At 44.6% G+C, this 71,542-nt stretch overlaps 3 protein-coding genes across 3 annotated transcripts; all 3 read left to right on the plus strand.

Moving 5' to 3' along the window:
* Positions 1–11,279: 11,279 nt before the first annotated feature.
* On the plus strand, positions 11,280–13,193 carry NPVF (neuropeptide VF precursor). Its single transcript, XM_040964522.1, has 2 exons — positions 11,280–11,396; positions 12,678–13,193. Exons 1-2 carry the CDS (start codon positions 11,280–11,282, stop codon positions 13,191–13,193), a joined length of 633 nt encoding a protein of 210 aa, XP_040820456.1.
* A 13,967-nt stretch (positions 13,194–27,160) lies between these two features.
* On the plus strand, positions 27,161–53,733 carry CUNH7orf31 (chromosome unknown C7orf31 homolog). The gene is made up of 9 exons (XM_040964731.1): positions 27,161–27,294; positions 34,102–34,278; positions 36,002–36,073; positions 38,198–38,227; positions 40,182–40,366; positions 42,349–42,437; positions 49,327–49,501; positions 49,788–49,879; positions 52,502–53,733. Exons 1-9 carry the CDS (start codon positions 27,161–27,163, stop codon positions 53,321–53,323), a joined length of 1,776 nt encoding a protein of 591 aa, XP_040820665.1. The 3' UTR covers positions 53,324–53,733.
* Positions 53,734–60,285: 6,552 nt separating this feature from the next.
* Positions 60,286–62,645, plus strand: LOC121145814 (cytochrome c, somatic). Its single transcript, XM_040964947.1, has 3 exons — positions 60,286–60,410; positions 61,397–61,575; positions 61,684–62,645. The coding sequence occupies exons 2-3, from the start codon at positions 61,407–61,409 to the stop codon at positions 61,830–61,832; spliced, it is 318 nt and encodes a 105-aa protein (XP_040820881.1). The 5' UTR covers positions 60,286–60,410; positions 61,397–61,406; the 3' UTR covers positions 61,833–62,645.
* Positions 62,646–71,542: the final 8,897 nt, after the last annotated feature.

A 71,542-nucleotide genomic window follows, 5' to 3' on the forward strand; every position in this document is an offset into this window, starting at 1 on the left:
AACTTGGCTGAAGCTGTAAGCACAAGCAGCCGGTGCTGGCCAGCTCTCATTTTGTGGGCCATAAAATGTTGGATGCCGTAGCTCCGGTTATTTGGTCAGTGGCCATCATCTGCACATGTCACCCACCCACAAAATCACCTCAGCCAGGGTTGTTCAGAGGCACACCCAAGTAAGGGGGGCTCAGGGAGCGGTGGAGAGAAGGGAGGTGATGTCATAGGATCACAAGATCACAGGGACAGGAGTTGGTCCCTTGGGACCAGTTTAGTTCGGTGAAGTAAGAACAACATACATTCTCGAGTGTGACAATAATCTGGGAATTTCCAAACTCCAGATCTGATTGGATTTGGGTCAGGTTGGGGTACGTGGGGATGAGGGAAGCAATTCCAAGCCCAGGGCTGCTCAGCAGGCCTGCTGCTTTCTGTGCCAGAAAGAAAGGCGAGATGGGTGAAGCCCATCTTCTCCAGCATTCCGAGCCGTGCTCTCCTCCCTCGCAGCTGCATCCACTTTCTCCCCTCCCACCCACAGGCACGTACTCTCACTAACTCTAGAAGATCACAGCAATAATAACCAGGGCTGAGGTCACTGCCAGGCTCTCTCACTCAGCCAGCCAGCCCTGTTGAGCATTTACCCAAACTGTCTCCAGGGGCAGAAGTGGCCAACTGTTAAGGTGCCACCTGGGCATCCCATATCAGAGAGCCTGAGTGCAAACTCCAGCTCCACTCCCAAGTCCAGCTTCCTGCTAATGCACATCCTGGCATGCCATAATAGTAGTGTTGGCTCAAGTGCTTGGGTCGGCCACCACGCAGGAGACCTGGATTGAGTTCCCTGCTTCTAGCTTCTGCCTGCCTTAGCCTCAGCTGTTGCCAGGCATTTAGCAGTGTAACCAGTGGATAAGAAATCGATCTGTTTCTTACTCCCTCCTCATTTCCCTGTCTTCTTCCATGTATCCTCTGCCTTTTAAGTGCATAAAATTTAAAATAACTTTTTAAATAATTTAAAAAAAGAAAGCTTCTCCAAATGACCCATTCAGAAACTGGGCCACAAATCAGCAAGGACACAGCACTGCATACCTGCCTTGCACCACACACATTTATTCCAGTATGTGTCCAATATCACCCAGCATCACCCCCTTCTACTCCAGCTCCTTTCATAATTCGCTCCTCAGGAGGCTTCCCGGCACAATGGCCTGTGTCCTCTGTTTGGATATTTCTCAATGGCAAGGGGTCACATGACACAGAGCACCTGGGACTTTCTTTGCTAGGATATAGTTAGAAGTGTTTCAGAACAACCCCGACTTCTCAGATAGCAAAAGTTTCCTTCTTGTAATGCAAGGGAGATATCATCTGACAGATTTTACATTCAAAAAAACTTTATAAATTTTTAAATCTCACTCTTTCAAAATGAGCCATAAATGGGTCAAATGATCCCGAATAGTACGATAAATGTGGTATGAATTCTTTATAATTATGGAAATGGCAGCTTCCTTATTGGTCACATGAGTCATGTAACATGTAATTCCCCATCTCGGGTTATTAATAATAGATATGCAGTTATCAAATTGTCCTAATGAACACTTCTAAAATACTTTCTGTCACTGGAAGCAAATATTTTATGACAGACAGATATGCTTGTAGGATTGAACTAGGAATGTCCCATTATTGCTACTTCTAATTTAGTGTAAATACTGTAAAAAACTGGCAGAGAGCAATGAAGCTAATTACCAAAATAATATATGCTTAAATTTGGAATGATGCACCAGAGTCTTATTTTTAGTAGCTCCAAAATAAATACTCCTGACCAATCTCTATATGGTTCATTATACAAAGAGGATATTTTGGATTGTGTTCCCAAGAAAGATGACCCTAGTATCATGCAGAGAAGAGCAAATCTGCCAACTCAATAGGAAAAAAAAAAAGAACTTTTTTGCTCCAAATGCAACGAATCACTCTACACTGGGCCAAGGGACTGACTCACTCTTAGTAAGTGCTGCAGGAAGAAATGAGGTGAGCCAGTGTCCCCACAGAAAAATAAAAGGTGTGAAGTCTTTAGGAAAGAAGCCCAGGTCAAAAAGAGGTTAAGATCCTTTAGGGACCAAGCCATCTGGTCTTTAAATTCTCGGGATGGTGCTTTGTATCTGCTCTGAGCCTAACACTGGAAACAGCAGCACCTCCAAGTGCCAAAGAGAAGCTTTCACCTGCCAGGGGAGAAAGGGACTCTTACAGCTCCCCAAGTTGGCACTGCTTGTGATGGATACATGGAAAATAGCTGGGATTTGTGCCTTCAGCTGCCTCTGGGGAAGAAAGATCTAGAATGTGTTTTGTTTTGTTTTACCATCAAAGCTCCCACATAAGCCATGTACAGAAAAAATATCACACAAGAACACCTGCTTGCAAAAACACAAAGACCCAGATGGCATCACTCAAAGTGTTGTCTCGCAGCATCACCAGGTCCCCCTTGGCATCTTTAGAGAGAGATAGAAAGGCTTGACCAACACAGAAGACCTAAATCACCCTCTGGTCTGAGGCCAGAACTTACATTTTTTTTTATGAGCAAGGGAATTAATTTTCCTTTGTGTCATAATTGGGGTTGGGAAAGGAAAAGTCCAGATTCACCCTTATGTTCCATCTATCTGGCTGCACTGGCCATCTCAGATTCCTGGCACTCCTTCTGCTCAGATACACTTAGTCACATGGTAACCAATGAAGTTCACACTGAGGGAAGCTTGAATTAATGATGTAAACACAGCAGCCTGAAGTTTATGAAAACCCAGGGGTGCCCTGCTACTGGTCTCCATCAGGGACTGGAGAATTAGGCATGGCCGGAAGTGGTACACACTGCAGAGCGCACTGCTCTCCAGGCTGGAAGCTTTTAATTCATGGATCCAGGACTCTTCCTATCAATGAATCAAAGAGAAAGTTCTGCTAAACCCCATCAGCCAAGACCTGCCATCCTGCTCTAACAGATTGTTGTCCCAGGAGCAGGTAGGCCTGTTCTCACACTCATCACCTTTATCTATCTTCTTTTTATTGCAGGTCCTCCAAGGGCGAAGTATCTGACCTCTTATATGCACCAATTTAAAACATAGATATTTGATGAGGATCACTTATCAACACTCATTTAGCTTGTTTAACCTCAATTAGGACAGAAACCTTTAGTCAAGATGAGTTCCCCTACAGAATCAAGAGATTGCCAGAAAATCTTCTCCTTTAATTAAATGTATACCCAAAGTCAATATAAGTTTTAGAAGTGCCCCTCCAAAGACAATAGTAACAATTGCTTTTGGACAACCTTAGGAAATAGAAACACATCTCTTCGAGGCTGGATTCCTGGCTGAATTGTGGATACATCCTTTTGTGAACCAATAAGATCAGTGTTGAGGGGAGGTAAGCCCCTCCTCCATGCTGTGGTTCAGTCATAATAGTCAAGGTGACGGAGATGCCCCCTGGGTGTGAGGCACTCACAGGAGCAGGAAGGCAGATGGTCCTGCCAGTGACGAGGTGCCCGTGGCTTAAGGCGGGGATGGTCCGCATGAGGCGAAGATGCAGCTGTTGCAGACATAGAGTTCTTAGCAACAGTGCTTAGAATCACAGCAGCATGGCCCCCTGGCCAAGAAGGAAGAAACCCAGGCTAGCAACTCACTCACAAGCATGCTTCAGAGTATCCATCCTTCTGTGGATATGAAATGAGTGAGTTTCACATTTTTCCTTGATATAAATGTAGGGGTTCCTCCTTTTCTCTCCCTCTCCTCCTTCCATATCTCCCCACCAATTCTTTTTCCCCAAAATTATTACTACGGCAAATTCATTTTCTTCACAATTACAAACTTTACAGTCCAATACAGGATGATATCATGACATAGCAAGTAAAGGAGAAAGGAAAGCCGACTATTATTCAGGAGTAGACACAGGCTGTAAACAGCAGTTCCCTCTTATGGTGTTACTCTTACTTTAAGAGATTACTTTTTTGTGTTCTGTGTATTGTCACAGATTAGAGAGAACACAGATTTGTCTTTTTTGGAACTGGCTTATTTCACTAAGCAAAATCATTTCTAGATAGATTCATTTAGCCGCAAAAGACAGGATTTCATTCTTTTTTATGACTGAATAGTATTCCCTAATGTATATGTGCCACCTTTTCTCAATCCAGTCATCATTGCATGGAAAGCCAGGTTGGTTCCACTTCTTAGGTATTGTAAATTGCACTGCTATAAACACGGGAAAGCAGAAAATGTTCTCCTATGCAGATTTCATTTTACTGGGCTATGTTCCCAGAGTTGGATGGCTGGGTCATAATAAGTACCCATTTTATAGACATGGAAGAGACTCTGAGAGGAGGTTCACACTAGTGATGATATTCATTCTTTTCATTTATTTTAATTGTGCTTACTCAGCAAGTGATGAACAAATATGATTAATCAGCATTTTCATCTCACTCAGTATTTGTTTAAAAAAAAATGTCCTTCAAAGGAAATGACATTGTGGCACAGTGAGTTAAGTCACCAGCTACAATGCCAGCAACCCATATGAATTCAAATCAGGGCTGTTCTACTTCCAATCCAGCAACCTGCTAATGTGTCTGCAGAAGCAGCAGAAGACAGTACAAGTGTGGACCTGCCATGCACATGGCAGTCCGAGGTGGAGTTTGGGGTTTCATGTTTCACCCTATCCTAGGCCTAACCATTGTAGCCATTTGGGAATTGAATCAACAGATGGAAGAATTCTTTTTCTCCTCCTCTCTCCATAACTCTACTTTTTGCATTAAAAACCTGTTTTAAAAAATGATTTGCATGTCTCATATCCAAGTTCCTGGTTTCAATCCATAACTCTAGCCCCTGACCTCAGCCTTCCTCCAAAGCAGAGTTGGGGAAGCAGTGGTGCTGGCTCAAGCAATTGGGTTCCTGCCATGTACATGGGGACCTGGGTTGAGTTCCAGGGCACAGCCCCAGGCATTGTGGAAATTCAGGGGATGAATCAGTAGATGGGAGTTCACTCATTCTGTCTCTGTCTCTCCTTCCCTTGCTCTCTCTCTCTTTCCCACTATGCCTCCTTCCCTACCAAATAAAAAAATATTCTTTAGAGAATATTTAGAGAATATAGAGAAGATAAACCATATTAATTCAATTTCGAAAGTTTCCTTGTTAAAAAATAAATTCCCTTGCTCAGATCAGAAGGCTGCTTGCTTACTTTAAAATTAGCAAAAGCAAGGTTGATTAAAAAAAGAGAAAGATCCTAGAAAAGGTCTTGGTTTCCATTACCTATGTTTGTGTAAAAGCTATGTGCTGTTGTAACTAAACATCTGGTCTTTGTCCCTCAAGTACAAAATTCTGAGTTTTCTTGACTCTTTGGCAAGAGGCACCAAAACCCCCTGCCAGGACAGTAAAAATCACACATTTTTCCTGCAAAGGGGAAAAATGTCAATAAAATGAACCATTAAAAACCATAAAAGTTCAAGTTGGAAAGCTGTGCTCTGCAGTCAGCTTCCTAGTCAACCTTGCACGCTTGCTTTAAATTTTCTAGAAAACACTATCACAGCTTATTGTTGGACAAAACTAATAGTGATGGCGAATTCCCTGCCCCGCCACTCTAGTTCTGTAAACATACCCCTTAGATAAAGGGCCTTACCAGTTAGACAGCTTCTGGAATAAATCATGTGAGTTAATTTTTATAAATATTTAATGTTTATTCTTGTGTTGTACAAGTTGATTCTTTAACTTACTTCAAGTGAAATGGAATTTCAACTACTTTTACTACATTGATTTTTTTGTCCCATTGACCCAAGTATCTCTCGAGGACCTGGCACACTAATCTTTCATAGTTAAAAAGCAGAGAAGTAACGACGATCCTACTATCCAATCAGGACAAGCTCATTATAACAAGCCTGGAATAATTCTTGAAACAATGACACTCCCATACATTTTTAAATAACAATTTTATCCAATTTGCATATGACATTTTTTCTCTTTCCCATGCTTTATGCAGAAATGAATACAAAGTAATACCCCCCTCTACCTCTAAAGAAGGCTTAAATGAGTCAACAAATGGTTGCAAAATGCTTTACAAACATGAAATGCAAAACAAGAAGCTAATGCCCATAACTTATTCTATATAACACAACAACTAGATTATGCTCAGATGGAGAAGAAGAAATAAACATTGCAAGAAGGCAAGGAAACTAGAAGTAAACTTCAAGCTTGAGTGTTTGGGCTCAACAACCAGGCCCTCTGAATACCAAAATTCAGCCCCTCTTTAGCTGCCTCTTCTACATGAAGATGTAACTAGAATTTTGCAGCTCCTGGCCCCAATACAGCCATATTTAAAATATTTTATTGTGGGGAGAATCAAGATGGCGGAATAGGGTAAGGACACATTTAAACGGATGGAGAAACATTTAATCAGGTTGAAGCAGAGAGGACATATTCCAGGAAATAGGAAAGGACAGAACAACAGCAGAGACTAACAGACACAGGAAAACAGCAGACACAACGGTGTGGTGTTGCAGTGACTGATACTCCATTGACATTCAGCTAACGGTGATCTGAACTCCACCAGCAGCCAGAACTCCACCAGCAACCAGGTGGGAAGGGACTTTCACTGCGATCTTGGGAGGAAAACCCAGACAAGAACTGTCCGTCCGGCTGCTCCTTTTGATTTGACCAGAAGCAGAGACAGAGCAGCAGATCCCAGATGGACAGTGCGAGAACAGAGTGGATTTCACAGCCTGGTCAGCCCCCTAGAGCTGAATTGGGGGCCATTTTGCATAAGGAGGCAAAGGCAAGGGAAAGGACTGAGCAAACACAGAGCTGGGAGAGAACTCATTTTGACTCAGTGAACTGCAGCAACGTGGCATTCTACAGGTTCCACCCAAGAGAGGTCTGGGTAGCTCTAAAACCTGACCGCCAGCAGATCAAGAACTCTAGTAGTGGTACGTCAGGCGTCATTTTGTACACTGTGGCAATAGCTTTAGAACTGCAGGGACAACAGTAAACTGCGCATGTGCTGAGCTCGCAAAAACTCACTGAGTTCTGTGGATTGCACTGGTCCTGCAGGAAAATAATACCAACTATGGCATCGTACGTGTCAAAATAGGTCCATATGGCACCCAGACCTAACATCCAACAGGTTCCGACAAGATCTGTGCCACCAACAACCTAACTATATAGGACACCTGGTGTCTCTCTAATCCTGGGACCTGCTCCAACTGGAAGTGGGAGAAAGGTTGCAGAGACAACAGTGCAGCCTCAGCATGATATCACAGGAGGTGGAGAGTGGTGAGCCAAGAGCTGGAGCTGTGGAGACCACGGTGGAAATCTAACATAAGAACCCAGACCTGGAACTCGCTGGAGGTTGTGGCACAAGTGGCTGCAAGCAAAGAGTTGTGTACCAACTGCAATAAGTAAAATTGCATTGTAGACTTGTGTGTGACAAAGCTTAGAAACCTACCCCAAGGAGAAGACTCTGCTAACCAGAAGTACAATGACCAAGAGCAAAAGAAGAGACAAAAGTACAATGAATATTACTGAAAACTCCTCTGCAAAGGAGCAAAGTGCTAGGAACAGTTCCCATTACTTCCCAATTATGATTGCGTATTAAACTAGAAACAACCTAAATCAGCACAGAATAGGATGCGGAAGAAAAGAGAAGAACATAGTCAAGGATCTTCTGAAGGATTAGGTAAGCGGATACATGCTAGTAGCCACTCCGGTTATAGTTACTCACTCAGCTTCAATTCAGTGAGTTTGTGGAAACAGGTGTGTAAGCATTTCTGCTTTACTGGAGATGCAATTTTAGGCTTTGTTAGTAGGAGGTCTCGGAGGGGTGTCTCCTCCTCCATGGTCAAGTGCACTTCCCTTTGCCTCTTTCTGATCCTGTGCTCTGCTGCCAGCAGTAGCTAAGGGGGCTTCAACGGTGTTCAGTGGTTTCACCACTGTTGAGTTGCAATAGGAAGTCCACAGCAGTCTCATAAATATCCCAGAAATCAACCGCCCAGCTTTGCACTGGCAGTTCCTTGATATGATGCAGTTCCTTGAAAGCTTCAGGGTGATTTCACACTATGTGTATCAGGTAATGTTCTTTATCTGTGAGTGTGTGTACTAACAAGGTAGCTCCAGCTACACTCAAAGCTTTCAAAACCAAACTAGAGGAGGTGGAGGGCCATCAGTCACATCAACTATTCAAGATGCCCACCAGAATCAGAACTCTGACTGATGTGCCCACACCCCCAACAGCCACACTGGAAACCGGTGAACTGTTGAAGTCTTCTATTATTTGAAAGTGACAACTAGACACAAAGCTAGACACTCTAGGAGTTCCAGGATAATGCCTTCTGCTTTTTTTCTGGGGTGTGAACTTGGTCAACAAAACTTGCCCCTCTCCTCGATTTCTCAAAAGTTGGGATCTACTGACCACAAAACAAAGGAAGTTCCATCAGCAGTTTGCAACAGAACAATTTGGAAGAGAAATGCACTGTATCCTTAGGGAAATTAAACCTAAATAATCCAATAATAGCAATATAAAATTAACGCTGGACTATGAATTGAATTCATTGCCTCCTGCTATGGGGATTCTTGGCTACCACAAATCAGGACAAATAAAGTTGATGAAGTCAAAGCCCTCAACAGAGGCCCAGTGTGATGAGAAGGCACGACCAGAATTTATCCACTGATGGCTTTCAATATTTTGCTTCTGCCTTCTCACACCAGGGCACTTCAAAGGACAGGCATTTGGCACAGTGGTTAAGACACCACTTGGGGTTTCCACATCTATGAAAGGGCCCAGTTCAAGCCCCCCTGCTACTTTGCTGCTGATCTAGCTTCTTACTAATACTTACTCTGAGATGCAGCTGGGAGGCTCAAGTGCAAGGACCCTACCTCTTACTTGAGCAAATCAGATATAGTTCACAGCTCCTGGCTTCTGCCTGGTCAAGCTTAGCCTATTGTGGGTATTTGGGAGATTGGATATAATTATGGGAGGCCCACATGTGTGTGTGTGTATTGGGGAAGGAGAAGGGAAGAACTACCATCCAGTCTCTCATTGCTCTATTTCTCTGCTTTCCAAATAAATAAAGGAAAATTAAGTATTCTCTTCATGTAGATGTTGCAAGATTTAAAAACAAACAAAAAAAAGAGTTAAAAAGAAACTTGTGAGAAATGAATGTAAAAAGGGCCCGGTGCGATGGCACAGTGGTTAAGGTCCCACCTTGTATGCCCGGGATCCCATATGGGCGCGGGTTCTAATTTCCCGGCAGCCCCACTTCCCATCCAGCTCCCTGCCTGTGGCCCGGGAAAGCAGTCGAGGACGGCCCAAAGCTTTGGGGCCCTTCACCCGTATGGGAAACCCGGAAGCGGCTCCTGGCTTCGGATCGGCATAGCATCAGCCGTTGCGGCCACCTGGGGAGTGACTCATAGGAAGTAAGATCTTCCTCTCTGTCTCTCCTCTCTGTATATCCGCGTTTCCAATAAAAATAAAAAATAAATCTTTAAAAAAAAAGAAATGAATGTAAAAATGTTTATTTTGATGCAAAAAATTCTTATTGAAGTCCATATATATAGATCCAAAAGGTTCATGGAAATGCACATTATGGGGAGAAAAATTATGTATGAATTTCAAAAAAAACTACACCAAAATAAACTTTTTAAATTCCATTTTCCGTGAGCTTTCTGAAGTACTCTGGCATTATGCACAGTAAATTGATGAGAGTGGCATGATGCCAGATATAAAGGTAAAATTTTCTCATTTGTTTTTTAAAAATTCACCCCTAAGTACCTGCTCAGCGGAAGTTGGGATGTTGGCAAGCCATAGAAGACCTTTTTCCCTCGAGGAGACTGAAGGGAACTAGTCGTGATGGCTGCAACCTGATCAGGCCAGTGCAAATGCAGGCCTTTAAGAAAACATGGGAGAAGGCCCAGCACTGTGGCCTAGCGACTTAAGTCCTTGCCTTGAACGCACCGGGATCCCATATGAGCACCAGTTCTAATCCCGGCAGCTCCACTTCCCATCCAGCCTCCTGCTTGTGGCCTGGGAAAGCAGTCAAGGACAGCCCAAAGCCTTGGGACCCTGCACCTGTGTGGGAGACCTCCAGGCTCCTGGCTTTGGATCGGTGCAGCACTGACCATTGCAGTCACTTGGTGAGTGAATCATTGGACGGAAGATCTTCCTCTCTGTCTCTCCTCCTCTCTGTATAATATCTGACTTTGCAACAAAAATAACAAATAAATTTAAAAAAAAAAAAGGAAGAGAACAAAAGGTTCATGGAAAGTGTTTGTTTAAAAACTATGCATGAACATCAAACCTTCACAGCAAAATAAATTGATCTTACCTGCATTATCCAGACTTTCTGAAGTATCCACATACCCTTTAGTCATTTTCAAAGATAGTTGCTTTAGCATTTCAACAAATAATGTATTTATTTCTGTCAATTCCTTTTTTTTTTTAACTGCTTTAATGTTGGTAGGCCTGTGGCAATGTGAGATTATCTCAATACTATGGATCCTGGGAGCACAAAAAGAGCAAGTGTATGAGCTATCAAGCCTCTGTAAGGGTTCTTGAGGACACTGAGGAATTGACAGGATGCCTGGTTAATCAGAGTGCAGATTCTGCCAAATACAGCAGACCTGGACTGCCTGCTCTCTGGAGAGGGCCAGTCTGTCAAGGTGTCTGTGGACTAGTCAGTGTTCTGTCTATCCTTCACATTGCAGCTGACATTGACTCCTAAACCTTTCTCATGACCAAGCAGCATTTGACAAAAAAAAAAAACAAAAAAAAAAAACCACCTTAATGCATGGCATTTTATTGGGGTGTTATGTGATGTATAATGCTTTTCACATTCTTAATTTTGTTTGACATTTTGAAAATACTATGCCTTACTCTTTTGTGTGAATTTAAAAAAAAAAATAGCGTGAACTCTTTCTCACTTCCTTCAAAAACTGACACAAATGTCAAAAATAAAATACATTTGTTGAGGCTCAAAGAAATGAGGCATCCTGTTTGTTTGGAATCTTAATTACTGTCACCCGAACTTCCCTAATTAGAAGCTCTTTCATGGTGAGGAAAATTATTTTCATCATTTATGAATTTGCAAGCAAAAACATTTCCACCTTTCCGGAATGAATAGCTTGCATTCCTCGCATGTATGCTTTAGTTACACACTCTAATTAATAGTCATACTTAAAACCTGAATGAGTGATTTCACTGGTAAAGGAAACGTTGTTTTGATTTTAGATAGTATAAAAACCCAAGGTCCCTACCCATAGACATTGGGCACATAATTTTAAGTTGGACAAAATGGAAATTATTTCATCAAAACGATTCATTTTGTTGATTTTAGCCATTTCAGGTTTGTTGACCTCAAATATCTTTTGCACAGATGAACTCAGAGAAAACTACAGCAAATATTCTGGGGTAAGTTTTTTTAAATCTACTGAACATGGTTAGCATTGGTTCTATTTGTCCTAAGTCTGATTTTTTTGGTAAAAAGAGAAAAGTATGTTAGTTTGTGCTTCTCCTATGAATGCCAGCCCTCCTACAACAGCGTATTGATGTTAACTTGCATTGGCTGACACAAAAGCCGAGAGCCTGGCCTCACCAGAAACAGTTTGTAGAGGCTATGACCTGTTCGATTACAATGCCTGGCAAGCATAAGGTAGAATGATGATTTTCTTTTACTTAGAAGTTCATACTCCTAGTTACAGGACCAAGATCTGGATGCATTTAGCTGGACATAGGAGTCCTCTCAAACTACAAACAAAAAATACCTTCACAGTTTGTAACTAGCAATTCTAAGCTGGGAAATTTGTGGCAAATTCACATCCAAGTAAAATGTTAAGCTCCAGAGGGTGGAACTGCAAGTTAGTTTTATTTTCTTTATGTGTGTATGTATTTCCAAATTGGCTGAAATTAGTGCGTATTACTCATTCTACTCAAGTTACAAAGGGAAAGCAATAATTTAAAAATCTTTCTATAGACAGACTTCCATGATAAAACTAAATCTAATTAAATATTCACTGCTTATATTTTCCATGGCTCCTATAAAGTTGATATATTTGTGGTGCAGCAACCCAAAAACGAATTGGTTCTTTACTAAACATGTAGTTTATATTCTAATAAAAATACAATTGGTTTCTTGAGGAATGCTTTTGGAGTGTAAAAGGGTGAAAAAGAAATTCAGTGGGGATTCCTCCAACCCCAGTACCTACCTAGCTGGCATCTGTTTGTGGGTACCTCATTTCCATGTGCACTTTGGAGAGTAAATAGGAATGAAACAAAAGACATGGAATAGGGGTGAATGCTTTCTTTAAAATCAAAATGTAAAAATACATAAAATATTTTATAACAACATGAATCAAAAAAACTGAAAGGGAATAACTGCAGTAAACCAAACTTTTTTTGCCTCGTTTCAATACTTCATTATGTTCCTGCTGCTCAAACATATTGCTCTATTCACTATATATATTTTATTAATATTTCATAGTTGTCTTGCAATAGTCTAGGGACAGAGAAACTAGATTGCTTTAAGAAACTTAATACAAATTATTTATTAAAAAAATTGCACATAAGAACACAAACTTTGTTTATGGCTCTAACAATTCTATGAGATTAAAGTCTGAAGTCAAATTCATCTGGGGCTTAAATCTATCGCTTATCTCAAGAATAAATTATATTAATGGTCAATTCTAATTATAGCCTAGGGAATGCCTGAGAGGGGTAAAGGAAAGAAACCTCCATCTGGAAGAGCTAAAAGATCGGGGGCCAAAAGATGCCATCAAGATGAACAGTCCCACAGTCAACAAAATGCCACATGGAGCAGCCAACTTGCCTTTGAGATTCGGAAGAACCATGGACCAAAAAAGGCGGCCTGGGTCAGTGGCCAGCCTGCCTCTGAGATTTGGGAGAAACATGGAGGCGAGCAGCTGGAGACGAGTCCCCAACCTGCCCCAGAGGTTTGGGAGAATGACTGCAGCTGGAAGCGGCCCCCAGAGGGGTCTGCTACAACAGTCCAGGCAGTCCCCATCTGCCCAGGAGGTGCTTCACTTCGTGACCAGCCAGCCACAAGAGACCCAGGAACCCCACACACCCAAGGTACAAATAGCTAAACACCAGGCAGGGTACACGGGCAATTCTAGAGAACTCTGCCAGAAAATGGACTACATTTTTTTAGAAAGAGAAAAACAAAGACACAGGGAAATAAAAGCTTGTTGACAGAGAGCTACAGGGGTCCAGATTTAAAGAACCTGACTACCTAATGGGATGGCTTCCCCTAAGTCGTCCTTGGGCATCAATCCCATGACCCTATCAACTGCATACCAGGCCCAGAAATGGCAGGACTGGATATTTTAGCCCATGACATGTTGCCTGGTATTAAGCCTCTCTAACAAGCTCGCAAGGAGAAAGAACTCGGGTCTCAAATGCAATTTTATTCACCAGCTTTCAATCAAAGTTGTTTTTCTTTTTCATAAATCAATCCTTTTAGAATCACCCTTGGTATTCATTTTAGTACTATTAATTACCATGTAGAAATCAGAGTGCAGGTGACTATAGGAGATTTTAAAGTTAATAAGCCATTTTCTGAGAGTATAGATGTGTATGTATTAATCTTTTGTGATCTAAAGTGAAATAGGATGAAGCAAGAATGGTGGTAGCTTTATCAGCTCATAGGAGAGGACTTCTCAGAACATTCTGGGTACTTACTCTCATCTGACAGGCTGTGTATGTTGGCCTAATTCCTTTACTAGCACTTCATTTTTACAAAACCTCATCATTTTTGTTGACTGCCACTAAGTAAACCTTCCGCAGTGGCCAGAATGAACAAACTGACAGGAGAGGCACTGGCACAGCCTTACTGAGGATCTCTGTGTGAGAATTGTGATGCACTGGGTGTCGGAAGGCAGCTCTACTTTGAACGTTCAGTCTGCCGGGAGGAGAGAGGTAGCTTTATAGGCAAAGAAGGGTGGGTGGATGGGGCAATACATCAAACATAAGCCAGAGACAACTGAGGTTCAGTGTACAAGGACGCCAAGTCTGGGAAGACAGGAGGGAAAGCTGGAAGGTGGAGGAAGCACAGACATCCATAGCCCGGGATCAGGACTGAGGCCCCCTGACACCTCTGCTGAAGTCCCTCCATAGTACACAGAGCTAGCTTCTGACTGTGAATGTTGGATGCTGGGAGACAGGGAGAGGTGGGGGAGACAGGGCAGTCAACAGTAAGTTCTCAAGCCTGAATGTCATCCAGAGTTCAGCATCCCATCCCCACCCTGCTAATTTCCACTGCAATACTGTTCACTTGATTCATAAACAGAAAAACCACTCCCCATGAATGGTGGCTGATTTGGTTTTAAAGGCATTTGCGGACTACTATTCTGATGAGTGAGCATGTGTTTTGCTGCTTACATTTTAGGAGACTGGAATTCAAGAAAACATAGGATGCTGAGCTGCAGGAAGGAAAAAATCTGAAACTTGTCCCTGAAGATAATAAGAAATGGTGGCCTGTGCCCTACTACCAACAGCTCCGCAGCGATAGCACCGAGGACGGAGGCTCCTGCTCGACGGGCTGTGCATCGCTGAGAGTAATCTTCTCTTGTCAGTAGCACTAGTATCTTCAGAGTTATTAAAAACAGCCTGGGAAACATGTGTAATGCATAATTGAAGTCATTTTTATCTTAATAAAAAGAACATTGCAAATACTTAAAAAGACTCTAGTAACAGCAAGGGGGAGATAGAAACCACATCATTGCCTTATGTAAAAATCATGGGCACAGTTACACTTACAAAAAAAAAGTACTAAGAGATCATTAGTATTTCATATGATATGATGAAAATTAAATGAGCACAATAATAACATGGCTTGACAGGTGAACCAGGATAACCAATCATTTGGTAAACAGCTTTTTGACTTAGACTTTCACTGTTAATGAATTTGTGATGGATTGGAACTTAAAACCTAACAATCTTTCTGTTTAATATTATAAAATAGGAGAAATGCTTGGATTTCAGGGAGGTAAAAGTAAAAGAAGAAGGAGATTAATTACCTCTTTGAGTGTCTCCTCTGCCTGTGTCCACATCTCTTCTCCTCACTTAACATTTCAAGTTTCAGGTTTTCAAGAGAAATTGGGCCACTAACAATGTATAGACTTCAGGACACCAAAACACCAGTGCACAGTGAACTGACTCAAGTACCAAGAATATGAAGTCCTTCATCAATGAGAAAATAACAGTGAATGGTCCAAGTGCTTGGGCTCCTATCACCCACATGGGATATCAGGATGGAGTTCTAGGACTCCTGGCTTCAGCCCTGTCTTGCCTTGGCCTTAAGACCAATTGGGAAGTGAAGCATCAGATGGAAATCTCTCTCTCTCTCTCTCTCTCTCTCTTTCTCTCTCTCTCTCTCTCTCTCTCTCTCTCTCCCTCTCTCTCTCCATCCCTCTCTCTCTCTCCTTTCCACCATTTCTAACTCCTTCCCTCTCAATTAGACTTTTAAAAATTACATTTAATGGTTTGGGAAAGGATGAAAAGAAATCTTCCCCAAACCCTGGTAGGAACGCGACCAGATGCCACGAATTTCACTGTAGTTCACAGGTAATGTCAGATCTTTGTCCTCTTTAAGTCAAAACACACATCATCTCTATTCCATTGTAATCAACACTGCAACTACACTCTCCATTCACTCTTCTCCCACTTCTCCCACATTTCCTGTACCAGGGCCTGAGTTAGGATACTACCTGCTCTCTGCCATTTACACTCACCTCATCTGAGCTCCTTGTGGACAGGAATGAAGGCTCATGGCCACCACTTGCTCCTGCCTCACTTACCTGCCTTCTCTCTCCCTGGTTGCTGTTTTTTAGATGTCCCTGGGCCGGAAAGGATTTGGGGGTAACAGCTCAGGGTGTAGGACAGTTCTCACCATATTGGATGAACTCACTTTCAAGACCCAGACAAGGGCACCACCCACCATGACCAGGCCCTCTCCCTGTGATCTCCCATGTCATCGTCCACTCCCAGGGTGGCTTTGACCCTCAGCCCTGAGCCATGATCACCCACATACCCAACTCCCTTCCAGGGTTCCCTTGAACAGGACGTGAAGCAGATCTGGCAGATGTCATTCCCTAGCAGCCTATACCTCATCCTCCATGCCAGGGTACCATCCTAATCCAGCTGCTCTATCCTGCTGCCCGCCTTCTCCTCTGAGCCCCCATTGCCCAACTCTGTCCTCTTTTGCTTTGGCCCTTGTTTCTCCAGACCACATGGAATACCTTTCCCAGGTGAAGGGACTCATGGACCCTGACACCTGGATGTGGAGAGAGGCAATTACAGCAGCGTAATGCCTCTCCCCAAAGAAGTTCTCCACAGACCCAAATCTGGCCCTTTTATCATCTCTAAGGGGGTAAGGCACCAAGGACCAGCAGAGCCAGTTTCCAGCCACTTCCTTCAAAAAACACCAGCAAATAATGGTCTGGCTTTGAAATTTTACACCAATCAGACATGGGGGTTCTGATTAAAACTTTCTTTTGAAAACCTGTGATACAAAGATGGATCTTGCCCTGTGAGCAACAGTCATAGCTGCTAAAGCGCATCTCTGAACCACACGCCTTGGTACATTCCTCTGGAGACAGTCCTTCTTGAAGGACTGTGCGATACCAGGAAGCCAATCACAAAGAGCAAAGATTATTTCCCAGAATCATTTCAAGTTAATGTCTGACTCAATGTAGAGGTGGTTTCATTTCTCTGATTGCCCACTGAAGGGATGAGATCATAATGTTGAAACAATGGGGCTCACTCAGAATGACAGAGCCTGCACCTCCTCCAAACCTTGGCTTTTTAGGGCAAGTGGTGACTGAGTCCTGCCCACTGTGCTTCCCCACAGCAGATCCCCCTCAAATACATCACACTCCACCTCTTCCCCCGTCTCCCAGCACTTCCCTTCCCCCAAGGAAATGTTCTGGTTCTGACCCAGATTCCAGCCAGCCCTTGAAGAAGAGCACAAGTATGGGTTTTCAAAAGAAAGACTGGGATCCAAATCAACTTGTACTGAACGTTTGCACAAAAGGAAACGTTCACATCACCCTAGGTCCACATTTCCTAAACTGCTCTGTGACAGTGAGCCTTGAGAAATACAGAAAGGACCAAAAGATGGACTAATTTCTCAGAGCAAAGTCGAAAGGTCAGTATTCAAGTAACTGTAACCAACAAAATGAAACAGGCATGAAAGGGGAGAGCAGAGGCCTCCACGCTGTGTCCATTTTTTTCCCTAAGGAGTTCCTGGGGAATGTTACACCACCTCTTCCTTTGGAAGTCACCATACTATTGGTGGAAAACACCAAACTACGTGTATTTCAGAAAACACGGCTTTCATACTTCTCCACCTCTGCTTATGTTAATTCATTCAGTCCAAAGACCTCTTTTCTACCAACTAAAATCCTTTGTTCAACCAACCCAAAGTCCTTTGAAGAAATGGGTAAAATTTGGATGCAACTGCATCTAACAGAAATCCTTAATAATGTTGTTTTTATCAAGAGAGAAGTTGTGTAACCGCCCATAAAAACATCTGGCAGGAACAGCTCTGAGCAGGTGTGGGAGTTACCACTGTCCCTCCATATGACCACCTTGCACCCAAATCCCCTTCCAGGCCATCACAGCCTTTTCCAGGCAAATAGCAAGGGGGCTTTTGTAAAGGAGCCCCTTTAAAAGAGCACCATCTAGGGGCCTGGTGCCATGGCCTAACGGCTTAAGTCCTCGCCTTGAGCGCACTGGGATCCCATATGGGCGCCGGTTCTAATCCCAGCAGTTCCACTTCCCATCCAGCTCCCTGTTTGTGGCCTGGGAAAGCAGTCAAGGACGGCCCAAAGCCTTGGGACCCTGCACCTGCGTGGGAGACCTGGAGGAAGTTCCTGGCTACTGGCTTCAGAGCAGCATAGCACCAGCCGTTGTGCTCACTTGGGGAGTGAATCATCGGACGGAAGATCTTCCTCTCTGTCTCTCCTCCTCTCTGTATAATATCTGACTTTCCAATAAAAATTTAAAAATCTTTTTTAAAAAGAGCACCATCTAGCTACCTTCTTCTCTTTCATACAATTGGCTGCCACATCCTGCAAATGAGCCCTTCCATGGGAACATTGCTGCAAACCCCATTACTATGAAAAACAGAGCATTCATATTGGGTGAGCAGCCAGAAGGTCTGCCCAGTCACAAGTCACTTTCCTGGTACATAAATTATGTAACATATTGGAATTCTTTTATTTTTCCTTAAAACTTTTTTTTCCTTGAAAAGTAGACTGACAAAAGAAAGACTTCTTCTGCCAGGCTGGGCCTGGTCAAAGCTAGCAGCTGGGAACTCCATCTGGGTCTCCCATGTAAGTTGAGACCCAAGTCCTATACCACCTACTGCTTCTTTCCCTCAGAAATTAGCAGGGAGCTAAGCCAGAGGTGGAACAGCCAGCTCTAGAGCAGGTGCTCTAAGGTGCCACAATCTGTAAGCAGTGGCTTAATATGCAGTATCACAATGCTCACCTCTAAATCCTCCATGTTTGAAAATTTTGCATAGAGTTACATTTTTTATTTGTGTGTTTTAGGAAGAAGAGACAGAAGGAAGAGAGGGTGTGAAATTGGGGAGGAAGCAAAGCAGGGTGAGAGGAGATGGGGGGAAAAAAACAACAAATTGTTGAGAACTTGATTTTGGCTGGTCCTTTCGTTCCATTTAATTCATCAGGAGATGCCAACCTTAACAGCAATGAGTACCTATAAGGGGTAAGGTCATCACAGAACAAAAGTCATTGACTTTCTCCCACTGTAGCAGACAAAGCACCACTGTTGATGAAATGCACCTGTCCATGTTTTCTTCAAGGGCAGAGCAGCACTGGCCATGGGAGGCCATGAAAGGCCCTGGAATCCACAAAGGCGGTCCATGGGTAAATTTCTGCCTGGATATGGTGATACTGCACTCCAAGGGTAAATTGTAGCGTGTTTCAGAGCTCATTCAGGACAGAGTACAGAGCAGCAGAAGAATAAAAATAAATCAGAAGTGAGATGCACTCGGCCACTGGCAGGGGTCCGAGTGGACCTTCCCTCTTGTCCCTCCCATTAGACGGGTGAGTGTGGCTAAATGCAGTCACCTTGTCTCTTGGAGTCAGGTTTGAGTGATAGCAGCAGTATCTGGTGGGCACTTGCCTCTCTTAGTGTTTCTTTGTGCTTGTTATTCATGAAGCAACTCTGAGTTTCTGAACTGTTTGTCAGATGCCTTGTGTTTCACTCCCTGTGAAGAGTGTTAAAACGAGGAGAGGAGACAGGCATTTGGTGCGGTGGCTCAGACGCCTGCATCCCATGTCAGAGTGCACCGGTTTGAGTCCTGGCTCTCCCCCTGATCCTAGCTGCCTGCTGACGCACACTCTCAGAGGTAACAGGCGATGACTCAACTCCCTGGGTCACCTGCTGCTAATGTGAGATACCTGGATTCAGTTCCTGACTCCTGGCTTCAAAACGTGGCCCAGCCCTAAACTGTTGTGGTCATTTGGGGAGTGGATCAGTGAATATCTTTCTGCCTTCTTGAATGTTGTTTTCAAAAATACATTTTAAACATTGGGGAGATTTCCCTCTCCTTTTTTCATATTTTTATTGTGCCAAAATACACATAACAAATTTTACCATCTTAGTCATATTTTTTTTCAAAGATTTCTTTATTTTACTTGAAATTCAGAGTTACAGAGAGAGGGAACAACAGAGATCTTCTACCCATTGAATAACTCCCCAAATAACGACCACTGGAGCTGAGCTGTTCCAAAGCCAGGAGCTTCTTCCAGGCCTCCCACGTGGCAGCAGGAGCCCAAAGCATTGGACTAACTGTCCTTCGCTGCTTTCCCTGGCTATCATCAGAGGACTAGATCAGAAAGTGGGGCAGCTGGATGCGAACTGGCACCCATATGGAATGCCAGTGCAGAGGATTAGCCTAATAGGCCTTTGTACCAGCCCCCATTATGACTATCTTTAAGTGTACAATTCACTGGTATCAAGTATATGTAACTTGCCTTTGTACACACCCTAGCGCTGTGCACTAATTATACTCACACTATCACTACGTGCATAACCACAAAAAGCTTTAGGATGGTTTGTGGCCACCAAAAATAACAAATCTATGGGAACAATAACACTGATGGGGTTTGGAGGTACCCTGTATCTTACCAACTGATCCTGTTCAGAAATGGCATATTCTTACCTACATTTTCCTGAAGCTTCTTTGAAATGGGGCAATTGTTGCTGACTTTTTTTAAAGATTTATTTATTTTTATTACAAAGTCAGATAAATAGAGAGGAGGAGAGACAGAGAGGAAGATCTTCCGTCCGATGCTTCACTCCCCAAGTGAGCGCAACAGCCAGTGAGTGCTATGCTGATCCGAAGCTAAGAACCAGGAACTTCCTCCAGGTCTCCCACGCAGGTGCAGGGTCCCAAGGCTTTGGGTCGTCCTCGACTGCTTTCCCAGGCCATAAGCAGGGAGCTGGATGGGAAGTGGAACTGCTGGGATTAGAACCGGCGCCCATATGGGATCCCAGTGCGTTCAAGGCGAGGACTTAAGCTACTAGGCCACTGCACCAGGCCCCTGTCACTGACCTTTTTCATCCTGTACTCCTGCCCATCTCAATGGCTGATGGCCTACAGCATTCACTTGAGCCAGACATAGGGCTTCTTAGGAAATAACTTGTGAACAGTCTGATCTGGGGGACACTGATTTCACTACAGTTACAGAAATGATGGTTTAATTGTCCTGGAACATGGAGCATGGTCAGCAGTTGTCCCTGCACTATCTTGCAACACTTTGCTTTGAATGTCACAACCCCATGACATTCTTCTTAATTGCCCATTTTTGCTGTGATTCTCATCTGCTTCCCTGGTCACTCTGTAGTACAATCAGCAAAATGGGATGCCTTATAATGGATATAAAGAGTAGCTAGTCAAACAGAGGCCCAAGGAGAAGATAACAATGTGACTCGTGGGACTGCCACCCGTGATGTCAGCATCCCATACTGGAACAACCACTCAACTCCCAGCTGTTCCATGTCCAATCCAGCTCCCTGCTAATGTGCCTGGGAAGGCACCAGAAAATGATCTAAATACTTGGGCCCCTGCCACTCAGGTGGGAGACCTGCCTGGAGTTCCAGGCCCCTAGTGCTGGTCTAGCCCAGCCCCCTGCCATTGTGGTCATTGGAGGAATACACTAGCAGATGAAAGATCCCTTTCTCTCTGTCCCTCTGTCTCTTGTCATTCTGCCTTTCAAATAAAACAAACCTTTAAAAGAAAATAGTGACTTGTAAAATAGATCATGACATTTTCCTCTCCTAATATAATACTTAGGAAATTGTAAGCTTTATATCCCATTAGTCCCTTCCTAAAATCAGGAACTAAAGTATGAAAGGAACCAAACAGGAAAACCATTATTAGAATCAGGAGTGGAATTAAATTATAACTAGATTAATGTCAAATTAATATTGTCTATGAAGAAGTAAAAAAATATTAGTTTAATCCTGAAGAAAAAAAATCTCAACATTTATTTATATCTTGCAAGATTTCTGGGCACTGGGAGATTGTTGTTAATAAAACTATTTTTTTCTCTTTCTTAAAATATGCACCAATGGTAATTAACTACAGCTATGCACTGGCATAATTTGTAAACCAGTTTTAAAATATCATGCAGCTTTCCCCTAATAATTTAAAGCTCAGAATTATAATCAACTTTGCAAAATTACTTTTCACCACTAGAGGGCAAAAAATGTTCCACATTTGTATGGAACGAATTTTTTAACCCTTAGCTATACTCACAAAAGCCTTCACCAAACACTCCCACACCTAAAAGTTTTCAAGATCTTGTTTTCTTCTGTATAACAAAGAATAGCCCCTAGGACTTAGTTAATAACTTTAAAAACTCATTTTAAATTTTAAACTAATGTACAATCTCAATGTGACATTTAAGAGAGGGCAATAATAGACTTGGGTCTAGCCTGAGCTAAAAGTCACTTATTAGCATTAGAGTCAATAAGTCATCAAGGAAAGGCAGGATAAATAAAACAGCGCCCAACTGTTTACATGAAAATATCTACAATGAAATACAAAAGCCGTATTTATTATAGAATCAGAGCAAGACACTGAAGCCACAAGGCTGTGACATCTACAGAACTTGCATTTGAATCTTCCCTTTGTATATGTTCTGCTTGCTTTTACAACACAAACTCACAGTGGGTCTAATAGTGGGGAAAATGGTCTTAGTTTCTTCTTAATGTTTATTTGTGACCTAATTAACTTTCACTTCCATCCAGTGAAGCCATTCTCATTTCAGTAACTAAAGCATTACTTTCTGTGATTAGAAACCACAACCTCTTCACTTTTCCACTCTTATTAATTAAAACACATCATGGCAAATTACACCTGTTTAGATTTCAGTCGAAGGAGGTGGCATTTTAACTACTGCCCCTTCAACCTTCTCCTTTTGCCAATCTCAGCCATGCCCTATATCACAGGACAGCAAAGGGAGGTGGCGGTTGGCTGATGGAGCACTGGAGCCCGCAGGTGGCCAGAGGCTATCCATCACCACAAGCAGATGACGTCTCTGAGGCATGAGGCTCTCACCTGCTGATCAAACCTGATCTAGCTTGTACACGTAGGGTGCTGACTGACTTAACCCTACATGCTCCATCACTGCTGAAGTCCTGTTTAACTTAAGCAAACCTCTCCTGACTTCTCAGGGCTGTGGGGACTGCTGACTCTAACACTCAGAAACATGAGGCAGGGGCACAGGAAGCTGGAGGTGGGGGGGGGGACAATCGAGGGGTACCACTTCCTGTGGATTAATGAAAACAGGGCTCTGTTTTTAATAAGCAAGACTAGTCACAGGAGGACGTTTCTATTATTACCTACCAATGGAAGGTGCAAGCTGGTGAATTTGAAAAGACGCATCTAACAAGTATAGCTAGCCAGGAGCAGATCTAACATCACCCAGAGTCAGGTATGCAAGGATAGTCTATGCAAGAGGGATATCCAGACACTTCTGCAGGGAGTGTGAACTTTTACAATTGAGTTCTAAAGCCTTCTAATTCTTTGTCTTTCAAAGAAATATGCACACAGAGCTCTTAAACACCCCCACAGTCTCCGTTTGGTGCATGCACATAAATAAAGCTCTCACTCTTGCTCTCTTCTTATGTCATAGTACAACATTAGCATCACACCATTATGACTTCTTTTAGCCTTAAACACTTCCTGAAAAACTTGTGGGTTAGGGCTTTAACCTATGAAATTGTTGTGATATTAGCAGAGGACGTAGCTCAGTTCACAGCACAGTTTTATGCCCTTTCTCCCAGTGTAGATACTGACAGAGCCCCTTTTCACTCTCAGAAGTGACCCAGTTCCGGGCCCGGCATTGTGGCCTAGTGGCTTAAGTCCTTGCCTTGAGTGCCGGGATCCCATATGGGCACAGGTTCTGATCCCGGCAGCTCCACTTCCCATCCAGCTCCCTGCTTATGGCCTGGAAAAGCAGTCAAGGACGGCCCAAAGCCTTGGGACCCTGCACCTGCGTGGGAGACCTGGAGGAAGTTTCTGGCTCCTGGCTTCAGAGCGGCATAGCACTGGCCATTGCTGTCACTTGGGGAGTGAATCATTGGATGGAGGATCTTCCTCTCTGTCTCTGCTCCTCTCTGTATAATATCTGACTTTCCAATAAAAATAAATATTTTATCAAAAAAATATGTATCAGTTCCATGAAAGTTATCAGCTCAAGTCCCAAATTTATTCACACCTAATTGTGACTCCTCAGAAGCTTGGTTTAACTTGTTTAGGATCCTTTCCATTTGGTTCTAAGTATTTACCAAATGTAGTTACATGACTTGTGTCAGTTACAAATGGTCTTTGAATGGTAATTTATTTAGAGACCAGGGAGAAATAACTGACTTAAAAATGGGTACCAAAAAGAAAATTATACAGAAAGTAGTCATCCACCCCCATGTCTATTGTAGCTTCATTAACAAAACCTAAGATAAGGAATCAACCCAGATGTCCACCAGCTGAGGATCGGGTAAAGAAAAGGTGGTATATAAATGCTACTAGATACATCACAAGCCATAAGTCATAAGAATTAAATCCTGTATTTTGCAACAAAATTGATGCAATTGGAGACCATTTTGTTTAGTGAAATATTCCAGTCCCAAAAAAGTAAACATCACATGTTTTCTCTGATATGTAGTGGTTAATATATAGAAAACAAAAATATATACAAAAACAAAATGAACATTGTTATTTTTAAGATTTATTGATTTTTTACTTAAAAGAGTTAGAGTGAAGAAGACACAGAGGCATCTTCCATCTACTGGTTCACTTCCCAAATGGTCACAATGGCCAGAGCTGGGCTGGTCTGAAGCCGCGGGCAAGGCTTGCTCTGGGTCTTCCATGTGAGTGTAGGGGCCCAAGGAGCACAAGGTCTTCGGCTAAGGTCCTATTGCTTCCCCAGGTCATTGGCAGGAAGCTAGATCAGAATTGAAGCAGCCAGGACTAGACCTAGCATCCATATGGAATGTCAGCACCACAGGCAGAGTATTAGCTTACTATGCTACCATGCCAGCTCCCAGAATGGACATTCTTGAGTAGTGCATTAAATATGTGATTACAGAGTGGAGTAAAATTACGTATCTGTAAAAATTAAAGAGAAAAGAAAGACATGGGAGAAAGGAGGAGGAAGGACATTATGGATATCTTCTTAGATTTGTAACTATGAAATACATGAGATCTATTTATATTAACAAAAATGTTTTTAAAAAAGATTTATTATCTAACATTAATTTTCCAACATAAAAACTTGGTTGGAATTCTTAGCAATGCAGAGGGGTGGAGAAATCCTGTTCCTGTTGTGATACAACTCTTCCAGGTCCTTTCCAAGTGAGGTCCGCTACCCAGGCCATCAGCTGTTGTGCAGCCTGCCTCAGCCGTGAAGAGCGGCCTGCCCCATCTGGCATGACTTCCCAGCAGTGTCAAGGGCAACTAGACCCACCTGGGAGCACTGTGGTCAGAGGATCATCCCAGGCTTTGTGGAGTTCTCAACACAGAGCTCTTCTCCCTCTGCTGGGCCCTGTTTCCTTCTTTCCCTTCCATGGGTGCTGCTATAAAACCACCTTGTATTCCAAACTCTGTCTCATCATCTGCTTCCAGGAACCCAACCTGCAGCAAACAGGCAGAGCAGTTCAGACTCAGATGTTACCAAAAGAACATGGTGAAACATCTCTCTCCTTTCACTCAATACCAGTTGCCAAGCCCAAAGTTAAACCATGTGGCCAGTTCACATGCATATGTCCAAAAATTACATGTGCATGATTTATAAGAAAAGTACAATGTTCTTCCCTTTGTTACCCAAATGATAGCATTACCCCATAGCTGCTCTGTAGTTAATTACTTTTCCTGTAAGAAATATCTTGGAGGTTTCAAGTGACTATATTAAAAAGTAACACGAATGCCAACATTTATGGGGTGCAGCCAAAGCAGTTCTAAGAGAGCAGTGCAGAGCAATAAATGTCTATATTAAAAATGAACAAAGACCCCACAACAAAATCATTCATCAAGGATTACAAAAAGGAGAACAAAATAAATTCAGAGAAAGTCCTGGTGGCTGATCAAGCTAATCCTCCACCTGCTAGCAGTGAAATACCATATGGACATGGTTCATGTCCCAGCTGTTTCACTTCCCATCCCACTCTGTTTATGGGCTGGGAAAACAGCAGAAAATAGTTCAAGTCCCTGGAAATCTGTACCCACTTAGGAGTCCTGGAAGAAGCTTCTTGCTCCTGGCTCCTGGCTTCAGATTGGCTCAGCTCCTGCTGTTGCTCAGTCCAGTGCAGTAGGTACAGAAGCCACCATGGTGAGGTGAGATGAGGCCTTTGACGGCCGGGCAGATGCTGGTCCAGCTGCCCACCTGCCTCATGCGTATGGCACAGCAGAGCCGCGATGGGGTGCTACCCCCGGAATCCCACAACCCCAGCATGGCGCAGGCCGCCACTCATCTTCCTTGGTGCTGGTGCTGGTGAGAGATGCGACGTCGGCACTTCAAAAGGGTAAGTCACCCCAGCCACCTTTCCCCCACCCCATGACCTGCTCTCTGCCACCGCCCAGTGTGGGAGCCCCAGCCTTCCCTCACCCCATCGTGGCCGCCAGAGCGCGCCCTGGCCGCACACCTAAGCAGAAGCTGGAGCCGGGGTGGGGGAAAGACCACTTGCTCTTCCGACTCTGCTTTCTCTCCCGTTCTTGGCTTCCGCTGCGAGGCCGTTCTTCCTAGTCCCGTGCTGCTGAGCTTCTCAGAGCCCTCCAGAGCCTCTCTCGCCGCTCCCCGCCTACCATCCGCACCCCCCGCCCACACACAGAAGGATGCATGACCTAGTGCCATGGTCACGGTCACCGTCACAGGCACCCAACACCCCACCCCACGGCCTGCCCGCGGTCCCTCTCTCTCTTTCTCTCCCTTTCCCGCACCTGCCGCACGCTCCCGGGGGCCGCAGGTGCGGACGACGGTGAAATTCCACGCCCCGCGGAGACCCGCCAGCTCTGGGGAAGGGACAGGGAGGCGCGGTCCGGAGGCTGCGCTCCCAGGCTAATGACCCAGGTGCGTTGGGATCCACGGGAGGCGCGGCATCAGCTCCAGGGACCCGCAGTCCAAGCCTTCAGCACTTCCTCGGGATTCCCGCTGGGCCAGGGGAGCAAGATCAGGCCAGGGGTTTGCAGTGTTCACCAACGAGGCTAGGCTGCACGCCCCCACCCGCCCCCTGTCTCTTTCTGCACCCGGAGCCTCCAGGTTGAGGAAGAGTTCTTGTCCAGAGTTCCCTGGAGCCTTAGATGCTCCAAGTTTCACAGCAACAGTACTTGGGTTTTTTTTCGTTTTGTTATTTCTCTCTCTCTCTCTATCTCTCTCTCACTGAATATAACTCTTGAATTTCAAGGCTTGAATTTCACCCGAGGAGCCCACCTGAAGGGACCCCAGGCTGGCCTCATGGTGCTCCTACTCAAACACCTACCACCTGGTGGGCCTGTCTCCGTCCAAACTGATGCCTTGAAAAGTTAAACTGTTGCCTTGAAGTTAAAGGGTGGGCAGCGTGAGGATACCCCTGGCCCCTCCAAATCTTGTCCCGTCCTTTTCCAGATTGCGCCTTTTTAGCCACAAAGCATGGAGGTGGCTCACAGCAGGCCCTGCTGCTGCAGGGAGCTCGAGGGAGCAGACCTACTGTCAGACACCTTTTATTCAAACCAAGTGCACACGCCGCTTCGAAGGCTTACCCGCGCCACAGCCTCTGATGACAGGTAAGGAGATTTCCACACAGGAGTGTGTTTTTATTGTTCTGGGGCTGTTCTGCTGATCCCAGCATTGGGCCCCTAAGGTGTTGGCAACTTGAGAATTCGGGTCCTGGGTACCTGAAAGGGCACTGTCAGATTTGCTGCATTCTGGAAATTACTGTTTTAATTGAATATGGTTTGTTTTAGACTTTGTATCATCCTCTAATACTCTCAGGTCAAAAGGCCTCCCACTCCGGCTCATAACTGCTGAGTTGACTGATGCACGAACACTGGTTACACATCAGGATCGCAACTGCCTCCTGCGTCCAGAGTAACTGGAGCCATCTGCAATGCTCCAGGTGTTTTTGGGGTAGTAACTGCTTTAATCCTCATGCACACACTGTTATCCCATTCGTTTGTAAATATGAAGGCATGGACACATTCAGGAACTTGCCAAGATCTTGGGTGCAGCTTTTTTTCTGTACTGTATCTATTTGAATCACTTTCAGGGACTTGAGTGGCTCAGCAGAAGGGGACGGGGAGAGTCTCAAGCCATCTGGACAGTGGGAAAATTACCTGTAATTTTTAATTTCACTTGTTCAACTCTCTTTTCAAGAGTTCTTTAGGAAACCGAGCAGACTAGGCAGGCATGTAGCACCAGTTTAAACATTGAAAATGGTACATCACCACCACATGGACCTGCTACTCCCTTTTTTTAAATATACCTGATTGCTAGACAGTTTATCGGAACTTTTTTCCCCTCCGAGTAATGTCTTCCTGTTAACTCTGTTTCTTCCCTCACACACCAGACAAAATAATAACTAACCACCCCCCTGCTAGCAGCGCTTCAAACACTGGGAGATTCTTTTGGCCCACGAGTTCTCTTAGCCAAACCAACTGCTGGTTCTCCCAGACGTTGCTCTTCTTTCTTCTTACACATAGGTATGTGTTATCTTTGTAGATGTCTGTGATTCTATTCCAGCTTATAAACATCCTCTTTATATTGAAAAAGAAAGAAAGAGGAGTGGCCATTTGGTGCAGCAGTTAAGATGTTGCTTGGGACCTTGTATCCGAGTACAATCTGTACTCAAACTTCCTTTTTTTTTTTTTTTTTTTTTTGCTTATGCACATCCTGGGAGTCATGGGTTAAGGTTCAAGGTTCCTTGGGTCCCTTCCACTCATATGGGAAACCTGGATTGAGTTCTCAGCTCCTGGTTTTGACAAAGCTCAGCCTTAACTGTCGCAAGGTATTTGGGGAGTGAACCAGCAGATGGAAGATGTCTCTCTCTCTTTCTGCTTTTCAAATTAAATAAAGCAAATTTTACACATTTTCTCCCTAATTGTGGAACATACATCCTTTACACAGAACTCAGAAATCCATAAAGACAAACTCCATTTTTCCAACAGAAAAACAAATGTGAAATTAAAGAATAAAGTAGAAAAGTTCTGTACTTCATTTATATAACAGCTGTAACCATGACATTAACATCTCAGTGCATACCCTGTTTATTTTTATTTGAAAGGTACAGAAAGTTCCCATCTGCTGGTTCCTTCCTTAGATGCCTACAGTAAGCAGACCTGGACCCAGCCACACCAGGAACTTAAGCCAGGTCTCTCGTGTAGTTGGGAGGCACCCAGCCACTTGAGCCATCACCTGTTGCTTGCTAAGATGTGCATGAGCAGGAAGCCGGGGTTGGGAACAGAACCAGAACTCGAACCCATGTACTTCCACATGGGACACAGGGATCCGAACTGACACCTCAACTACTTGCCAAATACCTGTCCTTCATAAAAAAGGCATATTGGAGGAAAGTGACTCAAAATTTTTTAAGACATCTGAGTCAGTCTTCACTGCTGCTACTCCAGATTCAAAGAGACCTGAGTAAGGGTTTAAGACTGCCATATCTAACTGAAGAAAACACTTGTCATAGGCTGAAAAGCAGGCCCCTATGAAGTAGTAAACAGCTCTTATGTCCTTTTACTGGCATAACATTGAAGACAAACACCTTTAATAACTGCTTTGCATTAACTGACTGTAATATTAAATTCAACAGTTGGTCCTTTACAAGAAGGTATTGTCTAGACCAGTATCTGGGCACACCCATTTTCCTGGTTCCTATGAACTGAACTGCTTCCATTTCATAGTCTGCAGACTGAGAAGGCCAGAACCCTTCCTCCTAGAGGCCTTCTCTGAAAGGATCCTGGCAGCTTCCAGAAAGCTTTCTTCTGAGCTGCTGGGGAAAGTAGCCTCAGGACCACGCAGGTGCTTCCGCCCTGTTGTGGCTGAGGCTAACTTCTTCCAATCACATTCAGGGTCCTGGCTCCCAACTTGAACCACAAGACGTCTCAGAAACAAACAAAATGAAAAGCCCCTGAATTTTAGGGATTACCCTTGGTAATGGTAAGGATGGACATAAATCCTAGCATGCATTAACTGTCAGCAGTAAACACAGACACCCTTATGTTGCTGTCTTGCAGTGACACACTTGGTGCATGGAGCCTATAACAACATACGTGGACTCTGCTCTAATAATCGAAAGCTGGAGTTTATTAGTGGCATCAGACTTTATACAACCCGAGGGTCATATGGGATAAGGGAGGAAGTACTGAGCTTATCAACAAAACCTATCAACTGTTTCTATACTTTTGTTTGGAACTTCCTTTTGTTTTGTATATCCCACCAAGTGTTCTCCTTCACATGCTGTCCACTCAAGTGTTCTCATACAAATGTTGTCCAATCAGTTATACAAAAGATACCCATTCAGTTGTTCTCATACAAAGGATATCCAATCAGTTACACAAAGGGCATCCATCCAGTTGTTATCATATAAATATTATCCAATCAATTATAATCCTGTGCTTGCTGACCTTCTAGGGTCCCTTACAGGGACACCCCTTCTAAAGGTGATGATGGATCTTTAACTGAGTCATTTTTTCCAAAAGATTTATTTACTTATTTGAAAGGCAGAGTCACACAGAGGGAAAGATTTGAGAGCAAGAGCTCTTCCATCCACTGGTTCATTTCCCACATGACCACAATAATCCCAGGGCTTCTTCCAGGTTTCCCATGTGGGTAGCAAGGGTCTAAGTACTGGGGCCATCTTCCACTTCTTTTCCCAGGACATTAGCAGGGAGCTGCCCTGGAAATCAGCACCCAAATGGGATGCCCGCATTGCAGGCAGCTGTTTTTATCCGCTAGGACATGTTGCCAGTCCCAACTTAGTGATTTTTAACTAATGCAAAATTATTTCCTCACATCAGCCTACTTTTTTCTCGGGGGGAGGAGTGAGAAATTCGCAACAGGCAATATGGTCTAGCTCCATGTTGACCCAGGATCTGCCTGGAGACAGGACACATCAAAATCACTGTGACGCTCTTTAGAGCCGATTTCAAGACTGCCTCTACAGATGTTCTAGCCCTCTGTGTCTGAGGTGGAGTAAAAGGAAGAGTATTGTTTGAGAAGTTTTTATCTTCTTTTGAGAACTCATGGGCCAGTGGAAATCACTGAAAACAGTAAGAAAGCCAGGATTACAGTTCTAGTTTACCTACTAAGAAGGAGCTAATCTTTATATTTTAATTATTTTATTTCCCTATATTCTGGAGCAAATATAATGACCACTATTTCAAAGATGCCTACTTGATCGCCTTTGAAAATATTAAGAAGGCAAACAGGCAATGCGACTTTATATTTTCTTTCACTGAAAATGTAACAGAAGCCAGGACCACTGTGCAAAGCCCCCCAACTCCTAACCCCTTTCTGCACTGGTGGACTTCTTACCTCTGGCCATCTGCAGCCCATCAGGCAGCCACACACATCAAGGAAGGAAGCAGCCACAGAACTGTGTGAGATTCCACAGAGGTTCCCATTTAGTTTCTGCAATCACTTTACTGCCCTCTTGTTCTTGAACATTTTTCTTTCAATATTAGTTCTCTGCACAGTAGGAAATGAGGGTTATGTTTGTTTTGAACTTTCTTTAATCATAGCTTCCAGTAATTACTGGCCAGATTTAGCCCCCACATTAGGGGTTGAATGCTCAAAATTCTGTGTAATGACTACAAAATGAAGCATTGGTACATCCAAAGGGCACGTATCTCTCAAAAACAAGCAAACTCTTAACTGTCTAAGGCCACAAACTGTAGCACTTAGATTTCATTGTTAACCACCTTGCTATGGAGGTATGCTTTTTTAAGCTTTAAAAATGTTGTATCCTAGAACTTCCATTTTGATTTTAACGGTTCCTCTACCATGCCAGGAGTATTGAAGCAGAGGGACGGGGTGAGGAGACATGAGATCCTAAAATCAAAGAGAAGCAAGATCTATTGATGCACTGCCTTTTATTTTAAATGGTTTCTCATGACTTCTCAGCCTTAGGTGGGTGCCAGCCCAAATGATTGATGAGCGTTTTCTACTGGCTCATCTTCTGGGACAATGTAATATGTGGGGTCAGATGTAGAGAAATTGACTCATTTATGATTTAAATGTAACTTTTACAGATTTAAATATTAAAGCTTAGGTCATCATTAATCAAATGCATTTAAATATTTTTAATTTGTCATGTCCCTCAAACTATGTCTGTTGATCATAATCATGGAGCTGTTGGTGACCTAGAGGCCTGAGGGCTGGGGCCAGCCCCCCTGATCTAGCACCCCTCAATCATTAGTGCAGATGCCAGCAGAATAAGACAGCGGAGGCTACCTGGTCTCTGCCACCCTATCCAGATTCACTGTTACACACGGGGGAAACAACCACAGACTAGAGATGGCTACTGTGTTGATATCCAGGGCTGCATTTCAATAGAATTTGATATACAAAAACAGGTGGTAGGCTGGATCCAGTCCATGGACCGCAGTTTGCCTACCCTCAGTCTAGTGACCTCATGAGATCATCCATTATATTTCTAAGATAGTCCCAAGTATTACTTCCCCTTTCCTTCCATTCAGCAGTCATTGCAGGGGGCTTACGTTAAGCCAAGCTTGGTACAAAGAAAACAGTGCTTCTACAATTCCTGCCTCCTCTTTCTCCATGTTCCTGGCTAGCTCCCCCTTGGCACCATGGGGCCCCAAGGCTGACAAGGTCCCTGCTTGCCTCATGCTTCACATCCTACCAGAGTTCTTGTCCACTGTGCCCTCAAGTCCCAGCCTCCATGCAAACTCTGCTGCTACAGGCCTGCATTCAGCTCTGCCTTACAGCGCTGAAGATCTAAGTTCCACTCCAACCTTTGCTCCAGGCTTTATGTAAACTCCCCAGTTTCATCTACTTTCTCAGTTTGAGGACAGATTTGGCACTTTAAAATGTCAACATGTCCTCTCCTGTCCCCACAGTGTGCCTTCTTACACGTGAATGAATGCCTACTCATCTTTTAGAACTCATGTTGTGGTTCCCTCAAAAATTCTTTCTCCCAAAGCAATTCCTGTTTCTTATACAAAGTGCTTCTTTGGCATACTGCCAATCCAGACTCCTTAAATCCAAGGTCAGGTTTTGAGTGGACTCAAATGTGAAAGGAGGACCTCAGAGAGCTGGATTACTTCTGATTCACCTGTGATAGGATAGGGTCAGCTTTTGAGGGTCCCTAATATTCTCCTGAATTCTTACCTGGCTAGTTTCTGTATCCCTCACCCTTGAAGCAAAAATATAAATTTGCCAGAACTGGTACCACCCTAAGGGCAAAATCTGTGCTTGTTTCTCTCACTGGCTTATCAACAACTTCTTTTTTCTTCCAGCCGTTGAAAACTTGATCCAAACAACTGGACAATGGAAGTCATAAAATCCTGCCTATTGAGGAGGCTGTTCTTTTTGCCAAATATCTTCTTAAGTGTGTGCAAGTGTGTGTGTGTGTGTGTGTGTGTGTGTGTGTGTGTGTGTGTGTGTATGCAGCCTTACAGATTCCATTCCTGTATCCTGGAAGCAGATCCATTTCTTTGGCCTTGTTCATTCATTCAGCGGACACTCATGGAGCAATTTCTGGCAGGGCAGTATGGTCCAACAGTGAACAAGACAGAGCTCCAGGCCTAGCTTGGGAAGAAGCAGAGATCGTCATCTCTGCACTCAGTTTCCCACACGAAGCCTGCTCTGAACACTCTGGCACTGTTGCCGGGGATAGGTAACTGTTAAATAGGACATTCTTAAACCTTAGCATGCGTGAGTCACACGCAGTCACCTTGTGGAACAGGTGACAGGGCTCCAGCCCCCAGTGCTGTTGTGCAGTAGGTTCTGGGGTGGAGTCTGAGAATGTGAATTTCCCAGGAGCACTCTGGAGATGCTAATTCTCCTAAGATGGAGACCACATTTAAGAATCAATCTTGTAAGAGTTCTGGATAGACCTTAGGAATAAGAGTCCCATTACAATATTAGTTCTGCTGCTTTACCATACTCTCCAATTTTGAAAATCAAAAGACAGTCTGTATCCATTTAACTTAAAGTGTGAAGCTCAGTGGCCTAAGCCTGGCGGTAAGGGATGATGGTACCAGAGTATATGGTTTCTTTTTGAGATGATAAAAATGGTCTCCAGTTGACCAGAGTGATGGCTGCACAAAACATAAAAGCCACCGAATTGCACACTTTAAATGGATGAATTAAGTAATAAGTGGCGTATATCTCAATAAAACTGTTTTTGTAAATACAACTATTAAAAAAAGAAGAAAGAAGGTGCATTGGTCCTAGACCTTAGCCTCATTCCTTCAGCAGGCCCATGGAGCCTAAATAATCAGTACATAGCACAGTCTACCCAACACAGAGAACTCGACATCCTTAACATGTGACCCACAGGTACTCGGGAAACCACCCGCGTTATTAGTTGTTGCTGAGGCTGTTTCACGGTCTCTCTTCTTTCCCAGGTATCAGGAATTGAGGGAGTCACTGCCTCAATGCCGGCTGCCATGGGGTGCAGAGAGGGAGTATGGCGGCATAATGCCCGTCTCACTCCCCGAGGAGCACAGGCCAAAATGTGAACCTCCCCGTTTCATGGGCAAAGGACATCAGCACTACGGGTTTGGTGGAGGAACCTGGTCACGGTAACTAAGACGTCTTTATTACTTTATTTCTCCTGTCAATCTTTTATTCCTTTAAATCTGCCTCCAGACTTAATCAGTGCATAATTTATAAGAAACAGAAAAACTCCAGTTATGTAATGTTTAATTATGAAATCAGTAAAAAAAAAAAAAATGAAGCTTTTATCACAAATTTTGATTGATTCCTACTAAATGGAAATATTCTTTAGGGTATGCTCGGGGGCTGGGTGAGGTGAGAGAGCTGGTAGGATGTTTCTGTCCCAAGGAAAGGGTTGGGCTAATTGGGACCAGCATCGTGTCACAACAAAATATCTAAGACAAGCTCCTTATGAAGCAGAAGCATTTATTTTAGCCCAATTTGTGGAGGGTTGGAGTCCATGACTGGGCAGGCCTCACTGGTCCAAGAACAGCAATCAATGGTAGAGCATGGGCAGAGGAGGCGAGGAGGATGACCAGCCCCAGCTTTGCTCCTACAGCCCAGGCCTTCCAGGGACGTGCCTCCAGTGACTGCAGGGCCTCTTGCCAGGCCCCTCTCATAAACACCATCTTTGGTGTAAGCCTGTCACCCTCTTTAAGCCCTCACTGTGACCCTAAGGATTAAACGCTTGTGTATGTTGGGTAGCCACATCCTACTGGGATGTTCTTGGTTTGTGCCCTGTGGATTTGCAATGTATTCATCAGTTTTGACTGAAGTCATGCCAGTCTGTTGAGCATTGTTTTTACCTCCTAAGGTGTTTCTATCCATTGGGATTTGTGCAACTTAAAGTCACTCTTAATAAGTCTATTTGAAGTACATGTTAAAACTGAAAATGGGGGTTGGGGAATCTAAGCAGTAAGTTAATCATACTAACAGTAACAAGTTCACTCAGCAGAGTCCACCAAACCTTGGCCTGCTGCCTGCATCCTGCCATTTACTACTCTAACAAATTAATATTACATTGCATTAAGTTTAGTTTCCAGATTCCTCCATACATTGCTAACTGTAATCTAACTTGATGTGTTCCGCTACAAGTAGCGGAGGCTCGGCCAGTCACAAGCAGCCAGCTGTTCAAGTCCTGTTCTAAGACAGATGCGAGCTCTATCCTCATTGGTGGCTCTCTGTCCTGCTTCTGTCATTGGCAGTGACTTTTCACTGGCTGTGAGTAAACTGCCCAAGAGGTTGGCTGGAGCACCCAGAGCCCTTTGTGGTGCACAGAGGAAGAATCACACAGTCAAGAACTGGGCCTGGCGGCATGGCCTAGCAGCTCAAGTCCTCACCTAAAACACACCGGGATCCCATATGGGCGCCAGTTCTAATCCCAGCAGCTCTGCTTCCTTTCCAGCTCCCTGACTGTGGCCTGGGAAAGCAGTCGAGGATGGCCCAAGCCTTTGGGACCCTGCACCCATGTGGGACACCCGGAAGAAGTTCCTGGATTCTGGCTTTGAATGCATAGCACTGGCCGTTGCGGTCACTTGGGGAGTGAATCGGACGGAAGATCTTCCTCTCTGTCTCTCCTGCTTTCTGTATATCTGACTTTCCAATAGATAAATAAACCTTTAAAAAAAAAAAAAACTGAACAGCACTTCCTTCTCTGCTTCCTCCACCCTTCCCTTCCTTCCTTCCTTCTCACACACTGAAACTCAGTAGATGAGCAGTTGTGTCCATATATTGTCTCTTACTATCTTCCCCCACCACTTTAATTTAAACAATGTTCAAATTAATGTTTTTTTATTTTTCTTTTTTCAGGAAGCTTCCTATGGAACACGTCTGTCACTTGAGACGGCACAAGAGAGGCGACTTCTCTGCAAATGACTCACTGCAAGTCTGCATTATGTTTTCTCCTTATGTGAGATTAAGTAACATCTTTATGTGGAAAAGAGTATGTGAGGAATCCACAATATAAAGAAGCAGATTTTTTTTTTCTCCTAGAAAGAATAGTAATCATGAATTCTGGAAACTGAGTCAAAAATAAGATAAAAGCAAGTAAACCTAAAAAAAACCAACAAAATAAAATGGTTGGTAGGATTTAGAAAAGTCCAGAAAAACAGGGGAGGAGATGAAGTGCAGTGTTGAGAGGTCTCCTACAGGCCCTCTTGGTCTACCACCACCCTCTCTCAGACCTACTTAATCCAAAAAAAGAGCATGTCCCATTTCTCAAGGCATCCTCACACGAAACACCACAGTGGCATTTCCTACCAGAATTTGGTATTTTTGTGGTCATCTAGAACTCTCTCCCTTTATCTCTTTTGCGGGGAGGGTAGTAAAGAATAATTGTTAATTTACCCTTTGCTGAAAGGTATTCTTTTCCAAGATATTAAATTGTTTTATTCACTGAAATAATTTATCATGTGTAATACAAATGCATACTTTTCTACAGATAAAAATCAAATATAACAATAAAAATATCCCTTCTTTTAGTAGGAATTGTTTCAGGTAAGGCATTAATATAAGGCTCAGCCACCAGAGGGAGCCAAAAAGACAAAATCTGTGGCTGGCTGGACTTCATTCCTTTGGGATTAATGAAGCTTGCAAAATATTTACAGAGACAATAAAATCAATGGGCTGGTTTGGCTCCAGGATGTGTTAAATACAATTTTTGTCCTGACTTGATGTATTATAGACAGTCACCAATCTAGTGATTCTGGGTCCCTTGGATCCACATATTCATCACCCTCCATCTCCCCAGTTCCACAGTCAGCAGGAAGGTGGGGCAAACTCTCTCTCAGGGCCAAGCCCACAAATGTAGAATACAGATAAAGACATTTGTAACCCTTGATAGTTCCTATGAATTGTTTGCTGGTGATATACTGTGCAGTAATAAAGTTAGCAGTCTCACAGACCTCTCTAGTACATATGCTCTAACATGGAAAAACACCGGAAAATATCGAGCAGTATACTTAATTCCATTGATTGATACTATCAAGTTGAGTGTTTTACATTTCTTAAGTCTCTGTGTGTTACTTGTGCAGGCTCAAAGGACTGAAATCAGGTGTGTGTGGATGTCTCTCCCTCAAAGTTCCCACGGACTGTGCCCCAGGACTGCAGTGTTGCTCCTTGGCATTCAGGGTTCAGAAGAGACGGGAAAACACATGACTCTGGAGACTGGTTCAGAAAGCTCACTGCCTCCAGGGACTTGATGGGGTTTATTCTGCCCACTCTGTTGACCTGGGAACATGTGCGAGAGCAGCCGTCCTGAGCAGGAAGATGGAGCACATCTGGTCCTTCTCAGTTAGGTCACACTGAGGTCATTTTAGGTCACTGAACTGAAGCACGTGTGTGATCAGGCTCCTTCAGGGCACTGTGGCTACTGCCTGATTGTGAGTGAAGGTCAAAACCAGAGACCTCTTACCATCAGAAATAGTCCCCATCCCAGTACCTTCACTGCAGTTGAGAGGTGTAAGATGGTAGGAAGCAGGACTGCAGTTAGAATAAGCAGACTGGAAAAAAATCACAGACAGTGTGAACAAGCCAGATCTCTCTCTGTCTTGTCAATAGTCAGGGTTCCAGAAAGTTTAACAACAACATTATCTGTCATTTTTATTTATTGGAAAGAAAAGGAAAAAGTACTCTCATCTGTTGGTTCACTCCCTAAATGTCTACAATGGCCAGGGCTGGGTGGGAGTGAAAGCCGAGAGCTGAAAACTCAACCCAGGTCTCCCAAAAGGATGGCCAAGAACTCAATTGCTTGAATTATCACCAGTGCCTCCCAGAGTGTACATCAGCAGGAGACATCTAAGGTATCAAGTTCAGGGACTCCGTTGTAGGATTCAAGTATCTTAGCCACTGGGTTCAACACCTGACTCAACAGTATAACCTTAATGATAATCTTAATGACATGGTGACTTGAAATAGACTACATCTTTATAAAATATGTTTCCAATAGGATTACAAACTTTAAAACCCTTAATGTGAATTGGGATTTCATTTCTGTTTTTATTTTAGGATTCCCAAACCACCTAGTTCAGCAGTAAGGTATGTATACAATGTGTATTTTACTTTCCTGTTAGCAATCAATACATTGGCATTCCACATGTGTGGAATGATGTATGAGGATGAGTGGGACTTCACGGAATCCATGAACAGTTAGGGGGAAAGGTTAGTGCCAGTTTTGATTTTTATTTCTCCCCAGTCATATCTTCTGCTAATCTTTTAAAAATAAACAAACTTTTGTGATATAATATAAATTTACTAAGACAGAGTTTGCACATAACCAGGCTCCCTTGTTATCAGCATCTTACGTGTAGTTGGCACATTTCATTTGTTACAATTAACAAACTGATATGGATGCACGGCCACTAACTAAAGTCCATCTGCTATTCAGATGTCTTCGGTTCTTCCCTGGCATCCTCTCTCTGTTCCAGGAGCCCACAGGACTCCTGGTCATCAGTTGTTATTGTCTGCTGAAGTTCCTCTCAGCTGCAGCCATTTCTTGATCTTTCCTTGCCATGGCAACCTGGAGTGTTTTTGAAGATTATGAGTTGACTGGGTTTTGCCTGATGTTTTTCTTAGAACTGCACTGGGGCATCAGGCTTCTAGCGCTCTGCCCCCCTTTCCTGGGAACAGCACCTCCACGAACTGTCTGCCGCTCTTCTGTGTGGCACTCTATTCTAGGCAGACCGCTCACTGAGTCCGTCACTGATTTCCTTCACGGACAGGTGTTGTGTGCCGCGGTGCTCTGCTGATACTCCAGACCCACTTTCTAGGAGTTCTCCTTGACTTCTCCTTGACTTTTCCCCACGGGGGGGGGAAGGAGTTTAGTGGAGTTTCCTTTCCACCATTTCCTTGCTGTCGGCCTCATATTGTATATCTCCCACCCCACCTCCAGAATTGCATAAGTCCATCTGTGTCTCCCACCTGAGTGGCAAGAACCCAGGCACCTGTTCCCTTCCAGGGTGCACATGATCAAGGCAGTTGGAATCTGAAGTATACAGCCAGGATGTGAATGAACTCAGGCACTCCAGAATGGGATGTGTGTGCCCCAAGCGTTTACCTGCCGTGCCCTGCATCTACCCTCTAAATTTCCATTTTTCATGAAGATACCAGCTATATTGAATCAGGGTCTACTCCAGTATGACCCAATAGTAAAAATTACATCTACAATGGCTGTATATCCACATAAAGTCACAATATGAAGTTAGAGCTTTAATATATGTGTTTGGGAGGGAAACAGAATTCAGCCCATAATATTTTTCTTGATTTTTTTTCTACTTAACTTCCTAATTATAAATGACATTTCTGTATTGCATGGACTTGCTGATCTTGATTTTTCTCTAGTTGAGATGGCTCCCTGTGGCTTTGTTTTTTTTAACTTCTTCTAATTCTCCAAATGATAACAGAATTTCATCCCCCTGGTCTTTCCAACTAGTTTATTGTTTTTCCTTCCTTCAGCTTATTGCTTATTTCTGGTTTTTTGATTTTGAAACAGGACATTGTACATAAACAAGTGGTATATTTCTGTTGATTGGCTGCTTACAGAGACGTGGCCTGGGTGGAAAGTTCAACCTGAGATGGCTAGGGATCAGCTTGCAATACTATTTTTTCTGTCATCCCACAACAGTTCCACTGACTGTACTCCTGGCATCCAGAAGCAAGAATTTAAAGCAATTGGTAATACTTCCTGTGGCATTATAAAAACACAAAACTCATATTTTTATAAGTGTTATGAGTTACTGACAATTCATTTTTAAACTCAAGTTTAGACTTTATGTGTCTAGCAAAACTACCGCGTCCTGTGTTTTATGGGATATTCTGCACCAGAATGGAAACTCCATGAGCACAGGAGGCCCTGTTCATCATCAGAAACCCAAGGATTAGAAACAGCCTTTGCTGCCAGGAAGGGTTTTGATAAATGTTGCATGATTAATTTTTAAAACCACATTTCTTTCTCTGCTGTTGTGCTTATCTTGTTTTCCACATTAAATCTCAGAGAAATCTGCTCACCATATCCAATTGAGCACCCCTACCATACACACATCTCTCGCGGGGCCATGTTCCCCACCTTCACATCACCCAAGGACCTCTACACTGGCATTAGAGCCCGCAGCCAACGGCCATTTCCGCCCACCGTGCCAACCAAGACCTATGAAACAACCCCTGTTTTGAAGACAAGAGGTAAGATGTGCTTTGAAATCGGAGCTGTATTACTTCTTAGTGACAGAGCTTACTCAGTAAAATAAAAGAGTGAGGAATGCAATGAACCTGTGTGACACATCAGCAGCTTACAGTAGTTCTCCACAGTGGCCACACTGGACAGTCAGCTGCAGCCCCCACTGGGTTAAAGCAGACCCAGTCGCTCCTGTCCCATCCACTCCAACATGCAGCTTACCATGTTGGAATCCGAAACCAAAGCCTTGCAGAATCGTCATTCTATCTGTATATATATTTTTTCTTTCCTGCATTTGTCTTAGGGTTTAGCTTTTTAAAATCCTACCTGGATTCGGGTAGTGAGCACAGAGACCATGTCTGGCTCAGCCCATAGGATCTGGATATGAGAGAACAAGTGCAGCAGTGGTTGCTAACACTGGAATACCCTATTGGAATAAACTCAGGAAGTAATGGAGCAGCATGTTCAGAGGTCTTACCACCCAGAGCATCCTCTCCCAGTCATAACTCCACCATTCTGATGGGTGGCTGTGGTTGGGAGAACAGTAGTTCCCTCCCTCTGGGCATTCAGTCTACCCACTGGACACTTGGACACTGGAGACCATATGCAAGTGTGAGAACAAAAGAGATCTCTGGGCAAAAACTGAAGACACTTTGAGGGAGGAGGTAGAAGTCTGGAGAGACAACTAAAGGAGACAGATAAGGCAGGTTCGTAGGCTGAGGAGGTAGGTAAGACTTGAGAATTATACTAAAATTAACTCTGTACATGACTATTTAGACCAAAATCCAAAGATGGGATACTAGCATCATCAGTATTGACACTACCTTACGAGCAGATGATAACATTTTGGGGAAGCTGGAGTTGGATGGTTAAGGGCTTGGACTCTGCAGCAGACTGCATGTGTAGAATTCTGACTGTGCCAACTTCTCTGCCCCTGGTTCTCCATCTGTAAAAAAGAGTATTCGCACCAAGTTCATAGATAACAGAGATACATGTTAGCAGTTATTGTTTTGCTTATTCCACTATCATATAATGCTTTTCCATGACCTCTCAGACAGGTCAGCATGGATAAAGCTAGTGAACACTGGATCAGGCTGACTCTTTAGGGTTGGGTGCCATGCTTGGTTATATGTGGGGAGTTGCAGGAGGAGGGTACTGTGTGTAAGGATTACATGACAGGACACCTACACAGTGGAATGATCTTGTCAGGCAAGTTATAAAAGTAACTTAAATCCCGAATTAAATAATTTCTGAAATTATTTTAAGTACACACAGCCAAAGAAAATCTCAGAACAGAGTGTTGGATTCATAGGAGCACTTATGTTTTTCAGTACAGTCATAGATAAGGGACTAAAGAAACAAGTGTCCTCATTCACAAAAGTGGGAATAAGACCCATTCTGACAGGCAGGCTACAAAATGCATAGCTCACTCAGTACAACGACTGGCAGGAAGACATGCCAGTAAATGCTGCCTTTGACCTCACAACACATGAGCATCCCTCAGCTTGAAATGTGGGACTGGAGGAAGCCAGGGGAGCTATGGTAAATCTAACCAAACTGCAAACCCAAATCATTCTTTTTTTAGTACGTTTTTGGTGAGTGCTGACTTCATTTTGGAAAACTCTTGATGTTCGACAGAAAAAAACAGGGCATAAAGAAATCAATCCTCAAGCCTCTAAGAGAGCAGAGACAGAACCCCATTAGGGTTATTAATTATTCAGGAGTTTTCCTAAGCAAGAAGGAAAAAGGACTGAAGCCCCTTATTCCTGGGAGCACTGGAGCTGGGGGCTCCTCCTCACGCTGCACACAGCTTCAAGGGCTCAGGACACAGGTGGGCTGCAGGTCAGATATAATCAAAGCAGGGATTGACGCCAACCTTCACCTCCACCTTGAATGCACGTATTTCTAAAGACTACTTATTGACCATAAACTGCACTAATGGACTGTCCTTACATAGTCAGGATAACAGTGCTTTCCCTGAAATTTCCAGGTAACCCCTACAGATATGAGCTGCTTGACTATCCCATGGATTCAAAAAAGGCAGCACTGACTTGGCCAGGTCAGGCTGTCTATTATGACGTGAGTACCTTTGTAAATGTGCATTTAGAAGACAGTCTGGAAAATATTTTTGTCCAGTAAGTTTATAAAAAGTCCAGATATATTGCTTTTGTTTTCTATCTTGATGAAAAATTTGAGATATTGACCATGGTACACATTTTTCAATACCCTAACCTGATTTCATGAAATTTTGGCACTTATGGAACATTTTTAGTTATTTCTAAATAAAACAGGGGCCACCACTGTGGCACAGCAAACTAAGCTGTCTCCAATCCACGCTGAGATGCTATTAGAGTCCCCGTGGCTACTCCACTTCCGACTAAGCTCCCTGCAGGTGCACCTGGGAAAACAGCATAACATGGCCCACGTGCCTGGGCCTTTGCCATCCGTATGGGAGACCCAGATGGGCTTCCAGTCCCCTGGCTTAGACCTGGCACAGTCCAGGCTGTTGTGGCAACTTGAGAGGTGAACTAACAGATGGACGGTATCTCCCCTAACCCGTCCAATTAACTTAAAAAGAAAAAAAAAAAGGCAATAACAATAAGAGAACAGATTCCCACCCCCAGAAAGATGGAAGGAAGAACTGTTTCATGCACTCTGTGTTTCCCCTGGTCTTACCATTAGGGTTCAAAATGCATCAAATAAAACCAAAAACACATAGACTATGGGAGATTTTCAGAAAGATTTACAATTTGTTACAGTTCCAGTATGCATTTGTGTCAACTCTAAAATACAGCAGCCACCACACTAACCACTTTACATATTCCATATCACTCTACTGTTAAAATAATCTCAGGGTTATGATCACCCTTTCCATCTTATAGCTAAGGAAACAGAAGGTGGGAAGAGTTTTGTGATGTCATGACCACAGTACTCAGGTCTTAGAGATTGATCTCTACTCTGTACCATTAAGGAAACATGAAAAAAAGGAGATTTTTAACATGGAGGAAACTATCCAGACATTTTAACATAACCACAGTTAACACTTACGGTGAGAGGCAATGCCAAGTGTTTCCTATATATCACTTCTTTACATCCAGTAATCTTGTAAGACAGGCCAGTAATAATTGTGGAAGGCTGTAAACATTTAAGTTTTATGTGGAAAACTATTGCAACAGTGTGGTCACTGCACAGTCCAACAACCACGTATACGGTGCACAATTTCCTGTTAGTGTTATAAAGCTGTACATCACGGGGAATCCTGAAAAAGGCAGCTGCTTCACCGGATCTGTCACTGTTCTCAGTGAAACCTGAGGGGTTATTCTGGAGCTCCTTGCACTGTGACACTTCCAGCTCCGAGTGTCCTCCTGCCACTTTCCCTGTGTCACAGTCCCCACGCAGCCACCCAAAAGAGCTCCCCTTCTCCTGGTGTGAATCCTGCCGCCTTTGCTGAGTTCTACAGACCCTTCAGCATCAGGCTCTGCTCCCTCCCCGCCCCCCTGAGGCTCACAGGAGAAATCTGGAAAAAAGGAAAGGCCATCATTTAGACCGCAAGATTGCTGCGGTAGAAATGGCTTCTCCCTTTTCTAACCTCTACCACATTTACTGTAATGAGGAACATTTTATGTATATTTTCCATCTCATCAACTCAACCATAAGTTGGATTTTTAAAAATGTAAAATTTGTTTATTTGCTTAAAAGGCTGAGTAAATGAGAATGGGGAAAGAGACAGACAAGGAAGGAGGAAAGAAGGGAGAGAGGGAGAGAGGAGACAAAATCCTCCATTCACTGGTCCACTCTCTAAATAGCTGCAAAGGTCAGGGCTGGTCCAGGCCAGAGCCAGGAACCTGTAACTGCATCCTCATCTCCCACAGGGATGGCAGAGGTCCAAGGACTTGGGCCTTCTGCTGCTGCTTTCCAAGACACACTGGCAGGGAGCTGGATCAGAAGAGTAGCAGCTGGGACTCAGCACTCCAATATGGAGAGAGAGTAATTCAAGCGGTGGATAAAGGTGCTGAGTCACAATCCCAGCTGCACAAGCTCTTGGAGAACAGAGTATTTTCTGTGTTTTCTGTGTTTTGCACATACATGCTTTCTGACCCGTTTATTTAATCATTCTTCTCCAAGTGATTAATCCCACTTTGTTAACCTGTTTGAATTGATCTTAGCTTTCACTGAGTCATTCTGGCTCTTCCCTAATCCTAAGGAAATTTTGCATTTTCTTGGACAAAGAAATAAAAATGACATGGATAGTGAACTTGACAGGAAACCTCATTTGTTATTTTTAAATCTTTAGGATAAGATCATATCTTGTCCCCCCATTTTTCTGACTGATCATTCTCACCACTAAATGAAGCAATGATCGAACTGATCTGTACTGCTCCATTTTGTTAAGGAGTTTTTTTTCCCTTTAACATAGTGTTTGCTTTACCTACTGCTAGAGCAGTGGTCCTCAACTTCAGCTGCACATAGCATAGGCTAGGGTACTTTTAGAAACCCCAGTCCTCAGGCGGCATCCCACTTCTATAAAATCAGTTCCTGAGGGCAGGACCCACAAATGACTTTTTATTCTAGGCCAAGGTCTTCTCTTGTTCCTCCTCCTCACCCCAGGAGTGTGGAACAGCTGGCCTACAGGCCATTTAAGGCCTATAAAATCATTTAGTCTGACCCTGCCAAGGCAACCACAGGGAGGACTTGAAATTCATTCAGTCTACGGTGAGCTAATTTTTAAGTTGATAATTTTATGTGGCTTGTGAACAGTGGTATAAAGATCCAAATGGCCTTTGGCAAAGAAAGAAAGACTCTCCAGCCCTGTTAGCGCTAGGAAAAGAGAAAGAACAGCAACAACCTGGCAAGTAGTTCCAAAAACATGTCTCCTCACAAAGAAACAGAAACTCTGGGAACCCTATTTAAACACTTGTCACCCAAGCCAATAAGGAGGGGGGAATATATATATATATATGTTAAATATTATATATATAATGTACTTGTGTATGTGTATAAATGGGTGGGCACTGTGCTGCACTGGATTAAGCCACTGCCTGGGGCACCAAATACCCATATTGGAGTATCTGGAGTCGAGTGCCAGCTCCTCCACTTCTGATCCAGCTCCCTGCTAATACACTAGGGAGGCAGAAAATGATGACCCAGAGACTTGGATTCCTGCTACCTACATGAGATAGAGAGAGGTCCTAGCTATGGCTTTGGACTGGCTCAGTCTTAACTGATATGGGCATGTGGAGAGTAAATCTGCAGATGGAAAAATCTTTCTCCCTGTCCCCTCCTCTCTCCGTCACTCTACCATTCAGTAAACATTAAAAACTGAGCCAAGATGTGGCTGAATTTTACCAGAGTAAGCCCCCTTTGGCCTTCATCCTTTCCCGCAACATGTGTCGGAAGTGCCTTCAGGACTTAGTATGTCTTTACACCTCTTCCCATGAGACTCAATGCTGCCCTGCCTTTGTCTCTTAGGCCAGGCCCTGGTTCCCCTCCAGTCATCACATATTGTCACTCCAGTCCGGATCTCACCTGCTGCCACCCTCTCCCTTAGGGAAGTCTTATCTCTGACCATTTCCAGCCATGACTGTGCCAATTCAGTCATTCTTTTTCCTTTTTCAGTTGGCAAAGATTCCTAGGTATTAATATTTGATTCCTGTGGGCTGTTTATGCCATCATTTGCTCAAGATGCTCAAGAATTCTGTCCTTGCAACAGCAAGGTTCCTCAAGAATCGTGGGGTCAGGCCTTCGCTTTTACATTCATCTTCTACACCAGACTCAAACTCTAGCTGTCAAGGGTGTCTAAGAGTAAATGACAGCCAGCACTCCTCCCGCACTGTCCTCTCAGACTGACCCTTCCTTCTCACATTGAACCTGATGTGCTCAACACTCACAAATGATTCCTGGCTCCTTAACCCCTTGCGAGACACCAGAAACTACAGTAAAATCTCACTCTCTTCTCTTCCTCATGCCTCTGACTACACCTCTGCAGACCACTGCTATTAGTTTGTCAGTATAATTGGAAAGATTAATCCAACCCCTTAGAGCAATGTAGAAAAAAAAAAAAAAAGCCTTATTTCCAAGTCAGCAAATGAAATAGATAAGAGAACAAATAGGGCTTTCTTTACCCTGAATAAGTAAGTCATAGATTTAGAATTTTTTGTTTTTTTGTTAAGGGATTTCTTTGAAAGGCTGAGGGTCAGAGAGGAAGGAACACAGAACAGTAGTTTTCATCCTCTGGTTTACTCCCCAAATGCATGCAACAGCCAGCACTGGACCAGGACACGGCAGGAGCCAGAAAATCCTGGAACTCCAACATGGTTGTCAGGAACACCAGTGTTTGAGCCAGTGTATATCCTCAGTGTGTTCCCAGCTTCCTGGGGTTGTTACAAGCAGGAGTATCCTTGGGGCCAGGGACTTGAGAAGACCCAACCTCACCTTCCTCTGGCTGCAGTCCTCACAGCATGGCCAGGAATTATCGAGGCAAAAGGAAACATACATCTATAAAGCTCATGCTTCCCCATCTCGCACTCTGGACAAGTGTACTCTGGATTTTGGGCCTCAGAATTCCCTGACCAGATGACCTTGACTCCAGTCCCAGAGCCTCCCTGCATTCTTCCCCTCAAGTCCATCTTCCCATGGCCAATACTGGCAACCACGTTACATCTCTAGGCCAAAGGGAGTAAACTCTTGGGTGGCAGTGAGGAGGAAGGGTGGAGGCAGCAAGAAGGTGGGAAGGGGTGCTGAGGCAGGCACCAGCGGCTGCCTCTTCCCGAGCCACATGTCCCAGTGCAGAAAGTAGTCCGAAAAGTCTCTATTTGAACCTGGTCTACCAGGTTGCTAGGGAGATACTTTGTTAGAGTAGGAGAAAACAACATAGTAACAGTTGCTGTTGCTATGTAACAACTTTGCTTGGCTTATAAATGGAACATGAACTTCCATTTGTACAGTAACCCTGTACTCTATAAATGTTAAGTATGGGCCTATGAGAGCAACAGGGGGCAATAATGTTCCAGAAATTCTAGTTCCATATTTCCCACCATCCTCGTACCTCCACTCCTACTGGTTTTTTGTTCTCTATATCTCTGCATATCATGTAAGATCCAGCACTTGAGGTCTGACCTAACAACAAGGGCTCTGTCTTCTTCCTCCCTCTCTACACCCAGACCTGCTTCCCCACTGAGCCAGATCAATCTCTGTTTCTCCTCCACTTCCAACTGTGTTAAGCCTCTTTAAAATAAATAAATAAATGAATTTTATACACAGAGAGAGAAAGAGATTTACAGAGAGGAAGATACAGAAAGAAAAGATCTTCCATCTTCTGCTTCACTGCTCAAGTGGCCACAATGGCCAGAGCTGAACTGATCTGAAACCAGAAGCCAGGAGCTTCTTTTAGGTCTCCCACGTGGATACAGTATCCCATGGCTCTGGGCCAACCTCTACTGCTTTTCCAGACCACAGGCAGGGAGCCTGATTGGGAAGTGAAGCAGCCAGGACACAAGCCAGTGCCCAGATGGGATCCCAGCAGTTACAAAGGGAGGGTTTAGCCACTAGATCACCATGCCAGGCCCATTCAGCCTCTTATAACAGAGTTTAATTCCATTCACTTCTGTTCATGTCTTCCCTCCCCTGTTTGCCAATATATTTGTGGATGGCAGTACTGGTTTCTTTCTTTTCTTTTCTTTTCTTTTTTTTTTTTTAAGATTTATTTATTTATTTATTGGAAAGTCAGATATACAGAGAGGAGGAGAGACAGAGAGGAAGATCTTCCGTCCTATGATTCACCCCCCAAGTGATCACAACAGCCGGTGCTATGCTGATCCGAAGCCAGGATCCAGGGACTTCTTCCGGGTATCCCACATGGGTGCAGGGTCCCAAAGGCTTGGGCCATCCTCGACTGCTTTCTCAGGCCACAAGCAGGGAGCTGGATGGGAAGTGGAGTTGCCGGGATTAGAACCGGCGCCCATATGTGATCCTGGTGAGTTCAAGGCAAGGACTTTGGCCACTAGGCCACGCCGCCAGGCCCAGTACTGGTTTCTTGATCCTTCTTTCCCACCAGCACTGTGCACAGATGGGTGCTTGGCAAAGAGTTGTTGAATGCCATCAGTCTGAGAAAAGGTACATTTTTTTAAAGACATATTTATTTTTATTGCAAATCAGATTTACAGAGGAGGAGAGACAGAGAGGAAGATCTTCCGTCCAATGATTCACTCCCCAAGTGACCACAATGGCCAGTGCTGCGCCGATCCGAAGCCAAGAGCCAGGAACTTCCTCCAGGTCTCCCTTGCTGGTGCAGGGTCCAAAGCTTTGGGCCATCCTTGACTGCTTTCCCAGGCCACAAGCAGGGAATTGGATGGAAAGTGGGACTGCCAGGATTAGAGCCAGCACCCATATGGGATCCTGGTGTGTGCAAGGCGAGGACTTTAGCAGCTAGACCACGCTGCCGGGCCCAAGGCACATTTTTCTAAGGAACTAGAAAGATTGTAATGAAATTAATTGATGTTCACCTGCACACTTCTTTTGAAAATGCAAGACTAAATAGTTATGTCTCAAGAATGGAAATCTTGAGTGACTTCACCTTCATCAGACATTCATAAAAGCCATAAAGTGGTTGCATGTTAGGCAAGGAAGGAAGAGTAGGGGGAGTCGTACAATTTTGGCTAAACTGAGCCCAGGGAGCGCATGTGGACTTGTGTGAAGGTAGAGGATTAAGAGGCATTTCTGGCAATATGTTATCAGAGTTCCTGCTGAGGAGGAGATGCTGAAGACATCAGCATTCCTTTGATAGGATGTGTTTAAGCCTGTGTACCCAACATCCAGAATGTTAGTAAGCAGTGAAGGGGGCAGCAGAAGAAAGATGGTGTCTGACTTGTGCCTGGAACTTCCTGTTTGCCCTTTTCTGTTGCGGTAGTGAGTCATCTGTTGATACTTCTAGGTGGCATTAACAACCACTGTCTTCCTGTTCATATCTTAGCTTCCTAAATGTGTTGAGAAAACCAAGCCAGTATTCTACCCGAAACCTCCTAAGACCCTCGCTCCTAACACAACTTTGAGTTCCTGGGACCCAATCTATCCCACCAAAGAAGCCAACATACAAAGAAACCTTGAAAGGAACCACTGGCTCACTTCGTACACTCACGACTTCACAGGTACAAAGTCACAAAACTGCAGGTAGAAACTATCACAAAATCGAGATCTTTGGCAAATGCTTCCCTCTTAGAGTTGTCTGTGTCTCTCAACCCAAGTACTAACAGTAGCAAAGGTGGGTGGTCAGTTCAATGGGCAGGTGGGAGACACATTTAGTTTTCATTTAATTGGCTTTAATGATATGTGTCTTAGAAAGGTAGTGGGTAAGTTTTCTTATAAAAGATAATTCAAGTCCCATTTTTTTTTCCGTGTACTCTGACAAAATAACAAGACAATGTTTCCATTAAGGTCTGGGGCCCATGGACCCCCTTGAACTGGATGATTACCATGAGAAGGAGGTAGCAGAGTTAACTGGGCAGACAGGATTTGACCCAGAGCCTGTAAGTAGTTATAGTCACCTCACGGTTCTTTAGGGGTTGGGCTCCTGCATCTTTTACCTGCTTTTTATTTGTGTCATGAATATTGGTGGATCATGCTAAATTAGCTGGCAAAGGGAAACCTTAATTCATATTTAAAGCTGGGTCTACACTGATCTGAATTGATCCAACTACCCTTATCCACTAACTGGGGAAAAAAAATCAAGGTTTCTTTCCCTCTTCATCAAACTATGTTTTAATATACATTTTCTACTCTGCTACCTATAGCTGTTTTCTACTATGCAACCTGTGCAGTTGCTAAAATGACTTAGAAAAATGTTGATTTATGGAGTAGAACGTAGCTGCTTACTGAAGGAGGTTGTTGGTGAGTTCTGCAGCCCTTCCCCTCTCTGCCCAACTTGGTCGTGACTGCTGCTTTTGAAGCAGAGGCTTGCTCAGAGCAGTCTCACGACAGCCACTGAGAGGTGGCTGAGTTTGCAGTCCAAGCCGGCAAACTCTTCACAGAAAGCAACAGAGACTTCTCAACTGGTTATGTGAAAAAGATGGCCTGTGAGAACTCATCACAAGGCCTTCAATGACAGAAAGTGTCATCTCGCAACGTAGTTACGCAAATGAGAGTTCATATATAACATATATATAGAAAGAGAGCTCAGCAATGCTCCACATCCCCACATACAGCAGCCCCATTAAAGCCCCAGACAGCTCAGCCCCTCAGCAAGCAGCTTATCAGAAATAAACGGTTACACCAAGGATGCTCGCCAAGTAAGTTACCCCCAAAATGATTGTGCAAGTAAATAACTACTTAAATATCTATTAATAACAAGATAAAATGTACTGAAAATCGTTTAGAGGAGGTTTCAGTGAATCTTGCTTATGACAAATAAATGACAGACTCTTGGGATAGCACTTTAATGCGAATAAATATATGTATCAAGTATTTTGTAATAAACTAAGAAAAAGGTACTAAAAACTATTTGCTCAAAGGAATAGTTCTGAATTTAAGATAAGCCCTATTCACCCTATTTTTTTAATTGAATGGCAGATTAAACATGTAAAGGGCTGAGAACTTTTCTTCATAATATTTACTCAAGCATGATTAACTTACAGGAGATTTTTAACAGCTCAGTAGAGAAATTCTTCAAACTTGACCAGATTACTTTCCAAAAGATGCTCTTAAATCCAATTTTAAGTCCAAGCTACAGTTATTTTACCACCAGTCTCATTCCTATCATTCTGTCAATTCCATCATCACCATAAATACATTCTTCTAGCTTATCATAAAAATTTTCAGCTGAAATAATTTTACAGTTAACAGCCAAATATCTAGACTCTACCATTGACATTTTACTGTACTGGTTTTAACACATAACCTGTCCATCTTCTCAAGCCACCTAACTATTCATCAATAACATACTGCAATATTTTTATGTACTCCAAACTGTGGAGTTTACCTCCAACCACTAAACATACATATCATTACCCAGAATTCAGCATTTGCTTACAAGTTTTTTCCTTTTAAAATGAAATAGCCCTTCAGTAAAATTGCACAGATCTTAAGCATGCATTCCCTGAGTTTGACAAATGCAAATATCCATGTATCCTTAAAACCTTATCATTCCAGGAAGTTCCTTCATACTCCTTCCCAGTCACCCCTTTCTTTTTTCTCCTCTCACCTGATATACTATCTATTAATAACACTTTGGGTTTTTTAAATTTATTTATTTTTTATTAGAAATTCAGACAAAGAAAAATAGAGAGGTCTTTCATCCACTGGTCACTTCTCAAACAGCTGCAATGGCCAGAGCTGAGCCGATCTGAAGCCAGCAGCCAGGAGTTTCTTCCAGGTTTCCCATGTGGATGCAGCATTCCAAGGCTTTGGACCATCCTCCATTGCTTTCCCAGGCCATAAAGAGGGAGCCAGACAGGAAGTGGAGCAGCCAGAACACAAACTGGCATCCATACAGGATGCCAGTGCTAGTGGCGTGAGGAATAGCCAACTGAGCCACCACATAGGCCCCTATTAATAATACTTCAAATACACAACTTCTGCAGTTGTCAGACATGATTGAATTCATAACATTTAAGACACATCTCAGAGAGAAGCTCACAGACACATCAGAAAGCAGCCTAAGTGCTGACACCACAAATCAATTAAAAGACTCACTGCAGACCTTCCTTCCTCGTCACAATCTGGGAAAGTCAACGATGGGAATTTCATCCTCTGCAAAGGATCCCCATTCATTCAGAACCCTTGCCTTGGCCTCACACAAAGGCTTCATGCCTGCTCATGCCGTCTGTGGGTGATGGGCAGTTTTGTTGTGATCCTTGTGTATCTTGGAAAGCTAGAAAGTGCAGTGTTCCTACATAGATGTTTCTCTTCAAATGAAAAACATATTATTTCCATATTATGTGTAACTCATAAAGGAGAAAAAAACATTTATTTAGATCCAGATTTCAATGCTTCAAATAGTTACCAAAGAACATTGCAAGGTGCACACAACATCCATCTAATGGTAGTTCAAACAGTGAAAAATGGATAGAATGACTTTTGACCTGCCATTGTACAGTATCTTTATAATGCCAAATTTATTCATTGATTTTCTTCTTGTTATTCAACCACTATAGCAAGAAAAATCCCATCCTGCCTTAAAACCTGCCAGGCCTTTGGAAGGACGAATTGCCAGGCTGCTTCAAAAACGACGACTTCTGGAGCCTGCTGTGCAGCAAACACCAACTTCCTGTCCAGACTGCACCCCTACGGTTCTGTGTACTTTTCACACCTTTGTCCCTAGTACTGCGGAAGTGATGGCACTTCGTGATAATTCACTGGCTGGGGTGAGCCACAGAAACCAGGATACCGAAGAGAAGATTAAGGAAGAACAAAGCTTGCTGTCTACCTATGCGCTGCCTTCTTACTACCCCACAAAAGATCTGACAGCTGCTTATGACATAAAACCATATCCAAAAATCACAGATACTAAAAAGACAGAGGACTTGTACCGGAGACAGCTATCTTTAAAACCCCAAGCCGTGCCTTACTATAAACCTAACAATTACATTGACTACGAAGACATAAAACCAACCTTCTATGACAAGTACTCTATGTGCCTAAACCCTTACGGCTTGAGGAACCCTAGTATTCTGCAGAAGCTTCCACCTATGGAGGACGTTTCTTTAGAGCGTATTTTAAGGAAGCCAGAGGAACAGTCGTGCTTGAACCTGGAGAGCGGTGAAGGAACAAAGCCTATTCTGGGTTGGATTCCCAGAGCGGGAGTAGCCAAACCACAGAGCAGTCTGCTGGAGCTGCAGAATTCTTTCTCAAGAACTCGTGCTCAAAAGCGGTTCCTTAAGTCGATTCTGCAAGACCACAAAGACCTCAGGGACAAAGAACAGTCGGGGAAGAGACATCAATTTTACGGTTATAATTCCCATTATTTCTATAATTGAGATATTTGTTTTTCTCTTCAAAACCCAGCTTCTTACAAGAAAAAAAAACACACACAATTTCCTATGTGTTTCTGAGTTCTGTTTGCCAAATTAAGCAAATGCCTTTGTTAATTAGGATTATGATTCAGGAATTTATGTTAGGATCTAATCAGAAGAATACAGAAAACACAATGTTCTGATTTCTTGAAAAGTTAACAATTTGGCAACGAAATATTAGAGCCAGAAAAATAGTCTTTCATCTCATCTTCAAATTGGACTCCAAGGAAATTTCTCCAAAATCATGATAAGCAATATGTACAACAAAGTTTACATCATCCATTGTTTTACAAAAAATGAAAACGTGAAAAGAATTAAAAGTTCAGTAAATGACACATGACTATTCAAACTATGGTACCTTAATAAAATATGTAAATACTGTCCCTTTTGTGACTATTTTCGCAAAGTAGTATTAAGTAGAAAATACAAAACTGAAATATGCAGTTAACTGAGAGATGGACAACTCTGTGAACTATTACTTTTTAAGATTTAATTCTTGTTTTTATTGCAAAAGCAGATTTACAGAGAGAAGGAGAGACAACAGATCTTCCAGCCAAATGCCCACAGCTGAGCCAATCCAAAGCCAGGAGCCTCTTCCAGGTCTCCCACCAAGGGTACAGGGGTGCAACGTTTTAGACCAGCCTCCACTGCTTTCCCAGGCCACAAACAGGGAGTTAGATGGGAAGAGGAGTAGCCAGGACACAAAATGGCTACCATATGGGATGTCGGGGCTGCCAGGCAGAAGATTAGCCAGTTGAGCTATTATGCCAGCCTCCAACTCTGTAACCTTAATAAACAGAGACCCTGTTCCTCTCTGGGCTAGGAAACCTTTGTTCTGCCAAGGGCCATTACAGTATTTGTAATCTCACTTTCAGGCCATACAAAATTATGTTTAAAACTTAACTAGCTATAGATTTAGTGAGTTTTCAGTTCTACCTGCGGTTGCCCAGGCAGAACCAGACATAACCCATTCCTGCTCTATGTAAACACATAGACAAAATGACAGTGGAAAAGATGAAAGCCAAAATGCTTGCATGCAGACATTACAGTTTGGATATGTTTCCTTCAACATTCTGAAAGAGAGAAGCAACTATTCCTTTTGTGTAACAAAACTACTTTATTGTGAAGACGTGCAAATGACTTTAATTAGTAACTGACAAGTTCTGATTGTGGCAAGAAGAGCTGGTTAACATCTGTGATTCTAGAGTCCTCTGGTTACGACTTCTGGAAGGTGCTCACCAAGAGTTTAGCCAACTCCTTCCCATATGCAAGTCAATTCAGTATGCCAAAAGGGACTATGTTTTTGAAACAGTTTTATTGGGAGGCTTAAGTGTTTAATAAAAATTTTGGTTTCATTTTATCACAAATATGTCATTTGGTTACATGTCCTTAAAACCTATTCTGAATTAAAATTACAGAATTTTGTTTTCAGCTGTATTCTAGATAGCACTGGTTACATTAGGCATTGTGCAAAGCAAAAACGTACATGGCAAAATACTGGAAAGAACTGAAAGGCAACAAAGTCACCTCCATGCCTTCATCACTGGAATCTCTCTACCCTTTAACAGGTAATGGAATTGGGAATGTCCAACATGAGAGGTACACATTTTTTACCACAGACCCTGTCACTGAGTTGGAATTTCAAAGAAACAAACTTTGGGAGATACAACCCAGAAGTACAGGAATTGGCAGTTTTAACTGCACATACTCCCCCGGGTTGCAGGGCTGCATTCTAACTGCACCTGCTCACCTGCATCAGGTGGTGCTGCGTTTTCTTCATACAGTGTCATAGTCATATTTTCCAACTCCTGGGTTTTTTAAAGATTTGTTTTATTTTTATTGAAAAGAGGAGGAGAGATAGAGAGGAAGATCTGTCCACTGATTCACTCCCCAAGTGGCTGCAACAGCCAGAACTGAGTTGATCTGAAGCCAGGAGCCAGGGGCTTCTTTCAAGTAACCCATGTGGGTGCAGGGTCCCAAGGCTTTGGGCCGTCCTTGACTGTTTTACCAGACTACAAGCAGGAAGCTGGGTGGGAAGCAGGGCCAACAGGCTTAGAACCGGTACCCATATGGGATCCCAGCACATGCAAGATAAGGACTTTAGCCACCAGGATACCGCATCAGGCCCCCTTTCCAACTCTTGTAAAAGGGAAACATCCTAACTGCCAACTGATAGCACAAAGGGATCTGACCTTTTCTGATGGTAGAGAACATATATACTCCTTTAAGAGGTAACAATAAAAAATGTTCAGGTATTCTCATTAAAAAAAAAAAATCAGTTCTGATATGGGTACCGGTTCTAATCCCGGCAGCGCTGCTTCCCGTCAGCTCCCTGCCTGTGGCCCAGGAAAGCAGTCGAGGACGGCCCAAAGCTTTGGGACCGTGCACCCACGTGGGAGACCCGGAAGAGTCTCCCGGCTTCGGATCGGCATAGCATCAACCGTTGCGGTCACTTGGGGACTGAATCATCGGAAGGAAGATCTTCCTCTCTGTCTCTCCTCCTCTCTGTATATGTGACTTTACAATAAATAAATAAATCTTTAAAAAAAAGAATCAGTTCTGGACTATATTAAGGAAGGATGCATAGATCTAAAATTAATCTATGCATCTAATTTCTCTTACTCATAAAAATACACATTAAAACTATAGTAGAGTCCAGCATTGTACCTTAGTGGCTAAATTCTCACCTTACAACTGCCAGTAACTCATATGGCCCAGCTACTCCACTTCCCATACAGCTCCCTGCTTGTGGCCTGGGAAGGCAGCAGAGGAGTCCAGGGCTTTGGGACCCTGCACCCAGATGAAGCTCCGGGCACCTGACTTTAGATTGGCTCAGCTCTGGCTATTGCGACCACTAGGGGAGTGAATCAACGAATGGAAGATCTTTCTCTCTCTAAATCAGCCTTTCTGATTTATATATATATATATATATATATATATATAAAGGTCTTTTGTTATTTCTGGTTGCTGGTTATTGTACTTTTGTTTTATCCTGCAAATGAGAGCATGAATGAGGTAGGTTGGTAGCAACTTTCATGAACATTTAGGAAAAAAAATGAGTAAAAGGCAAACACCCTAATTGCTGGCTAAATTGTTGGTGAGTAGAACCTTCAAAATGGTGGCAGGAACTTTGAAGACTGAGACTGATGGAAGAGTTGGAGTGGATTTGGGGAGAAGGGTAGATAAATTATGAAACATCAGGGAAAGCAGAGACACCTCCCTCCCTGGAGCTTCTCTACAATCTATATCCTCACCCTACACTGTAGCACTGAACAATTGCCCTCACTCTCCTTGACAGGCGTCTGGAAGATTGTTTTCTGAAGAAAACAGAACTTCTAGTGTAGAGAACAGCAGGCTTGGCTGGGGCACGGGGACTGTTCTGAAGATGGACGATAAGTGATTCACCACAGTCCCAGGGTTAAGGGAACCTACCAGAAACTAGGAATAGCATAGAGTCCTGTCACTCCCGGACCCCAGGGAAAGGGGAGTTACAGTACTGCCCACAAGCTGAGCTCACTCAGAAGCCACAGCCCTTAAAGGTCAGTGTCTAAAAAAACAAAGAGCTCTAGATGAGCCACAACAGAATCAACTACACTGTGATGATAGTTGGGCACTTTGTAAAGTACATGGAAAACGAAAGGATAAGAGGTAGTTTACATCTCAACAGAAGCTCCAAGTTCCAAACACTTTGGTACCAACATTTAGTCGATCCCTGAAGAACTGAGGGTCCTGGCAATGTAACCATGTCAATGAAGTATTTTTAACATTATTGACTGAGTATAACTAGCTGCTCTCTGAATATTTTTTCTTCTAATTAGGAAACCAGGGGCTGGTACTGTGGTGCAGCAGGAGTTAAGCCACCACCTGCAGTGCTGGCATCCTGTGTCAGCACTGATCCTGGTCCTGGCTGCTCCATTTCTGATCCAGCCCCCTGTTTGTTAATTCACCTGAGTAAGCAGAAAAGATGGACCAAGTGTCTGGGCCAGTGCCACCCACTCAGGAGACTCAGATGGAATACCAGGTTCCTGGTTTCAGTCTGGGCTGATCCTAGGCCTTGTTGTCACCTGGGGAGTGAACCAGCAGAGGAAGATATCTCTCACGCTCCCTCTCCATCCATTTTTCTTTTCTCTCTCCCATCTGTGACTATACCTTTCAATAATTTAAATAACTTCATCTTTACAAAACTAAATTAAGAAACAAAATTAAACTATAAAGAGCTAAATCAGCCCCGACGCGATAGACTAGCTGCTAAAGTCCTCGCTTTGAACACACCAGGATCACGTATGGGTGCCGGTTCTAATCCCGGCAGCCCACTTCCCATCCAGCTCCTTGCTTGTGACCTGAGAAAGCAATCGAGGATGGCCCAGTGCCTGGACCCTGCACCTGCATGGGAGACCCAGAAGCAGCTCCGGGCTCCTGGCTTCGGATTGGCTCAGATTTATTTTTGTTGCAATGACAGCTTTACGAGAGAAGGAAATACAGAAAGGAAGATCGTCCATCTACTGGTTCACGCCCCAAGTGGTTGCAATAGCCAGAGCTGAGCCAATCCATTACCAGGAGCCAGGAGCCTCTTCTGGGTCTCCCACACGGGTGCAGGATGATAAGACTTTGGATCATCCTCGACTGTTTTTCCAAGCCACAAACAGGGAGCTGGATGGGAAGTGGAACAGCCAGGATTAGAATTGGTGCCCATATGAGATTCCAGTGCATGCAAGGTGAGGACTTTAGCCACTAGGCTACCATGCCAGGTCCTATTTCTCCTCACTTCTACGAGATATTCTACTATAGGAAGAATATGACAGTTACTTACTTTTTTTTTTTAAGATATGTTTTCTTGGGAAAGGCAGATTTACAAAGAGGAGAAAGAGAAAAACCTTCCATCTACTGGTTCACTCTCCAAATGACCACAATGGCCGGAGCTGAGCTGATTTGAACCCAGGAGCTTCTTCTGGGTCTCCCACATGGATGCAAGGTCCCAAAGGCTTTGGGCGATCCTCCCGTTTTTCTAAGCCACAAGCAAGGAGCAGGAAGGGAAGTGAAGAGGCCAGAACATATGATTCTGGTCCTTGAAGGGGAAGAACCCAACTATCAGTCTAACAGTCAACTCTTTGGTTGCCAGTGATGTTCTCATTTCGCATTTAAGTTATGGGGCTTTTCTTTCCTATTTTAGTCTACAGCCACCTGAATGCAGCTCCATCTTCCTTTGCATGGACACCAGACCACCCTGTGGAAGAATTCTAAACCAATCAGGCATTGTTTGCTGCTGTGGAGTTGGCTTTTTACTCAATGTGAGCCTGGAGGTAAATGTTAATAATAACTCTTTTTTTAAGATTTATTTTATTTTTATTGGAAAGGCGGTTATACAGAGAGGAGAGACAGAGAAGAAGATCTTCCGTCCTATGATTCACTCCCCAAGTGAGCACAACGGCCGATGCTATGCTGATCTGAAGCCAGGAGCCTCTTCCAGGTCTCCCACGTGGGTGCAGGTTCCCAAAACTTTGGGCTGTCCTCAACTGCTTTCCCAGGCCACAGGCAGGAAGCTGGATGGGAAGCGGGGCTGCCTGGATTAGAACCGGCGCCCATATGGGATCGCGGGCGTGCAAGGTAAGGACCTTAACCACTGTGCCACCGCGCCAGGCCCAATAATAACTTTTTTAAAAAAAGATTTATTTATTTTTATTGGGCCCTGCCACTGCCAGGGGAAACCTGGAAGAAGCCCCAACCATTGGGCTATTTAGGGAATCAAGCAGCAGATGGAAGTGCTCCCTCTCCGTAATGCTTTCAAATATAGGTTTTTGTTTTTTTTTTTTTAATTGAGAAATTTATTCCCTTGTGGGAATAAATGTAAAGGGAAATCCACCTATTGACATGCTCAGTTGATTTACTGGTCCATCTATATGACCCACAGCAGAACTCTGACACCCGGCCATCAAGTGCTTTACGAACAAACACTTGACACTACAAACCCCAGGGATTCTCCTAGAATAGTTATCCATTGTAGGGCCGTGTTTTCTCCAGAGGATGGGCATGGCTGGCAGTAACAGGAAATGGTTTCATAAGAATTGTGCACTACACATGCACAAAACTTATTTTTATTTCCTAAATGATACAATGCCATAACTTACATAACATTGCATAAAGTATCACACGTAATCTGGACAGGATACAATGCACACTTAGGCAATGCCTATCCCATTTCCGTGAGACACCTGTGCATATTTCCGCATCGGCAGAGACATGTCCTCCAACCAGTCTGCCTTCAGGTACCCAGGCAGGTGGAAGAAATGGAGTAAAAACCGACACGCCGGGCATGACGCAAAATTCTGGGACACTCTCCTCCCGTCTATCGTTGACAATGAGGTTGGGAGCAAGGACTCGAAATTCCTCCGAGGTGTCTGTCCTTACTGCCATAAGTCCGGTTCCTCCACCGGACTCGGGGGACGTGGGTAAGGGAGAGACGGGAGAAGGCGACTCCAAGACGGAAGCCGAACAAGGTCAGGAGTCCGCGCCGGCTGACACCCGTAACTCCAGCCGCGCCCTGGGGCGGACGCGCAGGTCTGGGTCAAAGTCGCCAGCTGACTGAAGGCAATAGCAGGACACGTGCGGACACGGTCAAGTGAGGACAAGACTCGAACGTCACTCGCCTTAGCCGTTTCCATCCCGCGCCCCAGAGCTTTTACCTCAGGAAAACATGGCCCCGAGATCCAGGCGGAGACTCCGCAGGCGCCCGGAGGCGCAGGGTGACGTCAGCGCCGCCCGGCCCCACCTCGAAGCCGGCCCAGAACCCGGCCTCCAGAGGAAGGGCATGCGCGGGGGACAGCCTACCCTGCTGGCCGGCATGCGCGCTGGCGCCGACGCCGGAGGACCTATGAGGAGCGGCTACGTCACGGCGCTCTGGCCGCCCCGGCCGCACGGCGGGCCGCGCGGGGGCGGAGCGAGTGCGGTTGCACCAACGCCGGTACTTAGGCGCAGGCCGGCGTGTCCTTGGGTTGAGAGCGGGACGTTCAGCTTCTCAGGGCCGACCTTTCGGGCGCGGAGGACAACCAGCGCGGTGAGCGCGGGGCGTGGGAGCCTCAGGAGGGCAGCTGGAAGAGCTGTGGGAGAGTTGTGCACCTGCGTGGGGAGCGCGCCGTGGAGAGAGCGCAGGCCCGGGGCCCGGCTCTTCCGCCTGGGATCCTGACTGGCCTGCCGGGGCTGGGAGGGAGAAGCCGGGACGAGGCCAAGCCAGCGCCCTGGAGGTCACGGCGTGGGGTGCAGTGGGTCAAGGACCGGTGGCGGCTTGAATGGAGGTCTGACAACGATGCGGGCCTTCCCGCCGTCGGTTCTAAGGAGATGATTGGCAGGGTTTCGGAAGGCCGGAGCGCACCCCCTCACTTCCCGTCTGCCGGGAGCTGAACTGCTTCTGCAGCGCGGAAAGGGTCTGCTCTTTCCTTAACCGCGCGGGGTGTTCCTCAAAGAGGGGTTCCGTGAGGCTCCGTGGAGCTGGAACCGACCTGCCTGGGGTTCCCTCGTGGTCGCCCTTGGGCATCGTTAGGCACGGAAACGAGAGGATAACCGTGTTCGCTCAGCTACAGCAGGGCACGGCCTGTGTAATTTAAGCTGCACAAGTGACCCACACGGGCCAAGGGAAACAGGGCGTGCTTTTACTAAGACTCAAGTGTAACACACAGGATCACACCAAACTGCCAGCCAGGTGAAACGTTGGTGCTTTGGGTTTTAAGGTCATCCCAGTTGAGGTTAGTGTGACCTCATGACCTTGACCCCGTGTTTCGAAACTGGGGTATTGAACGAGGCTTTCACTTAGCTTTGCGTGGAGTTCCGTCACGTGAGGGCACAGAAATGGGCTTTTCAGTCATTTCTCTTAGGAGCTGTTTTCAGTGTTGAAGCGCACTGAGCATGTGCTAAGGGAAACAGTCGGTCCCAGCTCTGAAGGTTGCAGGTTGGCCATGGAGTAGATAACAGGGTTCATGGGTTTCTCGTGTCCTTGTTCTCTTAAGGGGAAAGACTAAAAGTCAGGTCTTTCGTTTTTTTTTTTAGAACTTCAACAATGGGTGATGTTGAGAAAGGCAAGAAGATTTTTGTTCAGAAGTGTGCCCAGTGTCACACCGTGGAAAGAGGAGGCAAGCACAAGACCGGACCCAATCTCCACGGTCTGTTTGGGCGGAAGACCGGACAAGCGGCCGGCTTCTCCTACACAGATGCCAACAAGAACAAAGGTGAGAGGGGGGCAGCGGTTCCGTACCACAGCACCACTTGCATGAATGTAGCCTGTAGCCAACTCTGTGGGAGAGTGAACTCTTTAACCTGCACCCCCTCTTCCGCAGGCATCACCTGGGGGGAGGACACCCTGATGGAGTACCTGGAGAATCCCAAGAAGTACATCCCGGGCACCAAGATGATCTTCGCCGGCATTAAGAAGAAGAATGAGAGGGCAGACCTGATAGCTTATCTCAAAAAAGCCACTAATGAGTAGTGCTTGGCCACTGCCTTATTTATTACAAAACAGAAATGTCTCATGACTTTTTTAATGTCCACCACCATAATTTAATTCTCCTATACCAGAATTCAGATCATGAACGGCTGACAGAATATTTTTGTTCGGCAGTCCTGATTTTAAATAAGATTGCTTTGTGTGGTAAAATAAAAAGCAATTGGGTTTGTTGAGATGTGGGTGGTAATTTCCAGTTCAGTCAACGTTCTCCCTGTTTTCCCCTTTTAAAAGGACTAGACTCACGTTCCACTTTTCACAAAATCTCAAAACCCATTAGGAGGTTGGGTTTATATTTAAATGCCAGGAAAAGCACTGAGAACCAAGTGGGACTCAACCCACCTTCTGGTTTGTGTTCTTTACCTGCTAAAAACAAGAGCCGAGGTGAACACAAGTGTATGCTTTGTATTTCTGCTCTTACCTGTGTCAACCTAATAAGAAAAATTCCCTGTATCTAAACCGCTGCCTTACTGAAAGGCAAGTTAGTGTGGTTGCTGTCGAATTTGATTGATGGTCTTTAAGATCAGGTGCTTGGAAAGGTAGCGTGACCAGATAGAGTAACAAGTGAAACGTGACCTTTGGATTCTTTACCACCTTAGACTAACTTAGAATTGAGGATTGTCTAGAAGCAGCTACTTGGAAACATTACATTGGGGAATTGCTGTGCATCAGTCTTTACTAAACGGTGCTTTTGCCCACTCATTGGAGGGACTGAGGTGCAGGACATAGGCCATCAGCACAAAATTTTAACTTATATCTCCACAAGACTTCATTAAAAAACAATTGTAGACTCTGAAATTTGACTGTGTTTGCTTTTATGAATGATGCCAAAAGTTTAATGGTTAAAAAGTGCAGCCATCCTAGATAGCAGTGCATCAATCAGCATGACTAGTCGTGAAGTTAACTTGTGTTGACTTGGTCACAGAGGGCAGCCGGGACTGCCACACTTCTCCAGTTCATCCATGGCATTTCTTGGTCACAAAGGAAAACTGCCTTGTTGGTGCCGAATGAGGGTGGAGTGCTGGTGCTCACTTAGATGTGTGCTGGCACATGGCAAGATAAGGAGTTACTATGGGTGGGCTTTGCCATTAACAGTTAATCTTCGGAAATTGTCTGGAGATGGTGAGTTTGAATTAAGCCAGAAAGCTTGGCGGGGACCATCTCTGCCAGTGGAGGTAAGAGGTATGTCCTTGTGGGTCAGAGAGGGGGCGTGTGGGAGCGGGCCTAAGGCCTGGCAAAGTGCTTGCTGATATGAATCTTCATCCATAGATGAAATGTCTGGAAGTATACTCAATCATTTCGGAAAGCTTACTATAATTCTGATTTGACATCTTGGTCTGAGTTACAGTCAGGAGTTATAAAACATACTGGGGTTAGTGTTTGGCATGGTGGTTAAGTTGCCACTTGGGGTATTTTCATCTTGCTTCCATAAGCTTCCCTGGGCTTGAGTTTTAATTCCGGTTTCTTATAAAAGCCTGCACCCTGAGAAGCAGTAGATTGTAGCCCAAATAACTAGGTTCTTGCCACCCATGTGGGATGCCCAGATTGACTTCCACATGGCTGGCCCAGCCCCAGGCATTGCAAACTTCAGTTTTATCTCTGCCTCCTACAGCTAAGGCCAATATGGGCACAAATGGGAACCTGCTATTAGATCCAAGCATTGTATCTCTGCTGATTATAATGGACAGGACTGTGTAATGTTTTTTAAGATGGCTGTGTGTGATTTTTTTTAAGACTTATTTATTGGAAAGGCAGGTATGCAGAGAGCAGGAGAAACAGCGAGGAAGATCTTCGGTCCAATGATTAACTCCCCAAGTGGCCACAATGGCTGGGGCTGCACCGATCTGAAGCTGGGAACCAGGAACTTCCTTCTCAGTCTCCCACGCAGGTGCAGGGTCCCAAGGCTTTGGGCCATCCTCGACTTTCCCAGGCCACAAGCAGGGAGCTGGATGGGAAGTGGAGCTACCAGGATTAGAACCGGCACCCATGTGGGATCCTGGGCATTCAAGGCGAGGACTTTAACCATTACACTATCACGCCGGGCCCAGGACCATGTAATTCAAAGGAAGGGGTGCTCCTAGCTGTTGGGGATGAGAAAGCTAGTGCCATGGCCCATGTCTTTATTCCGAGTGCTTTGTTGTAGGTGGATAGCACAGTGAGGACCCTGTGGGGGATTTCTTCAAGTGACACTGCCATTCTGGGTGTTGTCTAAAGCAGCACTCTCCAGTGGAACTTTCTGTGGTGGTACATATCTGGCTTACAGACAAGTGTCCTTGGAATGTGCTCTTGCATGCATTACAGTGCTCTTTTTTTGTTTGTTAGTTTTAAGATTTATTGGAAAGGCAGATTTACAGAGAAAAGGAAACACAGAAACATCCACTGGTTCAATTCTCCAAGCAGCTGCAAACAGTGGAACTGATCCAGTCTGAAGCCAGGGTCCTGGAGCCTCGTCCAGGTCTCCTGAGTGAGTGCACAGTCTCAAGGCTTCCTTTGCTTTCCCAGGTCACAAGCAGGGAGCCAGATGAGAAGTGGAACAGCTCTAACCCAAACCAGCCCCTGCATGGGATCCCAGTGCTTGCAAGGGGAGGATCAGCCAACTGAGCCATCACACCAGGCCTAGCAGTGCTGATTGCCATTCCTTCTGATGTGCTCACCACTGTGATTAGACTGTTTCTGCATCACTCTGGCAGGTGGGTAGTTACAGGCAGGTAGCACTCTGGTGATAGCTAGCAATGTCTTGTGTCTCCCTTTCCCTGCATTTTTTTTTTTAAGATTTATTATTATTATTTTTAATTGGAAAGACAGGTGTACAGAGAGGAAGATCTTCTGTCCATTGATTCACACTCCCCAAGTAGCTGCAACGGCCAGAGCTGTGCAGATCAGGAGCCAGGAAACTCCTTCGGGTTTCCCACTAGGTGCAGGGTCCCAAGGTTTTGGGCCATCCTCAACTGCTTTCCTAGGCCAGAAGCAGCGAGCTGGATGGGAAGTGGGGCCGCCTGAATTAGAACCGGCGCCCATATAGGATCCTGGTACGTGCAAAGCGACAACTTAGCCACTAGGCCATCACACTGGGTCCTCCCTAACACTTCTAAATCTTTTACTGGCTGCTTCGTTTGCATTATGTCATAAGTTACAAGGAATGCGATGGCATCTGTGTGGCTGTCACCCCCACCATCCCTCCACGGCTGTCTAGTTGGCAGTTTAGGCTGTCAGACTTGGACAAAATTAAGCTAATACCAGTTTGTTTAGAATGGAGAATCCTTTTTTTTTTCTTTTTAATTATTATGGATCCCTTCATCATCTCAGAATAGCCTGGAAACCAGGTGAGATGTTGCTGAGCAAGGAAGATGTCTAGTTTACACAGGTAAGCCCACCTGATCATACAAATACATTTACTTCCTGGTGACCAGGGAGTGCGTCTCCCAAATGAATGAGGTTTTTTTCTCAAAGAGTAAATGAATGACCAGGTTGTTATGAAGAACTTTACTAGGGAGCTTCCCCTTCCTATCGCCAGCAAACAAAATACAGCCCTCACTGAGATGTGGCGGCTGACCAGTTATTAGCTTTTGATTTTTTTGTTTGTTTTAGAAAAGTCCTGGCCAAAAAAAGACTAAGTACAAATTGATTTAATGGCTACAACTGTGGTAAAAATTTTAATCTGTGGGCCCAGCATGGTAGCCTAGTGGCTAAAGTCCTTGCCTTGCACACGCCAAGATTCTGTGTGGACGCTGGTTCTAATCCCACCAGCCCCGCCTCCTTTCCAGCTCCCTGCTTGCGTCCTGGGAAGGCAGTCAAGCACAGCCCCAAAGCCTTGGGATCCTGCACCTGTGTGGGAGACCTGGAAGAAGCTCCAAGCTTCTGGCTTCAGATCAGCACAGCTCCGGTCATTGCAGTCACTTGGGGAGTAAATCATTGGACGGAAGAAATCCCTCCTCTGTACATCTGACTTTGCAATAAGAATAAATCTTTAAAAACAAGTCTTCACCAAAACACAGGAGAATCACATTTTCTTCAAACATATTTTTTTTTTCTTAATTTGCAAAAAAAAAAAAAATCCCTGGAAATTGCATACAATGCAGCTGCACCATCTTGGTGATGAGTGGTGACAGTGGAGCAGCCAGGACTTGAACTGGTGCCCATCTAGGATGCTGGCACTGAAGGCAGAGGCCACTTTGCCAGCCCCAGCCTAAAATGCTTACTGGCTGCCACTTCACAGAAAAATTTCTGAGCCCTTACCTTAATGCTTTGTTTTGCCAACCTTATACAACCTCGTTTTTTGCCATTTGTACAATAGGAATAGTGTCTATTCCAGAAGACTCATCAGGTGACATGGCAAAGTCATTACCAGTGGGAAACTGAAAGATACATTTTTACCATTTTGTATCTGTCAAATCTAATTGTTCTTGTCCTATCTCTTGACACTGGACTGTGACATCTGACACCCTAGAATGTGCTTACCATCTCTCTCCCTTATCTGTAGTTTCATGTTCACCTGAAATAAAACAGGCATCATAAAAATAAAACTGCTGGACCTGGTGCAATGACTGAACGTTTAGACCCTCCCTCGCCTTGCAAGCACCGGGTCCCATGTGGGCACTGTTTGTGTCCCGACTGCTCCACTTCCCATCCAGCTCTCTGTTAGTGGCCTGCGAAAGCAGCGGAGCATGCCCCAGGTCTTGGCATCCTGCCCTCAATGTGAGAGACCTGGAGAAGACTCCTGGCTTCGGATCGGCTCAGTTCTGTTCAGGCTTTTGGGGAGGGAACCAGCAAATGATACATCTTTGTCTCCATAAATCTGATCTGCCTTTTCAAAAACAGTAAGTCTTAAAAAAAAAGAAAAGAATGATGCTGCTGCAATCAGTTGGTCATAGAAATGCTAGACCCATATGCAGATTGTTTTGTAATTAGCAGGTGCATTCACATCTCTGTTCAACCTCATCACTTTATGAAGGTTTATGGGACAGATTCCGGGAGGAGGCTACTGCCTGAGGTCACTCAGATGCCGTGTCCCCCTACTGCTCTCCCTGCACGTCTAGGTCTTTATCACATTCTCTGGGCATCTCACTTGGCTCCAGGCACCTTTTAACACAAACATGACAATGAGTGCCATTTTTAGCTTTTTAGCTCTTCCATCATTCACAATTGACCCCTGTCATTTCTCCAGAGCTGCCACTCCTCTGAAATTAGAAATCCCATAGTCCATTTTGTTTCACCTCTCATTCTGACCTGTATCATGTTAGGTCTTCAAGATCCCCAGCCCTGCCTTAATGCCTCAGCCCTCACTTCTCCAGCCTCAGAATACCCTGTCTCTGTCATTTGTGTTTCTCCCTTATAGCATCTGCTCTGCAAACACCCAACCTGGGAACACTTCCATACCGGATGGGCACATTGTCAAGGAATCCCGCATTTCTGCTGTCAGTCCCCTTGAATGCTTAGCCCTGATTAAGCAGAACTGGCAGAAGTCCTGTGCAGCTGCTGTGCTCTGTCTCTTCCCCAGTCCTGCGGTCACTGCACAAGCTCACCATGCCCTGCAGCCTGCTCCCTCACGGGCACCCCTACCTCCAGGCAGATGGCCTGCCGCCCATTCATTCTCTACTGCTTGATTACAAGGCAAGCCTTTGTTGTCTACCCACCTTACACTCTGAGTGATTGATTCCATCAACAGAGGCTGCCAGATGTTAGACGCTCCTGCACAGTCCATCCTACACTCATTCCCAGTCCCATTGACCTCTTCTTCACCCAGAGAAACTGGAAGAGCTACACTTTTTGGTACCTGCCTTCTTTCTGGTAAGGAAGCTCCCAAGGGTATGAATAGGCTGTCTGCATGAACCTCAGAAATTGTACTTTTGGTTATCCAGTTTAACTTTAGTGAGATTAGAGCTGTCTCAATCTGAGTCAGGTGTTCGTAGTACATCCAAAGCTGGAAGATGAGAAATCTACATTTAGAATGGGTGGGCGAAATTAAGTTTTTCTAGGTTAACTGTACTGAGTTGGTACATCCCAGGTGGTCAGAATAATGACAGTTTTTCATTCTCTGTTGATGAATGGTGGAGGGAGGTGGTCCAAGGTTGTGAGCCCTCTCCCGACTCAGCTACTACCTCTTGGGGTGGCATGAACCTTAAGTAAGAGAAGGCACTTGACACATCACCTGGCAGTCAGTTCAAACTCAGCTGTTGGCTGTTTTTGAGCCAGATGGAAGAACAATTTGACAAATGATTCAGCTGTGAAACAGGCTGCATGAACAGAGGGGGTGTTCACTGAGTGAGCCCGAGAGAAGTGCCTGGAGTCAGTCGTGTCCATGATTCGGGCTCCTAGTCCTCACAGCTTAGTGATGAGATCCTGGAGTCCAACCTCCACCAGCTCTGTTTCCCTGAACAGCTTTTGTTAGGGGACCAGGGACCAAGTGTTGCGGTGCAAGGGGTTCAGGTAAAGCTGGCACCTCTGTATCAGATTACTGCATTAAATCCTGGATTCTCTGCTTCTGATCCAGCTCCCTGCTAATGCAACTAAAACGTAGCATTAGATGGCCCAGGTACTTAGGCTCCAGCCACTCCTGTGGGAGCCACTCGGGACGGTGAAGCAATGGACATAATCCCTCTCTCCACTTTGTCTTTCAAATAAATACACAACTATTTTAACAAAAAATGAAGGGCACCTCATTTCCATACATTTTCATTCTCTAAAAATCTCATTTTTCCAGTAGCCTAAAAACGGCCCACTTTTTAGTTTACTTTGCGAATGCCAGCCCTGCCCATCTTGCGAACCTTAAAGCCACAAAGGAGACAAGTGGAGACATGAAGCTGTGCTTTTAGACACGTTAGAGTGGATGATGTTTGGGGTGCTGGCAGTAACCCTCTTCTCTCCCACTCCCAGAAAGGTTCATCTAGAGGTTCAATCCAAGTACTCAGATTGCTGTGGAGGCCCTTACCTGGAAAACTAGTGCTGCTATACCCTGTGTCTGACCACAGCACACTGCTGACTGCACTGTTCAGTCGATAGGTTGTCAGAAATAATTGATCCTGGGGCATGAGCACCTCATGTAATTCCTTAATGGGGTGTGTAGGATAGAACAAAAACATCTTGCTGTGCTAAGCAAACAAAACACTGCATGCTGAGTGCCTGAGTTTACAGATGGAAAGGGATCTATGGGAGAAAGTTTTAACTGGTGGCTCTCCCGAATCAGCTGAGTTATTACAAGGTATTACAAGAATCTATGCTTAATCCTGAATAGGGTGTGGGGTGGGCCGGGCTGCAACGTTCACCAGCTCATACAAGGCCAAATGGAAGGCCAGACTGCGCCGGGCACTGGCCTAAACCCAATGGCATGTATGAGAACTGGGTCTGGGAGTGGATCAAGTGAAGGCACTTGGGAAACTCCCCTGGCAAGTTACATCTCCTGCTGGTGAACATGTGGTCCAGACCTGGGGATCAGACAAGCTAGGCAGAGTAGCTCGAAGAGCTGGCAAATGTGTCAATTGGTAATGGAACAGGGTAGATCAGGCAGGACTGAGCAAACCTTAGCCCACAAGCAAAACTAGAGACCAGGACAGAGCACAGGTCATGCCGAGCTAGGCTCTTGCACCTACTGGTCTGCGTGAGCCAGGAATGCTAAGCCACAGTGTCTAAGGCAGAGGTCAGGACAGGTGAGGGGCTGTGCCAAGCTGAGTCAGAGCAACCACTCACATGCATATGATCTATGGCTGGGAACAGGCCCAGTTAGGGAGCTAAGGGGACAATCCTAGCTGGGTTGAGGTTCCCATCAAGGGGCGTGTGACCTGGAATGGGGGCTGCGTTCTGATCTGGAAACAGTTGTAGTCTCCCTTGGCACAAGTGTGGACTGGGATTGGATGCACCGAACTGGGCCAGACCCCAATACCCTCTGGTGTCCTGGAGGACTGGGATAGATGTGTGATGGACTAGGCAAGGTCTCAACCCCCTACTGAGCCATGTGTGAGCCATATGTGAGTATGGACAAACCATGGCTGGGCTGAAACATACAACAGCAAGGACCAGTTTGGGTTGAAGGCCAGTCAGGAAAAGCCACTGTTCCTGCTATGACTGGAGGTGGACTGAGTAGGGCTGGCTCATGGACCCACTGGTAAGCGTGAAACCTGGCATTGGGAGAGGTTCTGATGGAGGATCCTGGGCAACTCCTCTGGCAGGACACAGACCCGGCAGGTAAGCGCAAGAAACATGATAGGAAACAGCCCAGAACAGGCCATGGAAAGTTATCCACTGGCATACAGTTGGCAGGGGTCTGGGGAAAACCAGGCTGAATCTGTCCACGTCATCCACTGGCAAATCCAAACACCAGAACAGTGTGGGTCGAGCCAGGTTCGGTCGCAACAAAGACTAGTACACAATACGGAATGCCAAGGTGAGGTTGCCTGTACTGGAAGGGACCGCAGTGCCCAACCAGCATGCGTGAGAACAAGGAAGGAGGTGGGCAGAGCCGGTAGGGGAATAAGGGAGGGTTCCTTTGCTGGGCAGCTACTCCCTCTGGAGAGCATAGGCTGGGATGGGGGCAGACCAGACTAAGCAGGGCTACAACACCTGTGTGCCTCATGTGGACTAGATCAGGGAAAAGCCAGGCTGGGCTGATTTTTCCTACTGGTGCAAACAAAATTAAAGTGGGTGAGGGTTGTTTGGGCTTAGCCACAGCATCAGCTGGCAGAAGCTGGCACTGGGGGCCAGTTCTGTCAAGTCAAACCACAGAACTATCTGGAGAGTGCATAATCTGGGAGTGGGAGAGGCCTGGGAGGGAAATAGTGGGCTCCTCCCTCTTGGGTTGCCACTCCCACGGGAGGGCATAAAACTAGGACAGCGACTGGAGTGGAATGGGGTGTGGGACAGACTGAACTACTGCTACACATACTGGCAAACTAGGGTAAGGGGCGGGCCTGGTGGGGGTTATTGCAGGTCGCTCCAGCTAGGCTGCAGCTCCTACTGGTTTATGCGAGGGCCGAGTATGTGCTGGGCAGAACCAGGCTGGACTGCAATACCCATTGGTTCCAGTGGAAGTCGGGAGTGAAAACAACCAATAGAACCAGGCTGGACTGCAATACCCATTGGTTCCAGTGGAAGTTGGGAGTGAAAACAACCAACCCAGCAATTGCAACCACCAGCTGACTGGGGCGATGGACTGTGCCGGGCCCTGTACTTGCTAGCACATACAAGAATCAGGTCTGAGAACACCTCAGACAAAGTTTCATTGGAGATCTCCCCAATCAAAATGCTGGACTCAGAACCCTAACCAAGAAAAGAGAGAAGACAGAACAAGTCAACCAACCATCCCAGCTATATCTTGGCAGCGAAATATGGTGCAGAGACTCTATGATGGACTATGTCAATCAGTGGAATCCTCAAGGACCTCATCATGCTTGGAGTGGCAAGATTGGCAGCGATTCATAACTGTTGAAATATCAAAACCACTTGAGCAAGAACCTCAGAGCATACACTACATCTGGGACCTGGGGAGGGTGGGAAATTGGGTGGGCCTTCTCCCTTAATACCCCCCTTTAAACATGAAGGAAACAATTTGGAAAAAATAATAGTCTTACCCACTTTCCTGTAGCCCTTGATCCTTTTTACCCTAATTAACTATGTAAAGATTGTCAAAATATATTAAAAACAAAACAAAAAAAAGAATCTGTGCTTAGTGGAAACTGACCAGGCCTGTCCATTCGACCTCCTCC

This window comes from Ochotona curzoniae, unplaced genomic scaffold (genome assembly GCF_017591425.1).
Source record: "Ochotona curzoniae isolate NIBS_2020 unplaced genomic scaffold, NIBS_Ocur_1.0 scaffold_3835, whole genome shotgun sequence".
Classification (NCBI taxonomy): domain Eukaryota; kingdom Metazoa; phylum Chordata; class Mammalia; order Lagomorpha; family Ochotonidae; genus Ochotona; species Ochotona curzoniae.

Bases quoted from the DNA above. Each gene is read 5' to 3' on its own strand.
- CUNH7orf31 (XM_040964731.1), top strand. From the start codon at position 27,161: ATGGAGGTGGCTCACAGCAGGCCCTGCTGCTGCAGGGAGCTCGAGGGA. The intron at 27,295-34,101 runs GTAAGGAGATTT...CTTCTTTCCCAG, and splicing joins GCCACAGCCTCTGATGACAG to GTATCAGGAATTGAGGGAGT. The intron at 49,502-49,787 runs GTACAAAGTCAC...GTTTCCATTAAG, and splicing joins GTACACTCACGACTTCACAG to GTCTGGGGCCCATGGACCCC.
- LOC121145814 (XM_040964947.1), top strand. From the start codon at position 61,407: ATGGGTGATGTTGAGAAAGGCAAGAAGATTTTTGTTCAGAAGTGTGCC. The intron at 61,576-61,683 runs GTGAGAGGGGGG...CCTCTTCCGCAG, and splicing joins AGATGCCAACAAGAACAAAG to GCATCACCTGGGGGGAGGAC.
- NPVF (XM_040964522.1), top strand. From the start codon at position 11,280: ATGGAAATTATTTCATCAAAACGATTCATTTTGTTGATTTTAGCCATT. The intron at 11,397-12,677 runs GTAAGTTTTTTT...TTCTAATTATAG, and splicing joins ACTACAGCAAATATTCTGGG to CCTAGGGAATGCCTGAGAGG.